The sequence below is a fragment of the Bidens hawaiensis genome, unplaced genomic scaffold, assembly GCF_021521415.1.
Source record: "Bidens hawaiensis isolate Kalapana, Puna unplaced genomic scaffold, B.hawaiensis_p1.1 tig00024638_1, whole genome shotgun sequence".
Lineage (NCBI taxonomy): Eukaryota > Viridiplantae > Streptophyta > Magnoliopsida > Asterales > Asteraceae > Bidens > Bidens hawaiensis.
In genome coordinates this window covers 2,478-74,566 of record NW_027493897.1, presented here as the reverse complement: position 1 = coordinate 74,566, position 72,089 = coordinate 2,478, and the positions used below count along the sequence as shown (strand labels likewise).

Here is a 72,089-nt window from a genome sequence, read left to right as displayed (position 1 = left end):
TCAATTTAACCAAATTTATGCAGGGCGATGTACCAGCTCAACCCGCTAACCAATAAATTTATTGTGTCAGCTCACCTTCCTACCCTCTTTATCTTCCGGGTTCATCTCCAAGATACAGAACTCGATTTCCAACCCCCTTTCCTCCCCACTTCACTTGAGGCGCCCACCCAGCTCTACTCGCCTAACCCGCAAATACTCACTACCTTGTGAGCTCCCAGCCACGTCCACCTTTATTACAGTTGTTTCAATTTGCCTTCGTTATTTGGTTTTCTTGTCAAGCATAAAGTACATTTTAACCCAAAGTATTAAATTAATATATATAGTTAAGTGGTGTCACATACCTTTATAACCAATTAGTTCGTTCAAAACGAAGTAAGTCAACAGTTTTAGCCGATTTGAAATCAGTAAAGTTAGTTTAACTTAATAGCCGACGATTTAAAACTTAAAATCAGTCATGTAAGTTGAGTCAACTCTTTTGTTTTTTTAAATTTATTTCTGGAATATGTAAATATATATATTATATATATATCAAAAACTAATTTATTGTCAGTCTCTATAAATTACTATTCATGAAATCATCTATTCTCAGCCACACTTAAATTGAATTCTATAATCTCAGCCACACACCACAAACGTATTGAATTCAATCATACTCTCCTCTCTCACTCATTCGTCCATCTTCACCCTCTCTCTCTCTCTCCCCTATTCTCATAAGACGGACGTATTTCCGCGTAGCCGGTATAATCATATGTCGGCGACCCCATCGTCGTTGCCAGGGCTCGTTTGCTTTATTCACCAAGGTAGACATTTAAATGAGAAACAAAGAACTATTGGAAACCTCTTATGCAAACGCACTCCCATAACCATCTACCCATTATCTTGTTAAATCATTAATACATCATATACAAGTGTTTTATGCAGTTTTCATTATATTATAGTTACTACACTGACATTTCGTCAAAACAAGCCAAAAAAATTAGTGAACAATTTTAAACCCTCTTTTAACTTTGCTTGTTTTACCAATTATCCAATTCTTCTGACTTGCGCCCTTAGCCAGCTATAATATACATCAAATGTGTGTATAGGTAACACAGATCTCATGATCCCCAATTTGAACTTTAAACTTTGGGTTAAATCCATGCCCAAAAAACTTTAAAAACATTCAGAAAGTTTTAACATTTAGTGAATTCGGTAGACAATCTCTTAACATGAACTAAAAATACATTATTATTAAAAAGATTCATATGGCCTCTCTTCTAGGATCTTGAAAAGATGACAAAACAATCGCAAAAGATAACCAACGCATACAAGCATTTCATTCTTCAGTTGGTCTTTGTCCAAGAACCGGAATGTCCTCATACCGTTTCTGCATAACAATGACAATGCGTTAACAAGCGCTCATTCAGTTTTGACTATCATGATCAGTCTTCAATAAGCAATCTCAAAAATGCTTATTGAAAACAGCTTGTTTCATCATCAATTAAGCAGATAAGCATTAGTTTCCGTTACCCAAAACTCAGAAACTGCTTATCTGCTTTTAAACAGAAGGCAATCAACTGATAAGCCTTTTCAACTACATTTTGTTATCTTTAATGTTTGCGTGAGTGGGTGTGGAAACTAGCTCATTATTGACTAAGAAAACTAATGAATTCACACAAGTGTAACAGTAAACATTACCCCAATATTGTTGTTCTCCCAGAGTTTATGAACTCCATAGTCCACCGCCTGTAACATGTAAATCCATACAGCTCCATGAGTCGATTAACAAACATTATAAAATAGTAAAATACTTCAAGAATCAAGATGCAATTACAATCAAAATTTAACTAGCAATACCACAGTGTTTGTTTCTGAACCTTTACTGTGATTATTAGAGGTGTTAAAGGTCTTGTTTATATGGCTTTTAAGTTTTAAGTTAACAACAACCCTTGGTAACAGTTTTTGATAACGGTAAACCAAAAACAAACAGTTACTAACATGTTGATTTCGGTTTGAGCTTATTGGACCGGAAAAAACCCAACAATTACAAGAGTGTCCTAACAATTATTTATTTCAAATTACAGAACCTTCTGGTTTTGCCCAAATTAAACAAGCGACATAATTTTCCTAAAAAACATCAAATACTCAAGATCCTGCATTTACAGTTTCTCAATATAGGGCTAATAAAAACTTGAATATAACTTTACAGTTTACGCCTGCCTGTATTTAATTAACAGAATGTCAGAATGTAATCCAGAAGTTTTTGCTCTGCAATTTCACAAATTGGTAGTTAAACATATTCCTAGAAAACGCATCTTAACACAGAAAATCAGAAATCTATCTTCTTTAACAAAATCATTTTAGATTATATATCAACGGTAGGAGTGGAGTGCAAACGAGCTCAGGTTGAGGCGAACAAGCCTGAGCCTCAAATAAAGCTCATTTAGTTATTGAGCTCGTTTGGGAAGATCGTTTAAGCATTAACGAGGCTTGTGTATTTTTAATTTGAGTACTTTCAAACTTCTATGTATTAAATTCACACTACACAACCGAGCTTGAGCCAAGCTTTGGCTCGTTTAAGGTAATGCACACGAGCTCAACTCGAGCATAGGCTCGTCTAAGTTTTCTCAAAACATATAAAAATAATTAAAAAAGTAATTAAACTAATTCCTAAATAATACACGAGCCGAGCTCGTGTTTGTAGAAACTGCTCGGGATCCGAGCACAAGCTTTAGAAAAAGAACTCAAATCGATCAACAGTTTTCACTAATAAGTTCCAGATCAAAACCATAGTTATTATTCTTTTAACTGGTGTTACATCCAAAAGAGTATAATTATGCAGATCTAATACAAACAACAAAGAAGTAGAAAAACAGATCCTAAATTCAATTACTAGCAGTAATCAGATACACAAATATTTAAACAATCAGACCTAATAATAAGCTAATTATATATGTAAGAAATAGAATGGATCAGAAACCCTAATTACCCGTTCACCGAGGAAAGCACCGGCGATGACGAAGGTGACGTAAACGGAGTTACGGCGCATGAGGATTTTGTACAGACCTTCGAATAGTCCGCCAGTTCTACGAGCTGCCGAACTCATCGCGACGGTTTCGGTTGACGGAAATGAATTGCTTCTTGTTGCTTTGTTTAGAGTATTTATATTATCAAAAATTCTGGAATAATGTTTGTATTATTATTATTATTATTATTTGTATATTTTATTATAAATATTATCTGATAATAGAGCTTTAAACCTTTTAACTAACTCATCATTTAACCAATGTGTTCGAGTTTAACTAAAGAAAAAAATAAATAGATAAATGTGGCACGCATGCGATTGTTGGAGGGTGAAAGACCACATTTACTCCTCAACTTCTATGTTAAAAAGACACTAGCTACTGTCCTGTTGCTTTTCATGGCATGGTGTTGTGAACGTTAAAAGAAATCATGTGGTAGTGTTAGTTACCGCCCACCTCCATCGAATAGGGAACGGCTTGGTGGCGGGATAAGTGCCACACTCTAAATAAGGTTACATAACATGGTCATAAGTTTAGTAGAGACCATCATGATACTAATTTTTAATATTAATGTTTAATTGAATGCTAGATTTTAATTTTAATTTAAACAAGATGGCTTGTCGAGCCAAAAACCGACCTCAACTCAAAATTCAGCTAATAAACAACTAAACAAGTAAACTGACTTGTCTAAAATTGAGTCTCATGCAAACTAAAGTTGGTTAATCTGACTCGTTAACCATCACACACATAAAACATGTATGAAATCAAATTTTTAAGTGTTTTTATGTTAAATTCTAGTTTTGGGGTTCGTGTATCAAATGTGTTGAAGTTGGGAAACGTAAAAGTGCATTATAGGACCTTTTTGTGCATCATTTGGTATAACTTGGTCAATTGACTTGAATCAATGTCAACTCCTACCAGGCGCTTTGCCCAAAATGCCCAAGCTATTTTATGTCCTCAAAGCGCCCCAATAGCGTGTCGGGGGCGGAGATCTTTGAGGCGTTTAGAAAGGGCAAAGCACCCAATACGTTTGGTCAAACATTGTTCGAAGCATTACTTGTATAAACGTGAAAGAATTAGGGTGAGAAGACAAATAATGTTATCAAATAGAATAGAGAAGATGATTAACAATTGTAGCCTTTATATCTCTAAACATTGAAACGAAGATTATAAGTGTAAGTAACCTATAAACGTGACCACCGAATACATGTTAGAAACATCATTATAAAAAAACTAGTTATTATTGTTATAAACATGTAGGAAAACACATCCATGTGATGGATGAAAATTTTCAAATCAATAAGTGAAGATTGTTTCCCCAAATAGTAAATTTTGTGTAATATAAATACCACATGAATGTACGAGTAATATCATTACAAAACAATATCTATTCTAATATATATATATTTGTTATCATCATCTTCAAGCTTCTTTTAATCTCATAACTAATTTGTTATAATATTAAAACTATAACAATATTTTTTTTCTATTGATCACTTGACCCGACGAAAAATGATAATGGGTCAAGACTTCCCGGACCCAGGCCCAATTAGGGTTTCTCATTCCTCCTATTAAGTTGAGGATACAATATTCAGGCCGCCGTTTTCCTCTCTGCTAGGGTTCATTCTACCGAAGGTACATACAGATCTTCATCTTCTCTATCTACACTGCACGCTTCACTTTAGTATTATCATTAACTTCTAACAATTAATGATATAATTAAGCTTGTTCTACGTAACTAGTTAGCTCGTTATCATTATTTACATTGAATTAGATATATGAATGTTCATGAAACTGATAATTTGTTATGTATTTCATTTTATAAACAGAAGTGAAGTTTTACCAAGGAAAACCTAGCAAACATGAGGTACGTGTTTCGATTGCAGCTTTTATTGTTTTCAGTATTTACAATATGCTTTATGACATACTTGGTCAGCAATTTGTTTGAGCTATATGCGTTTTTAATAATATAAATTTATGTTCTTTTTATAAATGGAATTAAACTTCTGTTGAATCTGGAATTTGTTTTGTGTTATGTATCAATCTGTATTATGAATTTAGGGGTGTACACGAGCTCAAATAAGCTCGATTTTACTTACGAGAGCTTGAGCTCGGCTCGTTTTGAGCTCTTATTCGAAGGCTCTAGATCAGCTATTGAGTTGTTTTTCTCAAGCTCGGGCTTGGGTTGGTTCGCTTATAAATTATTAATTCTCTGTAGTTTATTATTTAATGTGTATACGTATTTAATTACTTTTATATAGTTTGTAAAAAAACCTTAAACGAGTCTAATCTCGGCTTGAGCTCGTGTAGTATCTTAAACGAGCTAAACCTATAATACTTAGAAGTTCAAAAGAGATAAAACTTAAAAACACACAAGGCTTGAGCTAAGGCTTGCTAACTAAACAAGCTTTAATTTGAGTTTGGGCATGGCTTGAACTCGAAAAAGCTTGGCTCGTTTTGAGTAGCTTGTGAGCGGCTCACCTCGTTAGCACTGCTAATTTTGATAATCTTGTGGAATCTGTTTTTGTTTTGCAAAAAATTAGATTTTTAATTGTTGTTAATTTGGTTTAATTCTGGAAGACGTTTTGGATTTGCAGTTAAATGTTTTGTTTATTTCACTGTTTTGTGTTTTGAATAATTGATTCTTACAGTAAGCTTCAGAGTGAAGCCCTGCGTGAAGCAATTACTACAGTTACCACCGATGCTAAGGAAAAGAAACGTAACTTCACTGAGACTATCGAGCTCCAGATTGGGCTTAAGAACTACGACCCGCAAAAGGATAAACGGTTCAGTGGCACCGTGAAATTGCCTCACATTCCTCGTCCCAAATTGAAAGTTTGCATGCTTGGTGATGCACAACATGTTGAAGAGGTATTCTCACTTTATTATTATTATTTTTATTTAATGAATCTATGATAGAAGTTATGTTACACAAATGACTAAACAATCATGTTTTGTGATCTTTACAGGCTCAAAAGATCGGTCTTGAATACATGGATGTTGAAGGACTCAAGAAGCTCAACAAGAACAAAAAGCTTGTTAAAAAGCTCGCCAAGAAGCACCAAGCGTTTTTGGCCTCTGAATCTGTTATTAAGCAGATTCCCCGTTTGTTGGGCCCGGGTCTAAACAAGGCAGGTAAGTGTATCGGTTGAAACAAATGTGTTTTTTATTATGTTTAAATGTTTTTAAGTTTTAATTAGCTTTGTTTATATTAATGCAGGTAAATTCCCGACACTTGTTTCTCATCAGGAGTCTCTCGAGGCTAAGGTGAATGAAACGAAAGCAACTGTCAAGTTTCAACTGAAGAAGGTGTTGTGTATGGGAGTTGCTGTCGGGAACTGCAGCATGGAGGAAAAACAGATTTTCCAAAACGTGCAGATGAGCGTTAACTTTTTGGTTTCGTTGTTGAAGAAAAACTGGCAGAATGTGAGTTTATATTTTTTTAATAAGATCTTTAGCAATAATAAACTGATGAAATCTTATTATCTTTTAAAATTTATTTTATTGCAGGTTCGTTGTTTGTACTTGAAGACAACAATGGGAAAGCCGGTTCGCATCTTTTAGGTGTTTATCTTTTGTTTTTGTTTGAGGTCAGTTTTTGGAAGCATTTTATTTAATGGGTGCTATTGTTTTTGACTTGATGGATGTTTGTTTACTTATTGTATTAGATGCTGTTATGAACATTATGTTTAATGGTTATAGACCTTTTCTTATTCTTCTATTTGTTGGTTTCAACCATTTACATGCTGTGTTGGGAATTTGGATGTCTATAAACCGTAGAAACTTAATTATTAGCTAAAATAAAGCAACTTGGTCAGTTTGATTGGTTAGAAGTTTACAGCTACAGTTAGGAATATAAAAGCTATGTATATATATTATAGATTCATGATCATTTATGATTTATTATTGCTTAAAAAGTAAACATTTGCTGTCTACTGTCTACAACTGTTGAAACTGGCTGGTTCAACTGGCCCAGCCAACTTGTTCTATTATTTTTTAAACTGTACTTGGTCGTTTCGTCCTAAAGTTCTCAAAATCGTACCAATTATCAGAAGATAGTCATTTCTCGTCTGAGATGCCGTTAAAATAACAATGTATGAACTATAGATTTTGTTTATACATTTAAATTGTCCTTTATGATATAAATGACCCTATTGGGTTTTTTTGGGTGATGTAAATACAAAAGGCTAAAATAAAAGGTTGAGCTTGGTTAACTCAACTTGTGTTTTTGTGTCTTCTCAATAAGGCTGTCACTTTTACCCGAAATCCAACCCGAGAAAACACGTACTCGAACCCGAACTAACTCGACTCGAAAAACCCGAACCCGAACCGAAGTAATTCGGGTTGCTTCTCGGGTTTGATTTATAAGTTTCGTGTCAACCCGAATAAACTTTTAGTTTTGAAATTAAATATATATTTATGTATAATAGGCTTAGTTTATGCCCCTAAAGTTATCAAAATCTAGTCATAATCAATTGTTGTCATTACAACTATTATAGATCGATTGTTTATTGTTAATTTATGTTTTCCGTTTATTACTAATAGCAACCGTAATCGAACAACCAAATCACGCCCGATTGAAAGCGATTATGGTTCGTGTTAGTTTTACTCTTCTTTTATATTGTTTTATCAAGTTATGTTGATTTACTATTTGATGCTTACGAGCAAAGAATAATATGTTATTTTAACTTTAGAATTGTAGTTTTTAAATTCTTTTTGTTTTTGTTTTGTTTTCTAAGATACTCGAAACCCGATTAACCCGAACCCGAAAAAACCCGAACCCGAATTACCGAACCCGAAAACCCGTGAGAGATTCGGGTTGGATTTCGGGTCAAGATTTAAAACTTTGAAACCCGAAGAACCCGACCCGAAAAACCCGAAACCCGAAAAACGAACCCGAAGAACACCCCTACTTCTCAATTTACTTAATATTGAAACTGGTTTAGGTAACTTTGGTGGGCAAACCATTTGCAATATAAAATTGAAAACCATCGCAAATTGGTAACTTTATTGAATAGAGAAATAGCTATTAGTCATGATTAAGAGCCAATCAAATCATTTGTAGTCTCCCTTCTGTAGCTCTAAAAGCTCTCATATTTGTTCTCTTTGGTCTACTCAAAACTGCAATTACATTATTATTATTATTATTATTATTTATTTTGCTTTTTTCCTTTGTATAGATACTTTAATTAGAACAATGTAAAAGAAAAACAGTAAATAGTTAAATTAAATTACTTTGATTGGCTCATGCTCTTAGAGACCACATGTCTAGTGTAAACTATGTTGAAAGTTAAAACTGACCTTATTACTAGTCTTGGTGTGGGCCGAAAATGACTGAAAACCGAATAACGTATTGGTTGGAATTCAGTTTGTCATTAATAAAAAGTTCTTATTGTTTGACGATAGCCAGATAGTAATAGATATAATATTACATTTGAATTAGAAACACTATAAAACCATGTTGCATTTTTTTTTTAAATATAAGTGATTTTCCAAAAATGATAGCAATATTATTATTATTATTATTATTATTATTATTATTATTATATAAGCACAGTTGAAAAGTGCCAAACAACAAAAATTATTATTTGGTATTGTAAATAGCTATCTTTTTTTTAAAGCATTGTATTTTACTTAATGAAAAATATTCATAAGAAGGATACCGTTTTTATTATTTTCTAATCTAAATTCACATTTTCCATAAAATTGGGTTCCTTTTTTAAAGCTATTTGTACCTAAAGAAGACTAATATTATATTTTGTAGGAAAAAAAGCTATCTTATTTTATATACTTTCCCATGTTTTATTTTTGGCCAACAGTATTTTCATGTTTACATTAGTAATTTGTAGAAGCCATTTTTTGACTTAAATTAAGTGGGAATAGCAAGATCATTATTTTAATCAAAAAGCATGCTATTTTAATTTTAAAATATATATGTATAAAGTGATTATACTATTAAGTCGACTAAGCCAAACTAAGGATTGTACTATTGAAGTTGAAGCTGAAAATCAAAATACAATTTCTTAATAGATGTATCACCAATCTTTTAGCAAGGTGTTAGAACTCGAACATAATCATGAATTGTCTCACCTAATGAAATTCTCAAAATCAAACCTATACCAATTAAAAGTCCATTTCAAAATTTACATTTTAACCTATTTTTCACTTGTAGAAAATCCTTTGACTTGTATCTTCTATAATCTTCTTTTTATAACCTTCGTTGCATAAACTTCTTTTTCTTGCTAAAAAATTAGGCCATTTTTGTCTCGCCAAATGATCCACATCTTAGTGGGAAATATTTATTGGATTATTTTTCTTCTTTTCCTTCAGCAGCGCAAACTACAATGTCTTTTATTTAAATAAATCCATTTATCAAATAACGTATTACCCTACTCTTCTTCCCTTTCCTGCTATATCTTTCCTACACCATCAAACATGTCCACATAGTTTTTTTTGAATGACTTACAAAGCCCAGTCTACATATTAGCAAAACGTCAATGGCCATCACCAACTTCAGGTTAAATCCACCATCCGAATATCCACTATGATTCGTGCATAACATTTTATAACGAATAAGACTCGAATCCACGATTTTTATAAGAAAGTCATAGTGGGGGTACCACCCGACAAACTATTATTTGGTACTAGAATAAAGTAATATTAATATTATTTGGAGTTAGGGTATAGAGCGTTGCTTAACGTACCTCTTGAGCAGGTTCCAAGCGCCACCCCACCCACTATATATAATAAATAAACCCTCACACACTCACTCTCCATCTCCAACTTGCTTAATTAACCCTCGATTACTCCGCTTCGTTTCATTTGTAAGTTCATTTCACACAAATCCTTTCATCTTTTAATTTGATCTATCTGATGTTATCACGCTACTTGTTCTAAATCGATACTGTTATCAAATTGATAGATCTAATTCACCGATTTAGGTTTTTGGAATCATGATTCAAAAATAGGGGTATATTTTTGTTGCGGTTGAAGCTTACATTACATGCACGTGGTTGTGAAATCAATTGCAAAACAAATTAAATAGATGATGTGTTTGGGATGTCAACTTATAGTTAATTGGACTAACTCATTTTCAACTAGAGTACTTGTCATCTAGGGTTTGTGTGACTTCAAATCACAAAAATAAATAAATAAAATATGTTCATTTTTGCATATCTTTCATTCTTTACAAGCAGTGTTGTAGAGCTCTAGGCGGTGTGGTAGGGCTAGTAGCGCTTAATCAGATTGGAATATATATGTAATTTTTCAAATATACATATAAATACTAAATTTCACATATAAAATTTTCAATTTTGACCAAATAGCGATTAATCGGCAACTGTTGCCGGTGAGGTACCGACTAGCGATTAAGCAGGGATTAGTCGACACCTAGGATCCGATTTGTCGCTAGTCGGTACCCCCACCCGACTAGTTGCCGATTAATTGCTATTTGGTAAAAATTGAAAATTTTATATGTAAAATTTGGTATATTAGATGTATATTTGAAAAATTACATTTAAATTCCAAATTAATCCCTACTAATTTTGATTGATTGCTAGTCTATACCTCACCGCTCCCGCTCGACTGCGCCTAGCGAGTTCTACAACACTGTTTACAACTAAACTATTCATTCTTTTTCAATTGTGTAATTACACAATTAGAGACTGAACTTAGAACTTGTTTGAGCCTGTGGTCTCTGCACTCTGGATTTCTGGAAATGAATTTGTTCACAATTTTATCAACTATTTACATCAAAATATGTTGGCTAGTTTTTGGTCTTTTAAAAGGCTTAAGTGCTGCTGTTTGTGTGTGTTTCTTTTTGTTATGATTGCAACTTGCAGCTTGCGTCTAATAACGGGATTCTCAAATTTCGTTCAATGTTCTAGACATGTTACTTGCTTGACCTTTAGCATGAATGTTTAATTGTATGTGTGCCAATTTGAGAGGATAATACACTCGTCTATACTTTGGGATCAACTGTTTATTTATGTTGTACGAACCAAGTAACACAACGCTACTGCCCTTGATTGTCAATTGAGAAGTTTAAACTTGAGCAAGTTTTGTCTTTTTGGATTAATGAATAATTGTATTATCTTTGAGATTGGTTCATTCTTGATACCATAAAGAACCCTGTTTAGTTGGTATGAATTAATCATCTTTTAGCAAAAAAGATGCTTTCTTTTTTGCTTTTGTACTCCAAATTTTAATGTCTTTGGTGTTTTATGACTTGAAGTTGAGCAATAACCAGTTTTGTTAATGTTTGGATACACAGATTTAACTTCTGATTATGACCCTGATTACTAAGGTCTTATTAATTTTGGAAAATAGTTTCTTTTGGGCTTACATGATTATTTTAGCGTAATTACACAATTTCTCTCCCGTTCACAAAATTTGATCTTTTTAGTTGTTTTACCTTTATGTAATCACAATCTGCCGAACAATTGGACTTTTGATGATTGCATTATTACAACTTTAAACAATAAAATCACATCTGAACATTCAGCCTGATTTGCGACAATTAATTACTTGTTTTCGATAGTTCGGTATCACATCATTACATTCAACATACACATTTACATCTTGCCCAGTGATGTCTCGATATCATTTTAATCTTTTTTTAATTTGTATTCAGGTCAGCATGTCGTCTATCTCACTCCCTTCCCAGACCATGGTCAGAACCACACCCCAAGCCATGGTCAAAACAGCGCCCCAAACCATGGTCAACACTTTCGTAAAATACCCATCTTCGCTTTCATCAGTCAAAAGTATCTCAAAAGCCTTCGGCTTAAAATCCGGGTCATCATTCAGGACAACTGCCATGGCTACCTACAAAGTCAAACTCGTGGGACCTGACGGTGAAGAAAACGAGTTTGATGCACCTGATGATTGTTACATTCTTGACTCAGCCGAGAACGCTGGACTCGAGCTGCCTTACTCTTGCAGGGCCGGTGCGTGCTCGACATGTGCGGGAAAGATAGCTTCAGGTGCTGTTGACCAGTCAGACGGGTCGTTTCTTGATGACAATCAAATGAAAGAGGGTTACTTGTTGACTTGTGTTTCGTACCCGACTTCTGATTGTGTTATCCGCACTCATAAAGAAGGTGATCTTTACTGAGTTTGATGTGTTTTGAAGACTTGTTTTGTTATTTGAATTTTGTCAAATGGTTTGGAACTTTGTTGGTAGTTGGATTTGTTTTGGGTTGTGGGAATGGTGGAATGCTAGTTTCTGTTGGTAGTAATAAGTTCTACCTGTACTTTATTTATTTTTAGTTCTTTTTATTTGATTTAGAATGAAATTAAAAAATAAAAATAAAAAACCTAGTGTGTTTTGATATTTACCATACTTTGTAGGCTGGTCTTCTGGTTCATGACTTCATCAAAAAATCCTAAGAACCAGGGGTTTAAATGTAACGTGTTGACCCGAAGCTTGAATTGTTTTAACTTAAAAGAGCTCTATTTCTAAAACCCAAGCCCCGCTCGTGTAGAGTTTAAAGCTTGAGCTTGGTTTGGGCTATTAATTTATATATATTTTTGTTATTTTAATGTACATGTTAGCTGCAGTTTTGTATATATCAACTTAAATATTACTCCGTACTTATTTAGTTTTATCATTATTTATATACAATAATAGTTATTATATAATGTATATTTGGTATATTAAATAAACTTTGTAAGTAATAAGCTCGTGAGCAAGCTCGCGCTTGAAAATTATAACTCGGGCTTGGGCTCGTTCAATAAACAAACTTATGTTTATACTCGAGCTCAGGCTCGAGCTTGAAGCTTGTCTCAATTTGTGTTTTTGACAAGCCGGTTGTCTCTTTCACCCTCCTACTCAAAAGAATGAAAACACAAGCGTGATTCAATGCTAGTTATAAATTACTAATAACATGCTTGTCAAATCTAAACTTGTTGTTAAGGATCATGAATCATCTTGATAATAGGATACACTGCGGATCCAATTGAGTAGTTCTAACTGGTTATTATGGATGATGATTGAACCGGTGTACCGTGATAAGAGGTTGGATGGGGACAAGTATCAGGGACTCGTGTTTTTAAAATTTTTGATGTTTATACTAATTTTGATGGAACGGGTTTTTAAATATGGTTTGACAAGTCTTAGTAGTGAACTAGTAAAGCATATGTTTTTCTGCTTTTAAATAACAAACTAGAATACTCCTAAATTATACCCTTTTTCGAAACTAACACTATGGTCAGTGATTGAACCTATGACCCTCCACCAAGAAACTTAAGTTTGTACCACTTGACCAACTACCCAAGTGGTAAGACTTACGTACCTCGTTTCAAAACGTTGCTTATTAGGGTGAGGGAGAAAAGGACGGGATGGCTATTGACTATTATCGTATAAGGAAAATGCTTAAAACGACATGACATTGACATTGACATCAACATCAATATAATACAACCATGACTTTGTTGTTTATTTTGACAATTAGTCGGCACATAAATCTCGTTATTGTGACAAAATTTGAAGCAACACACATATTTTCAAACACACATTAAACGGGCAGACGTACTTGATTGATGACCCGTTTTAATAATACTTAATATTATGTTTTTACCTAATAATTACAACTTTTATAATGAACTAGTTGGGTATTTTACTATTTGATTAGATTGGCCGGTAAAAAAATATCATATCGCATTATCAAGTCACATGAACAGACCAGACCTATGATTGATTCGATTGAAATATGCTAATTCCATCATTATGTCACGTCATCTAACAAACAATAATTAGATGATAAATTTTCGTTTGGCCTTTTTAGAAATGCAATAATACAAGATTGAAATACTATTAAATATTACATTATCCCTAATTAAAAGTATAATGTTTACATAAAATTCAATTATTATCTTTTATATTTCTAACCGTTAAGCCGTGAAACTCGTCCGCTGGCAACCAAGACGACAACTTTGTTTAAAGAACTGATTTGGCCAAAGTGTAAGGGGGGATTGTTTGGCAACCTTGTGTTGAGCCATGAAAAGGTCTGACCGATTAAGAGGTAATATCTGAATTAATTAGTATGTTTTTAAAATTCATCAATTAAGAAACTCTAGGAACCATTAAGAGGAGTCTTTTAGGTTAACCAAATGCACTCTACCTATGAGCGATTAAGAGATACTAGCAAACGATCTTAAACGTATTAGCATGAATGAGCATTCTTTTAGAATATATATTCCAATGCTTAAATTATAGATAAAATAACAACTAACAAAATACATCTAAAATTAAATGATAATGGCCGTCATAGATTAAATAAAAAAGATAACCCTATTACACCATACTTTACCATCAATATGCAAAATAAACTTTAAATTCATTAATACCTGACGTAGGTTTCATTGCTCACATCAATATTAATATGTTTGAATATTAGAGGATAATGCGGGGCCGTGGAGGATGGTGGCGGATGTGAGAAATGGTTACTAGTCGTTGATACTTATTAATATTATAAATAATTTTAAATATGAGAGATGATATATACTTAAGAAAATTACTTCATACACATAAAGTATGACACTCTTACAAGTTACAATTATAATTGTCACATATCATGCAAACAAATCACACTTTGTATCCAAAATTTTGTAAAATGTCATGTAACTATATTTGTAGCGTCTTGTTGTTCTCATCTCATTCAATTTTACCTTACTATATTCGTTGCAATTGAACCTTAGAAATTAAGGAACTTGTTCTGCAAATAGAAAATATGATAAGACATCAAAAATCACGGATAAGTTGATCAAGTTACTTTAACAAAATAGATATTGACTTGTAAAATATTGGTTAAAAACTTAAAGTAGGTGAGTATTGTAACTTTGTTGTTTACAAAATGATTCAGCAAGAAGAATCCTGATCCGAACCACTACATTATAGATATGTTGCCTAAGGGATGTCGTGTTAGCTAATCTAAACAGCTTGTCATCTTATTGCAACATAAAAAATGCAAGAAGAATCTTACACACCAGTGAAGCGCTTATTAGATTATTAAAGGGTAAATACCTATATTGTGTTAGCAAATCACAAAATGACTTTTGCTTAACACATAACTTATTTTAATAAACTAAATCAAACACACATTTTTAAATCTTGTAAATTTACACGAATAGGTTTCTAAATATTTATACATCTTATCATCCCTTTTTCTTTCTTGCATCTTGAGTCGTCTATACAGTTTACATTATCCTTAATATTCAACATGCAGGCCGTAACTAAATATATTCTGAAACTACACTATAGTTTAAAAAACCAATAATATAATTGATTTGAGTAGGTTTAGTTAAATCCAATTTAGCATATCTCATTGCTTATGACTTTTATATAAAGATAACCTCATAAGCATATATAGATAAACATGGTATACAACATAACATGCTATACATGTAAACCAAATTTACTCAAATTCATATAATTAGCATGTTATTAATGCATGTAAACATTAATGACTTATGCATTTAAGTTAAGTATGTGATACCAAAACCTTCACCAAAAGCAGGCCCTCCTTAATTTCAAAAGAATGGTGGTACTACTTAGCCATCACAATGTCACTTAACGGACACTTATACATACAAGTTGCCCATGCCATATATAGTCCAATATTATCTCATATAGGCGGCCATTTGTGGCAACAACTCACATCACAGCTAGTGGCGTACATATAACTTATTAAACTTGTACACTAACAAATACCATAATTATAATTGCTTGTACACAAATCACTTTGAAAAGTGAGTTATGGAGTACAAAACATATTGACAACAAATCTCCGTAAAAATATTTTTGTTTTTCCACCATCTCGCCATGGTTAATTTCTAGCAAGGTTAAGAATAGCAACTACCTAACAACGACTACTAGATATTGATCAAAATATATTGATGTGCATGATAACATGAATGTGACTTAATTATAGGCATATAAAGTTTGATTCAAACGTATTCTGGTCCAATGGCACGTAGGTGATGGTTAAGGATGTATCTTAAGGTCTTAAGTTCGAAATCTGATTCAATGAGGTTTTCACATGATTTGATTTTCCTACTTGATGGCATTCTTCGGTGAGTCAGGATGATAGGATCTAAATTAATATGGACAGCTAGTATATCGTCTTGGGAAGGCTCATATGGGTATTAGGGTGGTTTCAAATGTTAAAAAAAATAAAAAAATCAAAAAACAATTGTACAAATACTGAACTTATTTTAAAAGTATGATAACAAGATAAGCTTTGCACACAATAATCCGAACATTTAACTATTTTGTTGCTTCAAACTTTTATCTTGGATGTATGTTTCTCAACACTAGACGTGAATTCGAACCTAATGATTTTACACCATTTCGTAACTTTATAAATTTAAGAAAAAAGATAACGTGGCTAGAGGTCACTAAGTTTTCATAGTTAAGAGTTAAGACGGCATATATCATTATGTGCGCATTTTGTTGATACCAAACCCGACAAAAGAAACATGTTAATGTTAGGATTATCCTAAAATACTTTCTATTTCATCTAATTCGTTGTCTTTTTTAACACCCAAAAACCCAAGGTGATAAACTGAGTATCCAATAATTTGAAGTCTTAACTTGTATGTATATATTATGTGAAGAAACACAGATCTAATCTCCGGGTATGGGTCCTGGATCTAATGAGTCCACAAGGTAGGATACGATAATTACAACCAAGATATGAGTACAACCTCCCAAAATCCAGTGACCGGAACCTGCAAAACAGACACCGTGAGTCTCGTTACGGGAAGGACAAGAGGGGGGGTCTTCCCGTAACCACCCTCCGGCGTGAGAATAAGTACTGTTTTGTATAAGATAAGCACTTAAGTAAATTGAGAGAGTATAGTGGGAGTGAATGAATACCTCATGGTAACAAAGAGAGTATTTATAGCCGAAGAGTGTGGGAAGAGTGATTGGGCCAGCTGCCCTTAAGAAGATGCTCTCGTAACCACCTGGACACGTGTCCTCTTTTGATAGGTTCGGTTTATACGTTGCATGTGCATGTATAACCACCTGGACACACGTCCTTTTGATATAGGTTGATTGGCAACACTGGCCATGTGCACGGTTATAACGGCCTTGCCAGGTGTCCTTTATTGATTGGTTGAGAGGTCACGTATTGCCCAAGAAAGCATCTTGGTCGATCTTCTGGAAGGTATTTGACTGTTGACAGCTGTTCCCAAGGTAATACCTCAAAGTCATTAACGCGGAAGAAAGTTCCTTCTTGCGGATGACTCCTGAGGGTGCCAAGGTGCTTCCGCATGTTCTCCGAGGGTGTTTCTTCCTCAAATGCTTATGCGGATGGTTTATATGTCCCGCGGGTGACTTGTGGTAGGTTCACGGTTGACCCGCGTGTGTTACTTAAGGGTATTTGGGTCTTTTCAGTACCCTACCTCTATAAGTCCCCCCAGTCCAGTGTGTCTTCCGCGTGAAGTACTTTATGCGGGCGAAATTTTGGACTTAATGTGTATTCGGGGGGTTTTATTCTTTATAAGTTGGTAGAAAATATCTTCTGTTTGTTGTGGATAACCATGAAAAAAGGACAAGTTGACAGCTTGCAGGCGCGTGTGCAGGTGACAGGACGTTTGTGACGGCTGCAACTGTACCCGACTGTACAACTTTTTCACTTTTTCGAATTTTCCCGCGTGACGTGGCGAGTATCTGTTGGTCGAATTTTTTTCTCTCTCTACTGTTCGTATCCCATCGCATTAATTGCGATGAGTATATATAGGGAGTTAACTTCTTGAAGCTTTATCGTCTTTGTATTTTGACTACTCTCTTATTTTCTTTCTCTGAAACTCTCTGCATATTCCTTTGATTTTATCATCATACCAGGCATTTGACGTTTATGACTAGCACGATAGCAGAAGTTGATGAGATAGAGGTGCAGTGGGACCAAGATGAGTATCAAAAACTTATTGCAACATATGGCATTCCATCGGAGTGGGGGTCGGAATTCCCTTCTGCCGGTTCTATTGCCAGTTTCCCCCCTCCCGGGAAGATGGCATTATATGCTGATTATTTTGTGTCGGGAAACTTCCGTCTTCCCGTCACAAAGTTTTTTATGAGGGTGGTGAAGGCGTTTGGGATTCACTTGTCCCAGCTTCACCCAGGTGCCGTCATGCGAATTCGTCACTTCGAGTTCGTATGCATTCGCCGTATTTTACAAGATGACCCGTCAAAATGGGTGGTTTTCTTGTCATTCGTCATCTGACAGGGCTTTCGGGCGCAAGGATGGGACGATATCCAAAGACTGGAAGAGGAAGTTCTTCTGGATATCGGAGGATGTGGTGCCGGAAGCCATGGTTCGTCGGTCAGGCAACGAGCCTTTAATTGACCTTACTCCGGCCGCTCATGAGAACCGCGACTGGGTCCGCAAACTGACTGCCCCGCTAACACCAATGCGGGTATTGCCTGAGGAGGCCCTTGTCTGGGCGGGAATGAGCCGCCTATGGCCTGCTCCCGGTATGGAGCCTGTTTTCGTTGAGCCGGACGGTCGTAAGTTTACAACTTTTATTTTATTTATTTAATCCTCCGAAGTTCTGTTTTTAAACTTCATGTTTGTTCTTCAGGTTTCGGATCCATGCTTAACGCCATGTATGATGATAAGGGATGCGTGGGGAAAACTATCCGCGACCTTAATCAGGTGCCTGACCTGGAGAGGAATGCCAAATACTTCCTCTTTCCTGTGAGTGTGCGGGCCGAGCCGGTTGTCTCGGATTCTATTTTTGAAACAGCTGCGTATATTTTGAACGCTCCTCCTCTCAATGTGCTAACTTCGGATGGAACAATCGTTATCTTATGTGACGATTCTAACACTTCCGAGGGGGAAAGCTCGGATGACGCTCCTGAAACTTCGTCTGTTTCGCATTTGTTGGCAGAATTATACCGGAAGAGGTCTCTCCGAACTTCTCAGGCAAGTGACGCGGGTACTAGCGCCGCTGATGCCGGGAAAGGACCTAAGACAAAGAAACAGCGAACCCGGCGCTCGAGGAAGCCGGAGCCTAGTCTTGCGGAACGTCTGGGAACGGTGACTGGTGAGTTTCTATTGCTAAAATTTTTTTTAACTTCTCTTAACATCCGGATCTGATTGCAAATTTCTTATGTAGATCCGCTGATTGTGGAGGATGACGTGGTTGAGAAGTTATCCACGCCTACTCCGATTGTTGAGAAGCAACCATCTCTTTCCCCAGAAAAGGTGGTTGAGGACAAACCTGGTACTCCTCCCACCGAGGCGCATGCGGAGGGGACCAGTGTGCACCCAGCATCCAATCAGTCGATAGATTATCTTTTCAATGCTGGGGTTGCTACCAGGAACGAGGAAGATAACCCAGTTGTTGACGATGCTTGGTTTCTGGTTCATGGGTCTCCGTTTCGTCCTTCTACTGAGCAATTTTCCCCATCACCTTTGACTACTAACGTGATGAGGAGTTCATTATTTGGACCATCCGTCCATGAAGTCGGGAGAGGGTCAACGCAAGGTGCGCCACCACAATCCTTCTCGATGCCTCTACGACGTGAAACCTCAAGCTCCCAATATTACGGGGATGCGAAATTAGGAGGGGATTTTGATTTGTTTGTCCCACCATGGGATATTATCAATGGGTCACGTTTTACCAACCCTGAAACGTGTATGAATTTTGTGAAGCACTGCGTGCCTCCTGCCGAAATGACAGATCTTCGGGACCGCTCTCGCGATGATCTTCACACTGGTTTATCCGTGCCTTTGGCTAATACTGGAGCCCAGACCCAAGAGATCTTGCGGGAGTGGCGTACAATGGGTGGAAAGCTGAGTGCGGCTTCCGAGGCCATTAAGGCCGCGGAGGTATATGCTGAGGAGCAGCGTAAGGCGGCGGCTGCGGCTAAGTGGAAGCTGATTGATGCTCAAGCCGCACTTAAAGTTGAGCAGGACCGGAGTGCTGCTGCTGCTCAATGTTGAAAGGAAGCTTGCGAGAGGTCTAACAACACTCTCGAGGCTTCCCGAGCTGAGACCCAAAGGAAGAAAGATGAATTGGCGAGGACTCAGGACGAAGTGTCTCGCCAAAATGCCCGAATCCAAGAGCTCGAGGAGGCGTTAGGATTGCAAGGGGATCAGTCTGAGCTTAAAGATAAAACTATTGTTGATATGCAGTCTGCATATGACTCCCTCTTGCAATCTCACGCTGAAGCAAGTACCCATGCCTCCGCCGAATTGCAAGGACTTCGTGATAGAGCGGAGCGTGCCGAGTGAGAGAGACAATACTTCCTCAACCGTGGTCTGAGCTCGGTAGGATTTCTTCATATTTATTCTATCCGTGTACTTCTATCTTTGTGCTGACATGTCTTTTATGTTTTGTTGTTAGGTCATTCATTATGTTAAAAAGAGTAGAGAACTCACTGACTGCTTTGTTAACTTGACGACCGCTTCTAAGGTAGTTGGGCGAGTGGGAGGCTTTTCAACGAAGGTTTGGTGTTTGCTCAGTCCGGACGACCTACTGAGAACCACCCGCTACATGGCTTTGACGTGAAACAAGAATTAGACATGCGGGTTCAAGAGTTTGATGATCTTGTTTTGCCGCTAGAAAATATGCTTCCGGAGTTTGCTTTGAATGAAGATGGCGTAAAACAGTTACGCGTCTATATCGAAGATGAATCTGAGGATGACGAGTCCGAGGACGAGGCTCCAAATGCTCCTGAAGGCACGTCTGCTCCTAATCCGTAGATAGGTTTTGGGATTTAGGCTTTTGCAATTTCTTTTCCATATTTTTGTAATCACTTGTGAATATTTAAATGAAAACAACTTTTGGTTTGATAATATCTTTGCAAGATATTTTCCTTTTTGAATTTTGAATTCGTGTATCTTGGGTAACACCAGTGACATGGCGGGGAGAGAAATTTTAAGCGACAGTTGACGAAACGTGTGACATGCCCTTCTTGACAACCTGTCACGCTTTTCGAATCTCCCGCCTGACGTGTCGATCATCCCATGGTCCGCGTTTTCTCTTTCCTCTGTCAGTCAGAAGGGAGCATTTATTGCAATGGGTATAAATTAACCCTTTGTGAATCCAATTCGGTCTTATCACTTTCAACATCTAGAGTAATCAGAAAAAACCTCCATTTTATCTGAGAGATTTCTGTAAACTTCTATCATATGGCTGGTGAGAAGAAAAATACTCCGTCGATCCATTAGGTTATAGTGCATTTGAAAGACAAAGAGTACGAGGACGTCATCAATATTTACGGATTGGCTCCAGAATGGGAGCCGGAATGCCCGACGGACGGATCTATTGCGACTAATCCTCCGACGGGGAAGATGGCCATATATACAGAGTTCTTTACAACGAGCAACTTCCGGTTACCTATAACGAAGTTTGTGAAGGACGTTATGACTTCCTACGGCCTCCATCTTTCCCAAATTCACCCACTAGGGATGCTCCGAGTACGTCACTTTGAGTTTTGTTGTCAGGCTCATACTATCGACCCGACGGTAGGTCGATTTGCAGTGTTCTACAAGCTGACGCACCGCGATGGGTGGTTTGGATGGTCCGCTACCAAAAGGGGCCGTAACGAGGGCCCTATTGGTACCGAGTGCTACCGGAGTCTTTACGAATGGAAACCTAAATTCTTTTGGGTTCGGGAGGGTGTAATTCCATTTACGATGAGTCATCGTAAGGCTACAGATACCCTTCCTTCCGTTGCTGCTACCACGGCGACTAATCTCCCGTGGTATACATCATTAATAAAGACGCCAACGCCCATGCGGGAGATCTCTGAGGCGGCGTTAGTGTACGCCAAGATGTGCCGTTTGTGGCCGTTCCCGACCTTAGAGCCTTTCTATGAAAATTCTGGTGGAGGTAAGTTTTTACTTGCAATATTCCAAGGTCTTGTTCTTTTTCTTACCTTTGTGTTAGATTTGCAGGGGAAAGATCCATTCTTTCCTCTTTATTGGATAAGGTAGGAGGCATGATGGCACACCGTCCTATTGTTGCAACCGACGTTCCATTTCTTAAACGCACCGAGCATAACTTCTTATTTTCTTCTCTCCGCGCGGAGCCTGTTGTTTCCGAATCAATGTTTGCGAAAGGTGAGAAGAGGATTGCTGAAGGTGAGGAGGTTCTAAAACCTCAACCTCTTACTGCTGTGACTTCTAGCGGGGTGGTTATACTCCTTTCTTCTAGCAAGGAGTCATCACCTCACGTAGAAAGACCATGTACTGATACTACTGATTCTACCAATGTCTTGCCTATAACCACAGGTTTGACCCGCAAACTTGGTAAGGTTTCCACCGAGAAAACCTCAGGAGGTGGTGACGATGATGCTGCTCCTGAGGACGAGGTCCCAATTGTTGGCGAGGGACCATCTAAAGTTGTTAAAAAACGCAGATCTCAACTTGCCGAGACCGCCCTTCCTAAGAAGAAGAAGAAAAAGATGAGCCAACCTGCGGACTTAGGGTCCCGTTTGCAGGAAATCGATGCCCAAGACGTTTCTATGGGTAAGTTTGTTTGTTTTTGGCATAAATAACCATGCTCCGCATGTCTTTTAATTGACTTTGATTAAATCTTTCAGTTGCCCTGAAAGATTTTTCTGAAGGTATTTCAGGTTTGAAGGATTCGGGGGCTCCGAAACTTCCAACTCCGCCTTCCTCACCCAAGAACACTTTCCAAAACCCGATCAATCTGACGGGTATCTCTCCTTTGAAGGATATGGAGAAAGGAGGTCATGAGTCTGATACTCTCCGCATGTCTCCGAACTATAACGTTCATTATTTTCGAGACCAGGGGTATTAGTATGTTTCCTTAAAAGGGTCAGAGTTCTCGTGCTGCTCATGAGGAAGAAGCTGCTCTGCATTGTCCACGTTGGACATTGCGTGAAGATTCCACATTCAATGACGCAGATCTCTGTTATGAGTTTCTTCAAGAGAGTCTTCCTCCTGCGGAAAAGAAGCGGCAGAGGGAGCGTATTCGCCAAGAGTTGTTGAATTCCGACTCTTATCTCATGGCGAATCTTGTCTCCACCAATCAGAAGATAACCCGGGATTGGTTGGCTATGAACAAAGAACTTGATGACAAGGATCTTGAGCTGCTTGATGCCAAGAAAGAAACATTTGCGGCTTTGACTGAAGCTAAGGGAAGTTACCAAGCTTTCAAGTCCTCTGAGGAAGCTAAAGCTGCTCTTCAAAAACAATTGGATGAGCAAGCTAAACTGGTAAGGTCTCTTCAGGCCGAATCCGCGGCTAAAGAGAAGCGTTTAGTCGACCTTTATGCCAAGAACCGAGATCAGGCTTTAGAGTGTGCTGGTCATAAGATGGAGCTTGTCCGGGCCAATGCGGACAAGAAATGGTTGTTATCAGCAGCAATTTCCAAGGTATTCAATCTTAAACTTTGATTATAACGACCATTCTACTCGTGCTTATGCATGTCTTAATTATTTTATCAGGTTATTACTGATGTCCGGAATAGTGATGACCTCGGAAATTGTGTCGCGGTGCTTCTGAAGGCATCCAAACAAGCTGGACGACAGATGGGCTTTGCGGAAGGCTATAAGTTTGGTTCCGATGGTCGGCGTCTGGAGGAGTATGCTTTGTTTGGTAAGGATACTGCTTCCGTCCTCATCGAGAAGACCAAGAATTTTGATACTCTTAAGTTCGCTCTGTCCGAGCATATATCAGAGCTTGCGAATAAGGAGGATGCTATAGATCAACTAAAAGAGTTATTGGGTCTTGATGAGGAGGAAGAGGAAGCCGAGAAAACGAATGATAAAAAGGAAGACGAGGATGTCGCCCCGTGAATGTATAATTAACTTTGTTGTAAACGTTCCTTTTGCTTGTAATCTCTTTTGACTGGTATGATAAGAAGTCTTGTTTTCCTCCGGTGCACTTTGTCTTATGTACCATAATATAAGTGTCTATCCGGATCTTCGTTCTTATCAATAAAAGATTGCAACATATGTTACAAGTACGAGATTTTCATAGATTGGGCATAAGCCTTCTTACAATAAAGGAAATTTGTTAGTCTATTGAGGCACGCAGGCCAATAAGAAAACACTTGTGCTAAATATAACATCTTTTCAACTGAGTCTCATTCCAAGTTCTGGGGATCTCAGTCCCATCTATTTTCTCTAACTTGTAGGTACCTTTAGGTAACACTTGCTTGATTCTATAAGGTCCCTCCCAAGTTGGGGCTAACTTGCCCAGAGGTTCTGGACCGGAAGCCTCGTTGTTGCGGAAGACAAAGTCTCCCACATCAAATTCGCATTTTTGGATCCGCGAGTTATAATATTTCTGAAGCTGTCGCTTGTAATTATGCTTGCGGATCGATGCTAATTCTCTCCTTTCTTCGAGTAAATCAAGATTCAACCTGAGTTCGTGATCATTATCATCGATTAATAGAACTCGTGCGGATGGAATCCCGATTTCAGCGGGAATCATGGCTTCGGTGCCGTAGGTTAGACTAAACGGGGATTCTACGTTGCTAGAATTCTTCTGGGTGCGAAAAGCCCAAAGTACATGGGGCAATTCGTCGACCCACCCTGTCCGTTTAGTTCCTAATCTCGCCTTGATTCCCTCCTTGATAGTTCGGTTGGTCCTTTTGACCTGACCATTTGCTTGCGGATGAGTTATAGAGGTGAAAACTTAAGTGACTTGAAGTTCTTTCAGCCACTCCTGCAGTCTGCTGTCAGCAAATTGGGTCCCATTATCACTTACCAATTCCTGCGGGAGGCCAAACCGGCATATGATGAATTCCCGAAGGAATTTTTTTACGCTTGATGCCGTTATTGATGTAACACCCCGACCAAAGGCGGATTATACATCGGGGCGCCACATATTGTTTCATTACTCGTGACACTATTGGGTGTCAATATTTAATAAATACATTCATTCGCGCACGCGCAAAGTAAACAAGATAACATAAAAACATCATAAATCAATATATTATAAATCATAATATTCGAACAGCAAAAACTTGTCTTGATACATTTTAATCTCGGTCCAAAATAAAGAAACTTCCTATGTGTCCACAAGCTCCAAAACAGCTACTGCAAACCTGAACATGTGTTAAAATAAACGTCAAACACTTGCGTGTTGGTGAGAAATCAAGTTTAATACAATACATAGATAACAATAAATCTGCGCGCAACACGTGTATGTCTGGTGTTTAACAAGGGTGCAATCAGATTGTGATCAAGCCTAGATAGATCATAGCTCATAGTTCATAGTTCAATCCGTGCTCCCAATTGAGCACAAAAACGAGAAAACATCTGTGCAAGTGTAAACAAAGAAAACCGTAAACGATAGGTCTCCCGTGTTCATCTAATGGATCCATGAAAACTGCGGAATAGGCCGAACAAAGCGGTTAATGATACACACATACAAATAAACAGCCAAGTAAACGTCCTCAACACATGGGATACTGCGCGACTAAAGTTCATAAACAAGTTTAAGACTCTAAGTTTGTACGAACACATGAACATCCCAAAACATTAAAAATAAAAAGGGATTAGGTACGAGATTACTCACTTGATAAAGATGCGATGATAGATAAAGCAAGAACCAACTTTAAACAAGCACAAGTTAACCTATAAACAAGATTATTGTTTTAATGATTGGGTTAAGTCTTGATTATAAGTTAGCATAAGTAAATTATTATATATATATATATATATTACCGGAAAAGCAGGGCAGAACAGGGAGGAAGACGGAGGCAGAGAGGAGGACGGCAGAGAGAGCAAGGAGCAAGAGAGAATAAGAGAGATTAAGTGCTTTGTGTGTGTAGTGTTAGGAAATTAACATTATTATTTATAGGGAAACCCTAGGGAACACAATCCCTAGAAAAAGGGGAAAAGATCTCAAAAAGCAAAAGATTCCAAAAGCAAAAGATATCAAAAGATATGGCAGCAAGGAAAAAGAGAAAAAGGCTGACAGGGAACAGTAAAAAGGCATGGGAGAGGACAGATAAAGTTACTGGTTAAAGCATGGAAAAGCAGATCTCAAAAGATAATGTCAGTCACTTTTTCTACCAACCAATGGGGTTGGTACGCATGCTGCGCCGAAAGTAACTATTCAGACATTAGATAGGTTAGGTCAACAGCTCAGAAGAAAAGACATGACAAAAGCAAACGGCTAGAATAAACAGAAGATACAAGGGTTAAGCGCGGGAAGGCTGAGTGCGCGAGCGCGAAGGCTGGCACAACAATCCTTAGCGCACTGCGGGAAGAATCACAAATCCTTAGCGTGCTGCGTGAAGAACTAGAATTCTAAGCGCATTGCGGGAAGAACATACATTCTTAGCGCATTGCGGGAAGAACATGCATTCTTAGCGCGCTGCGAGAAGAGTCACAAATCCTTAGCGTGCTGCGTGAAGAACTAGAATTCTAAGCGCATTGCGGGAAGAACATACATTCTTAGCGCATTGCGGGAAGAACATGCATTCTTAGCGCGCTGCGAGAAGAGTTCTCTTCACGCATCGCAGGAACAAGATGTCTTCACGCAGGCTTCCATGTAAGGAGTCTGGCGCGTGGAGCTGCAGACATCCTTATGCGGGAAGAACCAAAGGACAAGCAAAGAGTTAAGGAAAGGGTTCAAGGCTTAAGGGCGGGACGGCGACAAGAGGGAAAAGAAGGCGGAAAGAGAGGAGAGGGACGGAACGGCGGAAAGAAAGAGAGAGAAAGAGGCGGGAGGGAAAAGTATATTATTATTATTGAAAGTAAAATATAAGTATAAATATTAAATAATAAAAGAAAGAGATCGGGTCAGAGAAACGGGTACCTGGGTCGGGTCGGATCGGGGCAGATGTCACAGTCTCCCCTACTTTAAGAAATTTCGTCCCGAAATTTATCTCGAAGTAGGTTGCGCAGAGAACAGGTGCGGGTACTTGATCTTCATTTGATCTTCCCTTTCCCATGTAAACTCGGCTCCGCGCTTGGACTCCCAGCGAACTTTAACGATAGGGATACGACTGCGCTTGGTTTGCTTAACCTCGCGATCCATAATCTCAACAGGCTTCTCAACGAAATGCATAGATTCATCAACTTGAACTTCATCAAGTGGAATGTGAAGGTTCTTGTCAGCTAAACACTTCTTGAGATTGGATACATGGAACGTTGGATGCACATTACTGAGCGCGGGCGGCAGGTCAAGTCTGTAGGCAACTTTTCCCACACGCGCGAGAATCTTGAATGGTCCAACATATCGAGGAGCAAGCTTACCTTTCTTCCCAAAGCGGACAACACCTTTCCAGGGCGACACCTTGAGGAGAACAAGATCACCAACTTGAAATTCGAGAGGCTTCCGCCTACGATCTGCGTAACTCTTCTGTCGGCTTCTGGCAGTCAGCTGATGATCACGGATCTTGGCGATTTTATCGGTTGTCTCTTGAACAAGTTCGGGTCCTGTGATTTGAGTTTCACCCACTTCGCTCCAACAAATCGGGGAGCGGCACTTACGACCGTAAAGTGCTTCAAATGGGGCCATACCAATACTGGAATGATAGCTGTTATTATAAGAGAACTCGATCAAAGGCAGGTGTGAATCCCAATTACCTCCAAAATCAAGAACACAAGATCGGAGCATATCCTCAAGAGTTTGAATAGTTCGCTCAGACTGACCGTCAGTCTGAGGATGATATGCCGTACTCATGTCCAAGCGAGTTCCTAGTGCAGATTGGAGAGATTTTCAAAAGCGAGATATAAAACGGCCATCGCGATCGGATATGATGCTCAAAGGAGTACCATGGCGGCAGACAATTTCCTTGACATAAAGCTGCGCGAGTTGCTCAACACGGTAGTTTTCACGAATGGGCAGAAAGTGAGCAGACTTAGTCAAACGATCCACTATTACCCAAATGCTATCATGTTTGCTTGCTGTCAAAGGTAACTTGGTAATAAAGTCCATCGCTATACCTTCCCATTTCCACGTAGGAATTTCTGGTTGTTCGAGCAAACCAGATGGGCGTTGGTGTTCAGCTTTCACTTTAGAACAAGTCAGACATCTAGCTACGAACACAGCAATATCCTTCTTCATACCGGGCCACCAATAAGTTATGCGCAAATCCTTGTACATCTTATCAGCGCCAGGATGAATAGAATACCGAGATTTGTGCGCTTCACTCAGGATATCAGCGCGAAGATTCTCATCAAAGGGAATCCAGATGCGATTGAGATAGCAGAGAATTTCACTCAGATTAGGCACAAAATGCGCTTCCGCGCCACACGCTAACTCGGCGCGAAGGTTACCATTACTGATGGATGCGCGCTGCGCGTCACGAATACGCGATTCAAGGTTGCTTTGAATCGGCGCGAAGTGAAGCTGCGTGCGCGGCAAAATACAGTTAAGCTGGCAGGGTTTTCGGCTGAGCGCATCGGCTACCACATTAGCCTTACCAGGATGATACCGGATCTCACAATCGTAATCGCTGATGAGTTCGTTCCATCGGCGTTGCCTCATGTTAAGTTCCTTTTGATCAAAGATATGCTGAAGGCTTTTATGGTCAGTGTAGAGGATACACTTAGTACCATAAAGGTAGTGTCTCCAGATCTTCAAGGCAAATACAACTGCACCAAGTTCGAGATCGTGAGTTGTATAATTCTTTTCATGAACCTTGAGTTGCCTTGATGCGTAAGCGATAACCTTGCCTCGTTGCATAAGAACACAACCGAGACCTTGGTTGGATGCATCGCAATACACGACAAAATCATCATTACCCTCAGGTAGCGCAAGAACAGGAGCTTCACACAACAAACGCTTGAGCGTTAGAAAGGCTTCTTCTTGCTTCGAGCCCCAAATATATGGTTTACCTTTGTGCGTTAGAGCTGTTAAAGGCAAAGCGATCTTCGAGAAGTTCGAAATGAATCGCCGGTAGTAACCAGCTAAGCCCAGAAAGGAACGGATCTCAGAAGGAGAAGATGGCGTAATCCAGTTCTTGATTGCTTCAATTTTGGATGGGTCGACATGAATACCCATCTTGTTTACAACATGACCAAGAAACTGTACTTCATCAGACCAGAATTCACACTTGGAAAGCTTGGCAAAGAGCTGCTCGGCTCTAAGCTTTTGCAACACCAATCGGAGATGTTGCTCATGCTCGGCCTTGGTCTTAGAATACACCAGAACATCATCGATAAACACAATCACGAATTTATCCAAGAAAGGCCTACACACCCGGTTCATTAGATCCGTGAAAACGGCGGGTGCGTTGGTTAAACCGAAGGACATGACCAAGAATTCAAAATGGCCATAACGAGTTCGAAAAGCAGTCTTCGGAACATCTTCATCGCGGATGCGCAACTGGTGATAGCCAGAGCGGAGATCAATCTTCGAGAAACAAGAGGCACCTTGGAGTTGATCAAAGAGGTCGTCAATACGCGGTAAGGGATACCGGTTTTTAATGGTGAGTTTGTTCAACTCGCGGTAATCAATACACATGCGAAACGATCCATCTTTCTTTTTAACGAACAACACCGGAGCACCCCAGGGCGAAGAGCTAGGGCGAATAAATCCTTTAGCGGTCAACTCTTGAAGTTGACTTGCCAATTCTTGCATCTCAGCGGGTGCAAGACGGTAAGGAGATTTAGCTACGGGGGAAGCACCAGGGACAAGATCAATACGAAACTCGACTTCACGAGCGGGAGGGATACCAGGAAGATCATCAGGAAAAACTTCAGGGAAATCACGCGCAACAGGGATATCGCGAAGCTTCTTCTCTTCAGCAGGTTTAACCACATGGGCTAGAAATGCAACACACTTCTTCCGCATGAGTCTTTGGGCTTCGGCGCAAGACATAAGTTTAAGACCGCGGGAGGGTTTTTCGCCGTAGATATGAAGATCACCATTTTCTCGAGGGATGCGAATCATCTTCTTGGCGCAAATAACTTCGGCGCGATTATGCGTAAGCCAGTCCATACCAATAATAACATCAAAGCTTCCAAGAGGCATGGGGATGAGGTCGATCAGAAAATCGTTTTCGTTAAGGTTAAGCGTGCAATCTTTAATCACCGAGTTAATTAAAACAGTTTCGCCATTAGCCAATTCAACTGAAAAATCTTCTTTTAAATCGCTGCGCGGTCGCGCAAGCTTCTGCTCGAAGGCGCGAGAGATAAAACTTCGATCGGCGCCAGTATCAAAAAGTATAGAAGCATAAAATCCGTTAAGCAAAAATGTACCATTAACTACGTCATTATTCGCTTGCGCTTGGTGCGCGGTTATGTTAAAAGCTCGTCCACGCGTCACTTGGTTTGAAATCTGGTTCACCGGATTCGCTTGTGTGATTTGCACTTGTAGTCTCGGGCACGCGTTCCGGAAATGACTGGGATCACCGCAGTTAAAGCACGATCTGGGTCGTGGGTTTTGGTAGATTGATTGTGGGTTCTGCGGGTAGACTGGTGGTGTTGGCGCAATTGGGTTGGCGGGAAGGATTTTACAGAACTCAGCAGAGTGACCAACGCGGCCACATCGGTTACATTGACGACACGGGGTTTGGGTTGGGTGGTGAAGTCTACAGGTTGGGCAAAAGGGTTGATTTCCTGTGTAAGGTTTCTTAGGTGGCGGGGCAGGGAGTGCGGGATTGGTTAAGGCATAGTTATGGACTACAGGAGGTGTTGGGTAAGCTGTCAGAGGGTTAGGCGCATAAACTGGGGGTTGATAAATGGGTTGCTGGGCAATGGGCGGGTTGGTAAGCGCATAGGCCTTGCGCCTGCGCTTGAGGTTGTTACGGTTTGAGGGTTCAGGTTTGGTTTCTGTTGGTTCAGGGACAGTCTTGGTGGGTTTGGTCTTCTCAGTTCCCCGCAGGAACAGGGTTCCTGCTCTGACATGGTTGTCGCTGAGCACAGCGGCCAACTCGATGGCGTCAGAGAGGGTTACTGGGTTTCTGGCCCATACAGAATCTTGAATTTCCATGGGGAGACCCCCAAGGAATTTCTCTATGGCTCGGCGGGAAGGGGTAACAAGGTGAGGGACCAGTAAGCTTAGCTCGTGGAAGCGCGTCGCGTACTCGCGCGCTTCACCGCTGTATTGCTTAAGATTCCAAAATTCCTCCTCTAGGCGCTTAATTTCGTTGGGAGGGCAGAATTCTCGCGTCAGAATTTCCTTGAATTCCTCCCAGAGCATGCTAGAAGCAGCTTCTGCGCCACGCGCATGAGCTACTCCATTCCACCATGTAAGCGCTCTAGATTCCAGGACACTGGAAGCATATAGGGTTCGTCTGTCTGAGGGGCATTGGGTATGGAGGAAAGTGTTTTCAATCTTTTCGAGCCATTGGAGCATCACGGTGGCTCCTTCAATACCTGTGAACTTTGGAGGGTTACCCGCGTTAAAGGACTTAATGTTATAACTCGAGGTATTGTTTTGGCTCAAGGCTTGGGCTATCGCGGCGGCCATTTCCTGGGAACGTTGCTGTCTACGCATGCGCGAGGCTTCTCTTCTCTGAAATCGGCGAGATAGCGGAGGCATTCTATAAAAATTTTAATTTTAGTTAATATCTTGGTTTTAGCGCAAAGTTTTAATCTTATAAAGCTTGGTTTCACGGAGTCAGTTACAGTCAAAAGTTAAAGTAAAATAAATGACTTTAAATGCAGACTTAATTAAGGTAACAAATTCGAATCAAGAATCGACAATTCATGTATCACCATGACTTTCCGAATTCCCAATTTAAAATATACGAGCAAACGAGTATTGGAGATTGACGATTCATGTATCATCATGACTTTTCAATCTTCAATATAAAATATACAAGAAAATGAGTATTGGAGGTCGACAATTCATGTATCACCATGACTTTTCAAGTCTCCAACCTCAGAACATAATCGTAAATGGAAATTGAAAATCAACTACTCATGTATCACCATGACTTTTCGGATTTTCAATCCCAACAAACGAATATGTAAGTAAAATCAATAAAAATCGAAATTCACAAAAATTGAAATATCGCGGAATAAAACATAAAATCATATACTGCGCAAGTGCGAGCATATTCATAAATAACGAGTAATTAACAATAAGCGCGCGAACATGAGATTTCTCTCATGCGCGAGAAGGGACTCTTAGGTATTCTAGGCCGTTACGTCTAACCACCTATCCTAAAGTCAACGAGCTCTGATACCAATCTGTAACACCCCGACCAAAGGCGGATTATACATCGGGGCGCCACATATTGTTTCATTACTCGTGACACTATTGGGTGTCAATATTTAATAAATACATTCATTCGCGCACGCGCAAAGTAAACAAGATAACATAAAAACATCATAAATCAATATATTATAAATCATAATATTCGAACAGCAAAAACTTGTCTTGATACATTTTAATCTAGGTCCAAAATAAAGAAACTTCCTATGTGTCCACAAGCTCCAAAACAGCTACTGCAAACCTGAACATGTGTTAAAATAAACGTCAAACACTTGCGTGTTGGTGAGAAATCAAGTTTAATACAATACATAGATAACAATAAATCTGCGCGCAACACGTGTATGTCTGGTGTTTAACAAGGGTGCAATCAGATTGTGATCAAGCCTAGATAGATCATAGCTCATAGTTCATAGTTCAATCCGTGCTCCCAATTGAGCACAAAAACGAGAAAACATCTGTGCAAGTGTAAACAAAGAAAACCGTAAACGATAGGTCTCCCGTGTTCATCTAATGGATCCATGAAAACTGCGGAATAGGCCGAACAAAGCGGTTAATGATACACACATACAAATAAACAGCCAAGTAAACGTCCTCAACACATGGGATACTGCGCGACTAAAGTTCATAAACAAGTTTAAGACTCTAAGTTTGTACGAACACATGAACATCCCAAAACATTAAAAATAAAAAGGGATTAGGTACGAGATTACTCACTTGATAAAGATGCGATGATAGATAAAGCAAGAACCAACTTTAAACAAGCACAAGTTAACCTATAAACAAGATTATTGTTTTAATGATTGGGTTAAGTCTTGATTATAAGTTAGCATAAGTAAATTATTATATATATATATATTACCGGAAAAGCAGGGCAGAACAGGGAGGAAGACGGAGGCAGAGAGGAGGACGGCAGAGAGAGCAAGGAGCAAGAGAGAATAAGAGAGATTAAGTGCTTTGTGTGTGTAGTGTTAGGAAATTAACATTATTATTTATAGGGAAACCCTAGGGAACACAATCCCTAGAAAAAGGGGAAAAGATCTCAAAAAGCAAAAGATTCCAAAAGCAAAAGATATCAAAAGATATGGCAGCAAGGAAAAAGAGAAAAAGGCTGACAGGGAACAGTAAAAAGGCATGGGAGAGGACAGATAAAGTTACTGGTTAAAGCATGGAAAAGCAGATCTCAAAAGATAATGTCAGTCACTTTTTCTACCAACCAATGGGGTTGGTACGCATGCTGCGCCGAAAGTAACTATTCAGACATTAGATAGGTTAGGTCAACAGCTCAGAAGAAAAGACATGACAAAAGCAAACGGCTAGAATAAACAGAAGATACAAGGGTTAAGCGCGGGAAGGCTGAGTGCGCGAGCGCGAAGGCTGGCACAACAATCCTTAGCGCACTGCGGGAAGAATCACAAATCCTTAGCGTGCTGCGTGAAGAACTAGAATTCTAAGCGCATTGCGGGAAGAACATACATTCTTAGCGCATTGCGGGAAGAACATGCATTCTTAGCGCGCTGCGAGAAGAGTCACAAATCCTTAGCGTGCTGCGTGAAGAACTAGAATTCTAAGCGCATTGCGGGAAGAACATACATTCTTAGCGCATTGCGGGAAGAACATGCATTCTTAGCGCGCTGCGAGAAGAGTTCTCTTCACGCATCGCAGGAACAAGATGTCTTCACGCAGGCTTCCATGTAAGGAGTCTGGCGCGTGGAGCTGCAGACATCCTTATGCGGGAAGAACCAAAGGACAAGCAAAGAGTTAAGGAAAGGGTTCAAGGCTTAAGGGCGGGACGGCGACAAGAGGGAAAAGAAGGCGGAAAGAGAGGAGAGGGACGGAACGGCGGAAAGAAAGAGAGAGAAAGAGGCGGGAGGGAAAAGTATATTATTATTATTGAAAGTAAAATATAAGTATAAATATTAAATAATAAAAGAAAGAGATCGGGTCAGAGAAACGGGTACCTGGGTCGGGTCGGATCGGGGCAGATGTCACAATTGAGGCAACTGGTTTGGCTTCCACCCACTTGGTGAAGTAATCGATGGCCACTATCAAGAATCTGACTCGTCTCGGGGCTTCTATGAAGGGTCCCATGATGTCAATAGCCCATTTTTGGAACGGCCAGGCAGATGTTACTGGAACCAGTTCGTTTTTAGGTCGCAGGGTGTTGGGGGCATGGCGCTGGCAAGAATCACACTTTCTGATTTCTTGCACAGCATCCAGGTGCATGCCAGGCCAATAGTACCCCGCGTTCATGATTTTTGCAACTGTCATTCTCGGTCCCGCGTGCAGTCTACAGATACCCTCGTGGATTTCACGGATTAGGTAATTTGCATCTTCTGCGTCTACACATCGTAACAGTGAGCCGAGAAATGATCTCCGGTACAAAATGCCATCATTCATCTGGTAATTTAATGCTTTGTGTTTGATTTTTCGAGCCTCGGCTTTTCCTGCTGGAAGTGATCCGGAAGATAAATAAGCTTTGATGGGTGTCATCCAAGATTCAACACCAGTTTGTATTACCAGGACTTGGTTTTGTGGAACGGATGGATGGTCTAAGACTTCGACATGAATATCTTTTGCAAAATGCTCGAAATTCGTTGAAGCCAGTTTACTAAGAGCGTCCGCTGATTTATTTTCACTCCTCTTAATGTGAATAACATTGAAAGAGGCGAACTGGCGAATCAGGGCTTTTGCTTGGGACAAATAAGAAGCCATGACATCGTTCTTAGCTTCATACGTTCCATTTATTTGTCCCACAATTAGCATGGAATCCACCCGAGCTTCTAAATGTTTCACCCCAAGCTTTTTGGTTATCCGTAAGCCTGCCAAGAAAGCTTCGTATTCTGCCTCGTTGTTAGTACTTTTAAAATCCAACTTTATGGCATATGTAAACTCATGGCCTTCGGGATTGACTAGCATGAGGCCTGCGCCACATCCCTCACTGCTTGAAGCTCCGTCCGTGAATAAAAACCAAATCTGTCCTGATTCCGGAGGTGCTTGGGGTTGTTGCTCGGTCAAACATTCTCTTTCTTTGTGATGCGGGACTTCTGTGACGAAGTCCGCCAACACTTGCCCTTTGATTGCTGGCCTAGGTTTGTATTCTATTGCGTGCTCACCTAGTTCGATGGCCCATTTTGCCAAGCGCCCAGACAATTCTGTTTACTGAGAACATTTTTGAGCTTGTATCCAGTTAAGACATTGATGGGATGTCCTTAAAGGTATCTGCGGAGGCGTCGGGCAGCATAGACCAGTGCCAACACAAGTTTTTCAAGCATGGAGTATCTTGTTTCCGGGTCTGATAATGTTCTGCTGACATAGTAAATCGGTGTTTGAACGTTCTTTCGATCTGTCAGAAGGACAGCCCCGATGGCAATGTCTGAAGCCGATAGATACAACGTTAAAGGTTATCCCGCGTGAGGTGCTATTAACGTAGGAAGTTCTATCAAACATTTTTTAACCTCCAAGAAAGCTTGTTCCGCCTCCGCTGTCCATTTAAACGGTGCTTTCTTGAGGCAATTCCTCATAGTTGAGATGAAAGGATGAGACTTGGCTGCATGATTTGCCAAGAAATGATTCAAAGCAACCAGTCGGCCATTCAGTGTCTGAACTTCCTTGAGGGTAGACGGGGAAGGCATGCGGGCTATAGCTTGAACTTTATCTGGATTAGCTTTGAAGCCTGCATCCGTGACAATCATTCCCAGAAACTTTCCCTCTTCCATTCCGAATGAACACTTGGCTGGGTTCAACTTCATGTTAATACCTTTCAATGTTTCGAAGGTCTATTCAATATCTCTCAACATCTGGTCCTCCTCAACACTTTTGATTACGAGATCGTCCATATACACCTCTAAGTTTCGACCAATTTGGTCTTTGAACGCTATATCCATTAATCGTTGATATGTGGCTCCCGCATTCTTTAGTCCGAAAGGCATCATTTTATAACAAAAAGTGCCATATTCTGTGCGAAATGCTGTCTTATATTCATCACCTGCTACCATGCGGATCTGGTGATAACCCTTGTAGGCGTCCAGGAAACACTTGAATTTGAATTGTGCCACAGCATAAACCTTGAGGTCAATCTCTGGTAAAGGATGACAATCCTTAGGACATGCTTTGTTTAGATATTTGAAATCAATGCACATCCGCCACGCCCTGTTGCTCTTGGGGACTATGACTGGGTTAGCAACCCATGTCTGATAGCGGATTGGATGGATGATCCCGGCCTGTAAGAGGTCCTGGACTTGCTCATTCATTGCTTTTGTCTGTTCTGGACCCATCTTACGTTGTTTCTGAACAATCGGCGTAAACAACGGGTTTACCTTTGTGTTCCGCAATGTTCAGCGGGACACCAGTCATATCCGCGGGTTGCCACGCGAAAACATCAATATTTTTTGATAATAACTGTTTCAAGAAAGTTCGTACTATCTCGGAAATAGCAGGTCCAATTGTTACAGTTTGATCGGGGAAATCTTTGTTCAAGACCCACTTTTCTGGTTCAGTTCTCAAAGTTTGTTTTGGGATCTTGCTGGGTTTTGAGCTCTCGGTTGCAAAGCAATGTCGATTGACATGAATTATTGTTATACCAGTGCAAGTCGGAACTCCTACTGCACCGTGTGCTGTGGACGGATGGACGTTGAAGTCACCAATTGCTTCTCGTCCGAGAATAATGTCATGCTTCGATGTTGCTGGCAAAACCAGGAATTCGACTTCCTCGGTTCTCGAATGAATTCCGTCGCTCAAGGTAACTGGGAATGAAATTACCCCTCGCGGATGCATTATTTCCCCTCCGAACCCTGATACTGGAGCATGAATGGGTTTCAATTTTTCTTTGTCTTCTTCGTCAAGCTGTTCAAAGCATTGTTCATACATGATGTCCGATGTGCTGCCGGTGTCGAAGAAGACGTAATGAGAACGATAATGCCCGAAAAGAGCAGTGATGATTAGGGGATTCTTATTGTTCGGGCCCCCTTTAATTCGAGGGAAGATCACTGGCTCATTCTTCCACTCTTGATCATCATATTCTTTCCTCTTATTCCCTGTATGGGACTCGCCTTGTATCATATGAACGTTCAAATCTTTAATTTGCTTCTTACTCGGGCCTTGGATGTCCCGAACGGGCGCTTTATCATTATCAGGTTTCCCATTTTTCACCAGGTGCCCGAGTTTTCCAGATTTAACAGCCGCCTCAATTTCATTTCTCAGTGATCTACATTCATTCGTATTATGACCGATGCCATCGTGATACGAACAATGCTTCTTAGCATCTAAGAATGACCTTCTTGTCAATGGTTGTGGTTTTCTAAAATTTATATTCTATGTTGTGAAAATTTCGGCGCGAGTCTTTGAAAGAGGAGTCCAACTGTTGGAACCTCGGTTCGAGGGCCCCGCTTTGTTCTTGTTGCCTATGAGGGACCTTGCATCAAATGGTTTTGATACGTCCGAGCTTGGTTGAAGTCTCGACCAAATAGGGCCTTTCGCCTGTCTATTAGGTCTCGGAGTTTGAAATCCGACTTTAAATTTTTGCCTCAGATTGCCATTCCTCAAAGTTTTTTCTGTGTTGGCATATACTTTCGCCGCAGTCATAAGATCGTCCCATTCTTTTGGCATTCCATCTCTGCCAGTGAGTGTGCGGACTAGATCATCACATTTAACATTTTTGCTGAAGGCGCCACGAAGCATGTCCGTACTTATCCCGCCGATGTTCAGACTTTCATCGTTGAATCTGGTGATAAAATCTTCTATGGACTCGTTATCACGGCGGACAACATCCAAAATTTCTGACTGGTCTCGCGTATGTTTCTTTTGCTGGCTGAACTGTTGAGAAAACTTTTTTACAAGGTCATCCCAGCTGGAAACTTGACCATCAGGTAACTTTTCAAACCATTCTCTCGCTGACCCTGTTAATGTCAATGCGAACATATGACACCAATAAGGGAGCGTCCAACCATTAACACCCCCCACTGCCACGAAGTTCTGGAGATGATCACTTGGATCAGTCATACCATTGTATTTTCCTACAGATGTAGGTATTTTGGCATTAACAGGGAAAGGTGCAGTAGCAATACTTGCTATGAATTTCAATTTTTCGGCAAAGGCTGCCGGACGATATGGTTTGGTGAAGTCCCGTTCAGCATTGCTGTGATACTCAGTGTGGCGGACTATGTCCTGCGGACGACTACTTCTTGCCCGTGAACTCATCCTACTATCACCAGTGTACATACTGTATTCTCCCGGTTGGTAGGTTGAGTCGTAACTATCAAATTCTTCCAAGTAAGATGGCATCCGCATACTTATGCGAGGACGAGGACGTAACTCGGTAATTCGCCAAACTCTGGTTCCGTCGATTGGCCGTAACGGAGCTGACTTCCTCTTACTGTTGGTGGAGGAGAAGGAGATCTCCTGGGAGATTCCTCATAATTCAAAGTGCGGGCATGAAATCGTTCATCACGTTTTCTGCGCTCATATTCAGCCACCAAACTTTGTTGTTGCACATGAAGCCACTCCTCGGGAGTTAGCTTTTCTCTTGATTGATGGGATCTCGCCATGTCAGATTTGCCTGAATCATTTTCCAGATCAAATTCTGACTAGTTTAGTGAGTCTCATCCGTAATCTGTCTGAGATTACCCAAATTTGAACCTTCCGGTGCCGAGCCATGTCCCCCTTCTGTGGGAGTGGGACCGGTTGGTATTGTAACATTTTCTAGGGTAAAACCCCTAGGTGTTACATTGGTGATTCGTGACCCCGGAGTTGTGACACGTTCAAGAGTACGACCACCTAGAGTCGTAATACGTGCAAAAACACTAAGACCCGGAGGTGCTTCCGTGTTGGTCACACGTGAATCGGATGCAAGGGTTCCCGTCGGCCCTTCAGGAAGTTTACTCATATCAAACGAACTAAAAAACCAACGAAAACTATTGCCGTTCTAACACAAAACATGGATGACGCCAATGAAGAAACACAGATCCAATCCCCGGGTATGGGTCCTGGATCTAATGAGTCCACAAGGTAGGATACGATAATTACAACCAAGATATGAGTACAACCTCCCAAAGTCCAGTGACCGGAACCTGCAAAACAGACACCGTGAGTCTCGTTACGGGAAGGACAAGAGGGGGGGTCTTCCCGTAACCACCCTCCGGCGTGAGAATAAGTACTGTTCTGTAGAAGATAAGCACTTAAGTAAATTGAGAGAGTATAGTGGGAGTGAATGAATACCTCATGGTAACGAAGAGAGTATTTATAGCCGAAGAGTGTGGGAAGAGTGATTGGGCCAGCTGCCCTTAAGAATATGCTCTCGTAACCACCTGGACACGTGTCCTCTTTTGATAGGTTCGGTTTATACGTTGCATGTGCATGTATAACCACCTGGACACGCGTCCTTTTGATATAGGTTGATGGGCAACACTAGCTATGTGCACGGTTATAACGGCCTTGCCAGGTGTCCTTTATTGATTGGTTGAGAGGTCACGTATTGCCCAAGAAAGTATCTTGGTAGATCTTCTGGAAGGTATTTGACTGTTGACAGCTGTTCCCAAGGTAATACCTCACAGTCATTAACGCGGAAGAAAGTTCCTTCTTGCGGATGACTCCTGAGGGTGCCAAGGTGCTTCCACATGTTCTCCGAGGGTGTTTCTTCCTCAAATGCTTATGCAGACGGTTTTTATGTCCCGCGGGTGACTTGTGGTAGGTTTACGGTTGACTCACGGGTGTTATTTAAGGGTATTTGGGTTTTTTCAGTACCCTACCTCTATATTATGTATGGCTCATTGTTTCAAACTCTCCCACTTAAACTGTTGTCATCTTTGTCACACAAGGTATTAACGTGACGGTACACTTAACATGTTTTGTCATATGACTACGTGTGAGTTGTGACTGCATGACATGGCACACGTGTATTACCTTCAAAAGACTTTTAATGACTTAAAAGAATTCAATTTTTATATAGTTAGATACCTTAAAACAAAATTGGTTAACTTTTAATGTTTTTAGAGGCTTTGCTTGTTTGTTTGTTGAGAACAAATTGACGAAAACAAACATATATACTTATTATTGGATTATTTTTTTTTATTGACAAATCAGTTTCTACAATAAAAAGCATATCTTAAGGACTAAAACTCTAAAAGTGATCATGCTAACTTCCAATTGAAGCATTTCTTTAAATGCTGTGTTAAAACTTTAAATAGTTAATAATAAAAGAAAACGTAAAGGAGTGTCAATAAGAAATATCATTTTGATTAACCCCCCCCCCCCCTAAAACGACCCAGTCCAAGACGAATTAAACTTGTTTTAACCCAAACCAAATTGACATATTTTAAAATTTTGTGTTTGGCCTTTAAACTCATGCCCTTTTTCAGTCGGAACCCTTTTAGTTCTAAACCAGACTCGTTTTTGTACTTGTTGACCCGTTATGCAATCTACCCGTCCAGTTAGACTTCATAGTTCATACAATCGTATTAGTCATTAAACTTAATTCATTACTTTAATATCCTTTTAATATCGTTGTTTACTTATTGATATTCATTTAAAAAAAACTACTCCGTAATTAGGGAGAATGATTGGTGGTAGAATGGCAATTTTTTATATAAACGTCGGCAGGCTTATGTGTTCTTTTAATGAGTAATTTGACAAATACAATAATATGAAATTATAGTCAAGTATTTACCACTCATATAATTGTTATTGTTTAAAGGAAAATTCCCAAAATAGCTAAATTTTGACCAAGTTTTTTAAAATATAACCATGGTTTTTAAGAAATTTTCAAAATGGTCAAAACAAAACTGTCGGATCCAATGTAAATCATTTCTGATTCGACGGAATAATTCATCCATTCATAAGTTGCCACATACTCGCCCACATGTCCTAATTTTCCGGCGGATCGGACGTTTCCAAAAATCAACCAATGGATCCGCACGTTAGCCGACGTAAAATAACACTCAGCTTCGACGTTGCATATCTTGTTTTCATTAGATCTGACTGTTTAATTTGTCCGTCGAATCATATATTTTCAATTCATATGTTTTTGATTTCAAGTGAACACTATGGTTGTGTTCTCGAAAAACTAATGTGGATTTGCTTGATTTTGTGGAGAAATAAGAAAGATAGAGATGGAGGTTGACTATGAAGGTTTAGGGTTTGAGAAGTAGAAAATGAAGAATTCCGTCGGATCCAACGGTTCTTTAACGAATTTAATTGGATCCATTGATACATTGACAAACTGCGCGTTTTACAGGTCAACAACCAAAATAGTATTTGACCACTTAAATTATATTGCGCCCTAAGTCGGAACTTTTCACAGCCCAAGTTAGTTGAAGCGAGCCATGGAACCCAAAGACTTCACTTAGAAAACGAGGAAAATTTGGGTTCAAGTACTTAGATGAGATAAAAATAGAAGATTTCATATTGGGTCATGTGATTTTTCACCTATGATTTTAAAGGTGATACGAAGTTCGGGTGAATCAGTGGTACGCCTAGATGGCCGCTAGAAAGCAAATAACATAAAAGAAATAATAAAAACGTTGTTTAAATTCATGTGATTTGATCAAACTGTCTATATGCATGTATTAAATAAAAAACAATCATGCAAGAAATTAAAAAAATATATAAATGCCCACTTGAGTTTGGACTGCCGACCTCTTTCTCGTCTATGTTGTCGGCTACCAAGAACACAACCACCGGAAAAAAAGTGGGGTTTTCATACCAGTATTGGTGGATGTGGTCGTGCTGCTTGCTAATGACTGCGGTTTTGGTGGTTTGGTCGGAAAAGAATATGATGTCATATATTTCACCCATCTATATATATATATATATATATATGCTCTACACTGTATAATAAAAAATCGGGTAAAGTTAAAATACAAAGTAACACAAAAATGAGAAGTGTGAGAAGAATTTGTGACCACATAAAAAACCTCTTTAGAAATAAATTCAAAAGAAATAATAACTCAAATATAAATAAAAAAGGAAAAAAATTAAAATAACTAAAATGTTTCCACCATCATTCTCGTTAAAAAAAATTAAAAAAATACCAAAAAATTGACGAAAAGAGACAATGCTGAGATCAAGACACAATGACGAAAATGAACAAAAGACACAATTATAATTAAAAAAAGACACAATAGATCGCAAAATATAACACAAAGGTGAACAAAATATAGCACAATATAACACAATATAAAGAAAAAAGAAAGACACAATATCAAGAAAAAAAAAGACACAATCAATGATGGAAATAAATACAAAACACAATGATAAACAAAAAGACACAACGACTTTTTTCATTTACCATTATATTTTTTTTAAATGAGAACGAGAAAAACGGTGGAAACATATTTGTGTTTTTTACTTTTTTTCGTATTTTTATTAAATTTTAAGTTACGATTTTTTTTATTTTTTATTTTTTTAAGAGTTTTTTTGTATGGCTACAAATTCTTCTCATTATTTTCATTTTTGTTTCCTTTATAGAATAAGTTGACCCTACTCATGTCATGTGTGTCTTCATATTCCTTCTTATGGTATTCCTGTCTATTTTTCTTATTAAATATATTTTTAACTATTTAACTATAGTTTATTTTAATTAAATATTAATTATATTAATAAAACATACTCAATTTAATTTATCTTTTATTTTTAAAATCTAATAATGTAACTTTTGTTTTTAATCAAATAGTACTTAGTGTATTTTTCGAAACCCAATTATACATTACCATTTATATATTTTTGAACTTTTTTAAAATCGGTAATACACATATAATACATTTTTCCACCTATAAGGGTTGGGGGGAGTCTCCATCCACAACCATTTTTCACGCTCTCACTCTACGTCAGGACAACAGTGCTATATTATTTTATCCCTAACTTAATTATTTAACTTGCTGAGTTGCGGTAAGTCGATATTTTATATATGCTCAATAAGATTAAATCGCAAAGCCTAATGCTGGTAGGAGGACACACATGTATTACGACACCCAACCCTCGTCCTTTATGATAATTTTGTGTAAAATGACGCATACGTACATGAATTTTGTATTCATCTAGGATGTACTTGTCGTGTCAGTAATTTAATTATTCCCCATTTTGCTTTCAGAACACAAAGACCCTTTCAACGTCATTTGTTGCCGCTTTTTGTGTATCTGCAAACTTATGTTTTTTTTGTTTTCATAGAAAAACCTGGTGTTTTTATGAAGACAGTAAAGTAAATCAAAATGGTTCGAGGGATATCGTTGGGTATTGATGATCTCCTAAATCAAATGGTAACCTAAATCTAAATGGTTCCCGTTCACATCAAACGGTCACCCAGGTCATCCCATGTATTTGCTCGTTGAATAACGACAACTGGTATGGGACGTTTAAGACATCGTTGTTTGACCTGATGACACCAAAAAATGCATGCCAAATTCATAAATCTTGCGAGGCAAACGCTTCGAGGGATATTGTTGGGTGCTGATGATCTCCTCACATGAATTGGCCTTACCAACCTGCTTGACAATTCCGCCAAGACCAGTGTGTACAATCGATGCTTCCTGTCATCCCAGAAAATCCATGGACTCCGTTATGAGCATCGTATAAAAGTTCTATGTCGTGCATAATTGGTTTATGCAAATATTATTTGTCGTATAATTGAATAATATCGTCATAAAAGTTTTGTAAACTACCACTTGACGTTCTTTCAAACACTATGACCTCGTCGTAAGCGTTGGCAAAAGTCCAATATACTAGCTGGCGAACTACGGATGTGCACTTTTGAATTGGCGAAAACCCCCTTTTGGATCTACCATCATAACGTTGTTAAAAATACTCAAAGTTTGCCTCAATATCAACAACAATTCTTAAAAATAGTCCTTGCGACATCTGAAATCCACACCTTAAAACTTATTAGTTGAATTTAGGAACTTCAACAAAATAATCTCTCATTAGCCATTCATGTGTGGCTTCGCGATCCCTTTTTACCGCAACATGTGTTTCTTTCCGAGGACGACTTGCTGTTTGTATGACCAAACCAAGGGATTTCATGGCATCTTGATCATCATTGATTTTGGATTCCGAGATACATGACAAAATTTTAAAAAGATCCATTTTTTAGGAGATGAGTAGAAATTGTTTTGTTTTAAAAATGGGTAAAGTGATTGGTATATTTATAGGTTTAAGTTATTGTTACTTTAAGAAAAAAATGTCTGTTTCCCACAGTCATATGACCGTTGAGTGTTTCTGGAGCTTCGACACCACTACCCAGGTTGGGTGTTTATTCTCAGAACCGAGGGAGACATGATGGTGTTCCTATCCCGTCGGCCCATTGCGGCACGACCCCATCTTTGTGGCACTTCATGTACCCTAAGATATACTTAACATCTAAGAATTTTATGCGTTGATATTTTGCACCCCGCATGATAAACCTATAAGAAATCACATAACACTTTAACACACAAAAACAATTAAAATGTGTGCGTGAAAACCTTGATCCTGTGAACCAGACTCTACAAAGTCATGGTGAAGAAACACGTTTCTGTTTGAGTAATCGAGGAATTCTCATTTCGGCAACAAAAGCCAAATTTTGAGTCCCTTTGACAACCCAGACAATACACATTAACTAAAAATATAACGTCTGTTTATGAAAATAATGAAACAATCGAAAAATAATATTACATTTAATTGTAAAACATGCGTAGTGTAAGGACAAAATGTGTAGTAAATTATATATATTTAAGAACGAGAAAAGTATAATTTATATGATTATCTAAAATCTATTATTCAAAACGATTGAATATACAAATAAATTAGCGTACTAAACATACAAACAACTAGAGTAATCATCACACTTTAGAAGTCGAGTAATTATGTTGTAAAAAATAAAGTAGTGTAATAATAATTACGTACTCTAGTTTAGTAGTTATAGACAATTAATAATTATTATTTTATTCATAAACTCTAGTTATTTATACACTCTTTATGATAACATTATTTGTATTTGATCCAAACTCTGCATATTTAAATGCATTGAAAACGAAAGTAAAGAGATTTTAATTTTATATAAATCGAAAGCAAATCTCATTCTCACTGGTTTGGAAGTTGTTTATTTTTATCGAGTAAATTAAACCACTTATGCTATACCTTAATCATGTAACACTTTACAATTATCAAACCACTTATGCTATACCTTAATCGTATTGCCACCTCATCAAAGAGAGAATGGCAAGTTGTTTAAAATCTAACATACTTTTAAAATCTTATAGAATAATTTCTGTATATAAACAATATTTATAAATTAATAAGTTTATTTATTGTTAAATAATAATCCTTAAAGGCAAACCTATTGCTCGCCTAACGAAATAAATAGCATCCCAACCTATTAAAATCAGATTTTTCTATGCATATATACTAATAAATTATGATATATTCTTTTATTATATTAGAAGTCATCGTTTTATAAAATCTGATATAAATTTAAATGCAAAGATTGGGGAACGATTTTAGAATTATATTTAGTCATTTTTCTTTAACTATAATTAAACATATACGCATGCAAAATATTTTATTTTGGGGAACGTTTATGAAAACTTGTACAATTCTTTTTTTTTTAGTAAAAACTGAATCCAATATAACAATGGTTATTAAATATAAAATTATGACCTATTTTATATTAAAAAAATACGAAAAAATTATAACTATTCAAGCTATTAAATGCAATATCGAATTGGTTCAGAAATATTATATATATTTTTTTAATGCCCAACGAATTCTTTAATTTTGCTTAATTTATCAGGTAACTTTTTAAATTTCTAATTTTGTTTTTTTTTTCGGATCGATTTTTTTTAGTTTCATGCACCCATAAATAATGAGAACGTTGAGCAAATTTTGAGTTTGATCTTCTCAAATTATGAGTTTTAATACTTTAATTAAATCAAATTTAATCAAACAATATGTTTCCAGAATTATTTATTGGTATCCTGAGCATTGGAGTTGGGGTGAACTATGGAAGAATTGCTAACAATCTCTTACCTCCATCACAAGTATCAAACATCCTTAAATCTTTAAACATAAATAAAGTATACGATGCCGACCAACGGTGTTACAAGCATTCGCAAGAACAGACATCGAGTTACTAATCGGTTTAAGTAACGAAAACCTTCAACGAATGCAGGACCCGCAACAAGCTCAAACATGGATTCAACAAAATGTACAACCTTATATTAACACAAACTAAAATCACATGTATCAATGTAGGAAATGAGATATTAGGAGGAACTGCAGATACTCAACTAGCATCTTACCAGCTTCTTCCTGCTATGAAAACTATGTATGACGCTTTGGTTAACCTCGGATTAAACAAACAAGTTTACATAACCACGGCCCATTCGCTTCAAAATTTAGCAAATTCTTTCCCACCTTCACAAGGGGCTTTTCGGGAAGATATGGTTCAGTTTATAAAACCGATTCTTGACTTTCATTCTCAAGTTAACTCGCCCTTTTTCGTCAACGTGTACCCTTATTTTGCATATAAAAGTGATCCAAACAATGTGAAGTTGGAGTATGTGCTATTTGAACCGAACGAAGGGTCAGTTGACCCAAATACGAATTTGAAATATGATAACATGTTGTATGCACAAATAGACGCGGTTTATTCAGCTATAAAGGCATTGGGACACACCGATATAGCAGTTAAAATATCTGAGACCGGGTGGCCTTCTAAGGGAGAATGGGAGATGAAAATGAAGCGGGTGCAACGGTTCAAAATGCAGGAATATATAATAGGAATTTGATGCAAAGGATGCAACAAGGCGAAGGTACTCCGGCTCGACCTTCACAACCGATTGGTATCTACATTTTTGCCCTTTTTAATGAGAGCGAGAAGAATGGTCCGACTTCAGAGAGGTTTTTGGGATTGTATTATCCGGATGGCACTTTGGTGTATGACCTTGGTGTAAAAGGCCATGTTCCTTCAAAACTTGGTTTTTCATCTTCGTATAGAAATGTAAGACATGCTTAATTTATATTTAAGTTGCAATGCATATATACATGTTAACAAAATATATATATATTTTGTGTTTGTAGGTGTTTTCAATATTTAAGTTTCTCATCTTGCTTTTTGGATGCTACTCTTTCCTTAAGAAACGAACACCTAATATATAATTTAATGATCAATATTACTAATAAACCGAATTTGTTTTATAGGAAATTTAGAAATATATACTTAATACTTATGGCATTTATATATTTAGGTTTCTATTTTATATCATTATATTCTTGTTACTGTAAATTTGTGCTTAGAATATATATACTTATTCCATTTGTGACCAAATAACTATTTTTATTGTTATTATTATTTATTAATGATTTGATATCATCCAGAGTATATGATCAGTTGCTTTGTATAATTTCGTATAATCACAATCCTAAAACATGTTGGATCTTCAGTTACTTTTTATTGCTTCTGGTGCAATCTACCAGTCTTTAATTTCTTATTAGATCGAGTTTATAAGTTGTTTGGACAAGTTATGCTAACTAGTTGAAACTTGGAGGGGTGTTATTGTAACTATTCTTTAGTTATATAATAGTTTGGGTTGTTATTAGTAAGTGAGTGATAGCTGAGGGGCTGTTTTTTGTCAAAGGATGGAACTTAGTTTGTTGATAACAGTTGGTGTTAATAGAAGGGGGAAAACTCTTAATTAGGGTTTAGATTCAATTTAGTTTAATTCCTTGTAATCACTTCTTGTTATCTTTTGTAAACCTAATTCAATATTATACGATTTATGACTACTTGTTTATCTTGATTTTGATTCATCGTGTTCAATTTCATAACATTTCTAGTTGTAGGGAATACACCCGTGGAAAAAGTTTTTACGCTCTACTTGAATGAATCAGTGTAGTTTGGGGAAGTACTTGTGACTAATCACAAGCTCAAAGTTTGAGCCAATCGTACGGTTTGTTGGAGACTGACATCAAGTTAACATAAAATTCAAGGGGTTGGGTTTAACATGAACAGTTTCAGGTCAAACCCGTGAAGTGAAAATGTTTAGCTAAACGGGCTAGCCTTGGGTCAATCTGACACATTTTTGGGTTATAATCTGATAGTGCCAATGAAAGTTATGTTTGTTGTTAGTTAAGGCAAGTATTTATGAAACAAACTATTAACAAAGTTCACTGAACATTCGATCCATTTACAACCTTCGTTTACTCCATTACATGTTTATTTTAATAATTCTAAAAATTGTACAAACTACAGGGAGCAAACATGTACTATTGAGTAAATCAAAGGGGCATAAGTGTAACTATCCAAACCTTAAAATTTTAATTGAATTAACTAAAAATGATATATTTTGCAGCTTGATATCATTTCATTTTAGAAACGTTCCCATAATACATTTCCAAACTTTGGTAAGAAAATAATAAAATAAAATAAAAGATATTTAAGTCGGTAATGAGATGTACACGCGGTCCGTCCGATTCTTATATAAATAAAGCCTTGCATTTATTTTCAAGTCTCAACTCTCTGAATTAACGACACCGGAAGTTATCCCGTCGCTAAAGCACGGAGGATAATAATAATAATAATTAGCGGCGGCAAGTATTCAATTATAATGGCCGCTGTATTACATAAACTTCTATTGCTCCTCACTTTATCAGGTAACTTTTTTTTAATTACTGAGTCATAGTTACCTAATTATCCAAACTTCGTTGCTAATTGGTCGTAATTTTGATTTAATTAGGATTATATGCTTTTGATTTTCAGTTATTTCAGTCTTTAAGATATGATAATGTTGCATGTTGTCCTAATTTTGACCTTTTTTTGTCAAATAACGGGTTTCACTAGTTAGGTTAGTTTAAAGTTAATTTAGGATTATGTGCTTTTGCTTTTGAGTTTATTCAGGTACTGCAATTCGGTTTTCTCGGCTTGCATTTTAAGCTTGAAAATTTTTGGCCGAAAGATGAAGTTGGCGAAAAATAATGAATTTGGTGCTAAATTGTTTTGTTATTTAGTAAATTATTGATTATTACACAGTTAAGCTAAGATATTTAGTTTAACTATATATTAAATAATTATATGTTACTTAAATTTTAAAATAAAAAATGAAATCATATAAGTTAGGTTTGGATTCGTCCGTTTTTTTGGTTTTAATTACATGAAAAACCCGAACCGAAATTCGGTCTTCTTGAAAAAAACAACCAAACTGTCGGTTTTTGTTCTAGTTCGGTTATTTAGTTTCTTTTCTTTGTTTATTCAGTTTCGGATTGGTTTATTCGGTTTCATGCACACCCATATTGAGAATGTTGAATGTTGAACAGATTTTGACTTTTATCTTCTCAATTTATTAGTTTGAATACTCAAATTTGATCAAATAATATGTTTACAGATTTATTTATTGGCATCTTGAGCATTGGAGTTGGGGTGAACTATGGAAGAATAGCCAATAATCTCCTACCTCCATCACAAGTATCAAAACTACTCAAATCTTTAAACATAAATAGAGTTAAAGTATACGATGCAGATCCGACAGTGTTACAAGCGTTTGCAGGAACCGACATCGAGTTAATCATCGGTTTAGGCAACGAATACCTTCAACGAATGCGGGACCTGCAGCAAGCTCAAACATGGATTCAACAAAATGTGCAGCCTTACATTTCACAAACTAAAATCACATGTATCAATGTCGGAAACGAGGTTTTAGGAGGGACCGATAGTCAGCTAGCCTCTTACCTTCTTCCCGCTATGAAAACTATGCAAGAGGCTTTAGTTAGCCTTGGATTAAACAAACAAGTTTACATAACCACGGCACATTCGCTTCAAATATTAGCAACTTCCTTCCCGCCTTCACAAGGGGCGTTTCGGGAAGATATGGTTCAGTTTATAAAACCGATTCTTGACTTTCATGCTCAAGTTGACTCGCCTTTTTTCATCAACGCGTACCCTTACTTTGCATATAAAGGCGATCCAAACAATGTGAAGTTGGAGTATGTGCTTTTTGAACCTAACGAAGGGTCGGTTGACCCAAATACAAATTTAAAATATGATAATATGTTGTATGCACAAATAGATGCGGTTTACTCGGCTATAAAGGCATTGGGACATACCGATGTAGAAGTTAAAATATCGGAGACTGGGTGGCCGTCTAAAGGCGATGAAAATGAAGCGGGAGCAACGGTTCAAAATGCAGGAATATATAATAGGAATTTAATGCAAAGGATGCAACAAGGCGAGGGTACTCCTGCCCGACCTTCACAACCGATTGATATTTACATTTTTGCCCTTTTTAATGAAAACGAGAAGAATGGTCCGACTTCAGAGAGGAATTTCGGATTGTATTATCCGGATGGCACCTTGGTCTATAACCTTGGTGTAAAAAGCTATGTTCTTCCAAGAATTGACTATTCGTCATCGTATAAAAACGTAAGAACGCGTCTGCTTAATTCATATTTAAGTTACATTTCGTACACGTTAATTTAATATATTTTTTTTGTGTGTTTGCAGGTATTTTCTATATTCAACCTTCTGATATTGCTTCTTGGATCCTATGCTTTGCTTAAGAGATGAACATTTAATATTTAACTTAATGATCAAATTGCATAGGGCCCCAGAGTCCCTAAAGAGGATGATTTTAAAGGTAATTTCTTAACTCCAATCATGTCATACATTCAAGGGCATATTTGTAAATGTCAAAGGCTATTAATTTATTCAGTTATTCGTCACCAACCGGTGCTAACCTACCGATTATTATTTGAAATTTGTATGCATCCATTGAAAAAAAATCCAACAGCACCATCTTTCTAAGTTGATATTGTTGGACCCCATTGCCACCAAATTTGTGGACTCATAATATTCAAACTGTCTGTCAAAAGTTAACCTTTTTACGTTCGATATACGACATGTTTATCGAAAATTATTCAACACTTGCTATACAACTTCATATTTTATATATTTAGAAACTTCTACATTGGTCCAGTCTTATATACTTTATGTTAGCAAACTAAAGCATGCTTAAAAGAAAATTGAAATGTGTGAATACAACACAATTTGTGTGCTGTTGTTACATTTTGGAAAATGAAAGATTTGAAGGTATGGACACTATTGTACATCCTATCTTATCTCATCTTACAATCATGGAATAAAGAATCTTACTGCAAACAAAATTCTTGATTTCTTATAGTATACAAAAGTCCAAATTCTGTTTAATCAAATAATAATAAAAAGGAAATGAAAAATAATAATTGAAAAATGAAAGCTCATTGATGTTGCTTTTTAGTGTATATCTTTCATTTCCACACTGTATCCTCACTGTACCTATTTCTTTTTATTATAAAAGATTATTTCTTAATGTCACTTTCTCTTTTTGTTAGCTTAAGGCTATTTATTATATTATGACAGTAATTGCATATTTGTATGCCAACTTTGGTCCAAGTTGGGTATCCTTCACATTTAATATATAAAAGAATCTAACTCGCTTACGTATTCGCTTGTTTTTTCTTACATGTTGAATAATATTTTATTTTTAGCCGCAATGCATTATTATTCTTGAAAGTGGATTATAGCATCAACAAATACATTTGTTATTGTCAGCTTGTCAATAAGAGGATAAGATTATTAATCTAGTTGACAATTCTTGCACAACTAACTGTCAATTTTGGTTTGCAATGTTGAAAATGTGGTTTAATTTGGTATGCACTTTTTAGGCAGCCCATTTTTGGGTCATGATTCCACTAATCTTTGTATTAAATTATAAATTAGAGCATTTCAAACATGACTCATCACAAAACTCTTACTTTTCTTGGTCAATTAATCTAATGAATTTGGATTTTGCTACCTAAATGTTTCAGGTTACAGCTTAAGGATTCACATTCATGTCCACACCAATGTTTTCACAGCAGCAGTTATCACATCTTCATAGTTCACATACAGAGATTTCATGTTTTTCTTTTTTCTTTTTTTTTTTCAACAGTTTAGAAGAAATTCTTATTATTACTATATTTAGTAATAATAAACCGAATCGTTTCATAGGAATTACAGAAATATTTTTGTAACATTTTATTATTTTAGGTTTCTTTTTCATATGATTATATATTCTTGTTACTCTTTTGTTTTCATGATTAGATTTGATACTGTAATTTTGTGACTTAGAATAAATATACTTATTCCATTTGTGAGCAAACAACTATTAGTTTATGTTATCTGTTTTGTTTATTTTATTGGTAATTGATTGGTTGGTTTCATTTAATATGAATGATAATAATTATTGTGGTGTACTATTGTTTTAGGTAGCAATCATTCTTGCTTAGAACCTTATTGAAGATTTATAATCAATGATTTGATGCCATCTAGATTATGATCAGTTGCTTTATATAATTTCATATCATCAAAATCCTCAAACATGTGGGATCCTCAGTTACTTTTTGTTGCTTCTGGTTCAATCTACTAGTCTTTTCTAGTTGTAGGAAATACACTTGCATAAAAGCTTTTTATGTTCTACTTTAATGAAACGGTGTAGTTTAGGCAAGTACTTATGATTAATCATAATCACAACGTTTAAGCCAACTGTCCAGTTTGTAAGGGCGTGTTTGTCAAGATTATGGTAATCAGATGAACGGGAACAAAGAACACCATATTTGGCTAACACTCAAACTTTAGATTAAGAAATCTAACTCAAAAACTTGATACAATGTCCCTACCCTTTAAACACAGTATATATAAACTAACCTAAACGCGTTAGAATATATTTAGGACAGAATAAAATCAACACGATAATTATCTCCATCTAAACTTAAAATAGATTTTCCATAAAATAATTATCTATAAATAATAACCCGGTTACTTGCACACCAAGTTAGCCGGTTTCTTCTTTCCCAAGTCGCTCCACGCAATAGCCATAAGTCGACTCGGTAATTCCCAACAAAGACGTGGACGTCTGACACGGCATGAATCTAACATGAACTTTGACACGTTTTAGGTTGAACCTGTGTTAGCTGAACGAGTTAGTCTTAGGTCAATCTAATGCATTTGTAGTTTGGTTCGTTTATTTTTCGAATTTTAAAAGGGTATGTTATGTTAAAACTTAAGTTGGCCGAGTATTTTATGTTAAAACTTTTAAAGTTACACTTGGTGTTCTTGTGGTGAATTTATACATTTAGAGTAGCAATATGGAAAATAAAAAAATAGAGGGTAAACCGACCATGCCCGTGTCAACTCAGTGTGTGCGTGAACACGTTTTTCAGGTTGATGCATTGCCAACCAACGCATGAGCAGGCCTGGCTCTCACGCCATACAACGCGCGGCGGCCATGTCATGCCTAAAATTTATATACGTAAACAAAAATTATGTTTATTTAAGTGTGTGGGTTTATATAAAGGGTTAAAAATTATCCACCAAATATATATAAAACAATGGATTTAGGTTCTTCTAAGTTCTAATAAATTAGTGATAAATTGGGCCCTTATAGTTGATCTTTCGAAAAAAAAAGGTTATATAAGACGCATTTTCCATACGCGTTTTGAACAACCAAAATCTCGAAGACAGGCTTGCACACAAGCACAACTAATTTAACATCTTTACTAGTTTTGTAGCGGATAGGTGCTATAAAGTCCTACCAATATGCTAAGTTTTTCAAATCCTTGTTGTGATTCATAGTTGTCTAGCAGCATTAAAAGGGAAAGAACCATGATTTAACATGTAAGACAACACATAAATGATGAATGTGTGAAAAACACTTTATGTTACTTAGAAGTATAAACTTTCTTGCTTTTCATGCTGAGATCACCTAAGAAATGCAATTTTTGACATTGACTTTCTATATGATATTTGTAAAGGTGGCTTTGTGACAAGAAAGTCATTGGAAAGGGGCTTGAATTCAAATAGTATTATTCTCACTTAAAAAGTTGATTCAAAAGCTACGACTTTTCAATTTAATTAATAAAATTTGAGGGTAAAATTGTTACGACGTCTCAGAATGTCCAAAAGCCCGCCATTTTGTACCCTTTATGGTCATTGGTGTAGGTTCCGTCTTGACAATGGCTCCTTAGATAAGTGGTCCAACTCTCGACCAATAACATGCCGAAAAGTATAAGCATCTAAGGACGCATATTTTCTTAATAGTTGAGGCATCACACAAGATATTAGGAATGACCAACAAGTCAACAACTCAAAACTTTAAGCACGTTTTCGAGTTAGCTTTATCTTCAAGTGATGCTACGACTAGAGGTGTAAACGAGCCGAGCATGAGTTCGGCTCATTTTGAATTGTGAAAACTCAAACTTGTGCACGGCTTGTCTTAAGCTCGGCTTATTAGGCGCATTTTCAAGCTCAGACTTGATTCGGCTCGTTTATTATTTATTAACTAATTTATATATGTTTTTATATTCCATTTAATTTATAACTTTTCATATCATAAGTATTTAAACAACTCACAAGTCAGCTTGCCTTGTTTACACCCTTACTTACGAGTTAAAACGAATCGACAAGGCTTTGTAATGAAGACGCTAAAGCTTTAATGTTAGAATGAACGTGTATTCATTATTCCAATGGTTATAGTTTAGACCGATGAAACCTTATGCAAACATTGTATTTCGGTTTTCAAAAATACTATTTTAACATATTTATTTAATATATCTTGTTATAAAATCTTTTTGATTTATGTGAAGTGATTCGTTTTTTATTATGTTTCTTAAAATGTTGTACGATCACTAAATAATTGCAAATATTAAATTTATTTTACTTCTGTATATAAACTTAATAGAAACATAACTTTGATCAAAATTTATATCCGACAATAACTAGGTAGCAACACTCAAAAGGTTATAGTCATGAACTACTTATTTGGTTCAATGGATTTTATTTGTAACATAGATAGAGACACCTTACCGACTAGGACGATTAGGTTTGGTGTGTTAGGAAACGTATGTATGGTGCAGGGCCGGCTCCGAAAATCAAAAAAAGTTTGGGCTGAAAGTGAAAATTATTTTGGCCCTTAACAAAAAGAAGTATTTTGTTGGGTTTAAATAATTTAATTTTTATATGGGTTTACTTGCTTATAATTCGGGTTGTGTAAAAAACTTTTGTATAAAAATAAGATTAAACATATCTCAAATGGGAGTACAACCCATAACCTTCTGACTGAGAGTATACCCCTTATCCAATAGATTAACTTAGTGGTTATGTAATTGAGTTGAACATTAAACATACATATTATATTTAATCAAATTACATATAACTTTAAAACAATAAAATAAAATTCGGGCCTAGCGGGGTGTCGGGCCTATCGCCGTATGTTTTGGAGATTTCCTTTTTTTTTTGGTGGGTGGGGGGTAATGCTTCTATTAACTAAAAAGGTAAACAAATAAAAAACCAAAAAAGTAAACAGTGTTGAATGACGGCGTTTCGGTCGGTATCGCTTAGGGTTGTAACAATTTCAACATTAAACTTAAAAAAGTAAACGCTTAAAATCATACCGCTTATGATAAAAAAAACATTCTTAAAACGAAGTGTAGTCTGTTAGTAAAAATCACGCAGTGCGGTTGCAAGTTGACGCTAATTCAATCAGTATCAGGTCACGGCACCAAAAGTAGACAAAAAAAATTCAACGCTCAAATACAATAAATTTACATATTAAAAAACACAAAAAACAGGGGAGTTGCCACAACAAACTAACGTGATTTTGGTATCAACGATAAGTTGGTAACAAACAAGATACTCGTGCAAGGTGAAGAACAAAAGAATAAAATAAAAAATACACACGTTACAACGATAAACTGATACGAATTTGGTCGGTATTAACGATAAAACTAGTAAACCAAAATTAGTAAAATTTTAAATTAGTAAAATTTTTTAAAACAAAGAAGGAAAAAAACCAAAATTTCAAGACACAGTGCGTAAAATCTCCACAAACACACCACTTTGAGTTTCAGTCTCCATCATCTTCAGCAGACACAGAAAGGTAAAAATGGGTGGGCGGAAAGTGGTGGTTTCAGCTTTGCAGTTCGCTTGCTCCGACGATATCGCCACTAACGTCACCACCGCCGAAAGGTATACTACTACCTCTCTTAACTTCTTTCACTCTGCTCAATTCACTATTTTAAAACTAGGGTTTTGTTATTTTGTTTAATGATTAAACCTAATTACGTGCTTTTGTTTGTGTGCGAACTGTTGATAAGTCTTTTGTTGAACTGAATTAAACTCTACAGGTTTGAATAATTTGATTAGTTTAGTTAAATTAGGGTTTGATTTGTGATTGAAGTCCAACTGGTCTGAAATTAAGATGAATAATATTGCCATGATTCATGCTTACTCAATGTGAGTAATGTTTTCTAGGGCTGTGGATGGTTCGGTTTTACATTTTTTGAAAAGGTTTTTTCTGTTTTAGTTTTGTTCACTTTCGGTTTTGCCGTTTGAAGAAACACTAAGTGACCCCGGCAGATTACGGATAATCTTAGGGTTAAGTATATGTTTCCCACGAGGGTTAGGTCCGGCAAAGATGGTTATTCTTCTAATGACCTGCAAAACAGACACCGTGAGCTCGTCACTAAGAAGGGGGGTACCTCCTTGTGACCACCCTCCGGCGTGAGAATCAGACTAGATTGCTCTGAATATAAGTGTATATTAAGAGAGATAGCTAGATAAGATAATATCAGATGATATGTGATAATACCAGATAATGATACCGTTCCAAGGTGTTGGAGTATTTATAGCCGAAGGTAGGTTTCCAAGCAGGTACAGCCAGCTTTATAATATTCCTTTTCCACCAACTGTGGGCTACGTACGTGCCATGCTGGTGGTTGGTGGGTAGGCAGCGGCTGATAGTGACATGACCGGCTGTGTACTATTCCTTTTCCACCAACTACAGGCTATGTGCGTGCCACGATGAGGGTTGGTGGGTAGGCAGCGGCTGATAGTGACATTTTGTACCGGAGCATGCTCCTCGTACTGTTGTCGGTGAGCTGTCACCCTGTGATTGGTTCATGGGCTGCTTTGGTCAGATCTTGTCTATTTTGTCCATACCTTGGCAGGTATAGTACAAAAGATCTTCCAGAAGCGGACTGGCTCATTTGGGCGGGAGTATTCCCGCCTTGCTCATTCATTCTTCAGGTGACATTACTGAATTATTAAGAGTTAGTGCCTTGTGCGTGTAGCCTTACTATTAGTGCGGGTAGCCTTCCCTCAAGGCTTGTATCCGCAGCTGCGGGAACAGGCGGGGTACTTCACCACTGGGAGGCTTTTCCTGCGGGAACAGCTGGCGTACTGCGCGTAAGGTCTTCATCTCTCTGAGCATGGTGGGTCCTGCGGAACCAGTTGGTCTCTGCGCAGACGTCCCTCTTCAAGGTGAGTCTTGCGGGTCCAACTGGGCTCTGCTGGAACCTACCTCTTCACCGTTTGAGCCTGAAAATTTTGGGTTGCAAAAAAAAAAGCCCAAATTTATGAATTTGGTTCGGTTTTGGGCTAAAACCAAATCAAACAAAAACTTTGGTTTTTATTTTTAAGTTTTTGAAAACTATTTGGTTTTGGTTTTCAGATCGGTTTATTCGGTTTTGCCATTTGAGCTTGAAGATTTTGTGTCGAAACTTTTTTTTGGCTCAATATAATGAACTTAGTTTGGTTATGGGCTATAAAACGGACCAAAAACCAAAACTTCAGTTTTTTATTTTTTTGAAAATCATTTGGTTACGGTTTTTCAGTTTTGGTTGGGTTCGGTTCTTTTGATTTAGCTATTTGAGCTTGAAAATTTTGGGTTGAAAAAAAAATTTTAGGTACATAATTTTAAAATTCTCTCAAATTACTTAAAAGAATAATAAAGATTGAAGGTCTATAAATTTGGTTCGGGTTTTTCGGTTTCTATTACATTCAAAAGCAAAACCGAACCGTAAGTTCGGTTTTTTTACAAAAGCTTATACTAAACTATTGACTTTTGTTTTGTTTTGTTTTTTCGGTTTCGGATTGGTTTTCTCAGTTTAATGCACACCCCTAAATTGTTCTTCAAAACATGTTTTACATTGCAGGCTAGTTAGATCTGCTCATGAGAAGGGTGCTAATATCATTCTAATACAGGTTTGAAATTTGAATCTTGAAAAATGAATTCACTATTGCTAAACAAAACATTTATATGACCTGTAGCGCGTATGGTTTCATTTCACAGGAACTGTTTGAGGGCTATTACTTTTGTCAAGCACAACGCGAGGACTTCATTCAGCGGCAAAACCGTATAAAGATCATCCCACAATTTTGAGGTTAATATATGAACACGTGTGAATATGTGATGAATTATTAAAGTTGTACACAACTTGTTCAATTAACTTAATAATTTAACTTAAGTACATACTTTGCAGGATGCAGAAACTTGCAAAGGAATTGGGAGTTGTTATACCTGTGAGTTTCTTTGAGGAAGCAAATAATGCACATTACAACTCAATAGCCATAATTGATGCTGATGGGACCGATCTTGGAATATATAGAAAATCTCATATCCCAGATGGACCAGGTATGTTTAATTTTATTTTTTTTAATGTAAATTACTTAAAATCATATATATTGTTTCTTTAGTTTAATTAAAATTAACAACGTATTTTTGGTTTTAACAGGATATGAAGAAAAGTTCTACTTTAATCCAGGTGACACTGGCTTCAAGGTGAGTTCTATACACTCGTGTGATATTAAATGTTCACTTTGACCTTTGATGGTTAAGCTCAGTCTTTTTCGAGGTTGAAAACTAATATTAAATTGCATGTTATTAATGCTACATCTATTATATGTAAATGTTTTCATTTTTTATATCAAATATTATAATAGTTCATTCAATATTGAAGGAAATTAATCTATATGACAATAATTGAAAGTTGGCATATAATATGAAGTGATGGAGCGCATATTATAATATTAAAAAATAAGCCCTAGTTTTTTTAATATGATGTACTAACCAAATATGTCTTGGTGTTTATGTACAGGTGTTCCAAACCAAGTTTGCCAAGATCGGAGTCGGTACGATTTTTTCAATTTTCAGATACCAACTTTTGACTAATTTTTGGTTGGATCCATTCTGGAAGAACCTTTCAAATTTACAGTTTTGCCCCCTTTTGTCTTTCCTTGTGATGTAAGGGCAAAGTTGTAAAATTGAAAGGTATTTGCTGTATACACTTGTTTTCTGTTGCTTCAATTGATTATTTATAAAAAGTTACAGTTTGTAAAAATATGATGTTATCTTTTGACAGCAATATGCTGGGATCACTGGTTTCCGGAAGCAGCCCGAGCTATGGTTCTTCAAGGTGCAGAGATACTGTTTTATCCTACTGCCATAGGTTCTGAACCTCAAGATGTAGGTCTTGATTCACGGGACCATTGGAAGCGTGTGATGCAAGGCCATGCTGGAGCTAATTTGGTTAGTCAAATTTGAATGTTGACCATTTCTATGTCTAAATGTTGAATTGATTTATAACTTCTTGTATTTAAATTACTATTTATGTTTTTCAAGGTGCCTCTTGTAGCATCAAATCGCATTGGTAAAGAGGTCATTGAGACTGAACATGGCAAAAGTGCAATTACATTTTATGGCAACTCGTTTATAGCAGGTATTCATTTCTGAAGTTGCTTAAAACCTTTAACTGTAATTAGTTATTATTTGATTTGGCAACCTGGGCTGGTTGTAGGCCTGTAAACGAATTGAATGTTCAGTTGATCATCCGTAACCCGTTCGGCGGGAAGTTCGGTTATGTTTGTTCATTTAATAAATGAACGAACACGAGCACTCTTTTTGTTTGTTTAATTAAACGAACGAACATGAACAAATGTCTTTTTTGTTCATTCATGTTCGTGAACGTTCGTTTATGTTGGTTCCTTTATGTTCGTTTATAGTTCATTTGTTTATGTTCATTTAATCATTCATTCATATATTATTTATTACTCATATTAATTTGAAGTCAATTTAGTTTTCATATTTAAAACTATTTGGTTATATTTGTTTAATTTTGAAATGCTTGATGGCATTTTAGACTTTATTTGGATATTTACGTTTACTTTTAACCCGTGTTGGTTTCTATTCTTGCATTTAGACTCACTTGTTTGCTCCTATGTTCGTGAACCGTTCTTTTAAATATTAACGAACAGACATAAACGAACATGAACACATTCATTTTCTTAACGCACGGACGCAAACAAGAAAATCTGTTTGTTTAAGTGTTTGTGTTGACTGTTTGTTTGGTTAAAGCTAAATAAACGAACATGAATAAGCCCTATTCGTGTTTGTTTAGTTCGTTTACCAGGCTAGCTGGTTGGTTAACGGTTCGGGTCCGGTTCGGTCGGATTGACCAGGATCACTCTTTGCTTGTTTTTTTAAGTATATGATTAGTGTCCAATCTGATTACAGAAGTTGTATTCTTTTAATATTCATCTAATTTTTTATAGTTTAAGCTGTAGTAAATGTTAGTTGTTAATTAAACTTTAATTAGTTGTTAGTTAAATATTAGTTGTTTAAACATACATTTAGAGTAACTTTGATGTTCTTCACATTAGAACACACCTTTAATGATTAAAACAATGTATATTTGAAGTTTGATTAAGTTGGCCGATATACTCTGAAAGATAATTCGTTTTCTGTTGAGCAGCCAATTGAGAAGTCTTGAAGAAGTGTTTTAGTGATGGACTGAGAAGGTCAGGTTTGGTCGGCGGTCACAACTCATTGATGGTGGAAGGAAATTAGCTCAACAAGAACTATTGTTGCGGTAGATTGATGCTGTCAGCATGATAACTTCTACTTAGCTACTGTTCTTTTGATTAAAGTTATCATGTTAACATCAGTCAACCGCTACCGCTACAATAGTTCTAGGTGACCTAGTTTTCTTTTCCATCCTCTGCGAGTTGCGACTGGCGAACGTACCTTAGTTTCTTGGTCTATCGCCGCAACCATTTGTTGATTGCTCACTATTGATATCTAACTTCTCGGTTTACTGCTTGTCAGAGTTACTAACTGACTTTCTGAGTTCGAAATTACCGACTGCGTTGATTAATTTCCATTATATGCCATCTTAATCAATGTGGTGTGTTTTAATGTAAAGCAGGCCAAATATACTCTAAAGGTATGTGTGTGACTTATATTAATATTAAATAAAAAGCTTAATTAACAAGTGATATTTTGTACAACGTAAACTTGAAGAACCAGAGTAAGTTATGCAGTCATGCTGATCACCATAATAAACCTAACTACCTAACACCTTTTGATATCTCCTTTTTTAATACTAATGAATCTAGACTTTATCGTTTGGGTTCACATGTGAAAAGCTGTGAAGTGTGCAAATTTGATTAATCCTGGTGTGCAAGGGCTCAAGTCCGATTTGGGTTACTTTAAAGTATTCCAAAGGCTGCTTAGTCTTTTTAATTATGGCTCAGTTTTGGTTATTAGTTTATTTTGGGTTTGTTTATTTCTGGAGTTTTACTTTAGGATTTCGACAATGGTCTCTATTTAGTTTCCTATTTGAATCGCTTTAGCGTTTCTTGTCTAGTTTGAGTCTTATTTAAAGGGTCGACGCTTAGGTTTTATTTAACTTTGAATTTCCGGTTTATTATATTAAAAACAGGACCTACTGGAGAAATTGTTGAAGTTGCTAATGATAAAGACGAAGCGGTTCTTGTAGCACAATTTGATCTGGATCAGATTAAATCCAAGAGACATAGCTGGGGAATATTCCGAGATCGACGCCCAGATCTATACAAGGTGCTTTTGACCTTAGATGGAAGCGTCCGCTCTTGATTACAAGTTGAGTTCATCTATTTTAAACATTTCAATAACATGACATCATGTTCGGTTTAACCTTGGAAATCATGAACATGAACTCATTTCATAATAACATTTAAAATATTTAAGCTTTTCAAATGATGATTAGTTTATCATCTATAAAATCCCTTATGATTAAATAACTTGTGTCTTGATATGGGTATCTGTTGTGTGGGTCTCGGCATCACGGGTGAATACTTTAAATTGATACACATGTTCATCTACTTCTGCCTACCAACAACTACTTTCTGGTGATACATCTATGCATCATCATTTCTTGTGATCTAATAAAGATAAGTGGATCCCTTTTTAGTTTTTTTTTTATGATTTTTTAGGTAATTGCATATTTGACTTTCATTTGACTGCATTGACTTGTTAACATGTTCTTGATATCCACCTTAAAATATGCATATCAAAGATATTTAGAGAAAAATATAAAGATCCTAAGTTGGTCCCTAACTTTTTGTTGTTTGCATATGATAAACATGTGACATAAAGCCTGAACCATGTTGATATGGTTCATTATCACCATAGAAAACCTAGGGTACTGCTGCTTTCATTACTCTTTGTTTGGATAGACTAGTTTATTGTTGTAGCTTGTGTACGTTTATGTGTGCATATTATGTGGCTAAAATGTTCTATGATCCCATGAGGCGGAGCCTAGGCGGTTTATGCCCTCATCTCTTAGCTTTAAGCAGCTATCGTTTGGTTTGGATTAATCATTGAGATTTGAACACCTGGGAGTGTCTTACGCCATCTAACAATGAATACTGAAAATTCTCCAAGTTATCATACATTATTAATACTATATACAATTAACTATATACAATTAACTATATACAAGAATACAATTAAGGGTAATCAACTATGTACAAGAATACAGTAAGGCAAATTACACAGAAATTCTAATCAAATCTATCTCTTAATCCTGATAAAGATGATTACAATAATTTCTAACTAATGTATTCTATAAAACTGATAAGCTTCTATTATATCTAAAAATCATGGAAAAAAATTCCTCAGAAATTTTGATTGAAAATGAACATAACATGTATGTTTGTATATGTAAGTCATTACACATACAAACTTTATTATTCGCAAGAGAAATATCTTGAACTTTCAAAAGTTGGCATGTGAAATGGTGATTCTTTCCTAATCACATTTTCCTCCATGTTATCATCTTCTTCCTAATCATCACCTAACGAATATCATCATCGATATCATTACCGGTATCAGATTTTGCTTCGTTTTCCTGCTTAGGCTCCATGTCATCATCAAAGTGAATAAACTGCAGCTTCAACCGCCCGTCTTCTCTATACGCGTGCAATATATCTTGTGTTGGGATCTTTTCCTCCTTCAGAACGAGCCTCCCATCATACCGATAAGATTTAAAACAAACCCGCCTCCCAATAGAAGAAATTGGTGGCGGGATTTCCTTCCCGCTAACCCTAGACCTTCTAGGCTCACCCGTGATCCTGGTTTTCGCATGTTTTATCACATTTCCGTGTCTTTCTTCCCATTGATCATTCACGTCGTCAAAGCTCTCAAACCCGAGAGCTTCTGATAAGGTCTCAGGACTATGATTCGGGGATAAAATGAAATTGGATTTCTCGTTAAGATTGAATCGGGAAAACACAGCGGTGGGTGAATCATCGAGCGGATTCATGTGTTTGCATGAAGGGATGGGTGGTGGGGGGTCTAAACAGGCAGCCATGTTTTCTCTTGTATTTGTATCTTCTTATATGAGAAAACCTAATGCAAAGCAATAAAAGGCTAGATAAAATGTTTTGGAGAGATAGAAAGAGTGTGTATTGTTGAGAGACCAATTCATAAAGTCCAAAGTTCATAAGGGAAGGGTGATGCTATTAAATAGGGAGTTTGTGGAAAAACTTGGTTACAATTTAGTGGTCATAGATTTATGGGGGTAGATATTTTTTTTCCAATTTTGTGTTTATTAAAACGTATATTTGTGTCATTTCCTTTACTAAAAAAGTTGTTAATTTTTTGTTTCGACAAATAAAATGAATTTGTTATTAACTACGAATCAAATGCAAAAAGAAGTGAAATTATTTGTAACAAACCATGTAAAAGATGCTACTAAACATCCGGATGTCTAATTGACTTTATTTATTTATTTATTTTAATTTTAAATGTAATTTTGTTTTTCTTAATGTTTTGTAATTTTAAATACATAATTACATTCTTTTTTACCTGCTACACTTACCGATTAATTGTATTTCTAAACACGTGTCTTTTGTTCACGAAGAAACTTAAACTCTTAAATCTCAATAGAAGAAACACTGAGATTAAAATGATTTATTCTTTCTCAATATAAAATTACGGCATGCCAATATGCCATCATTATTTTTGATATTTTTTAAATAAAAAACACATTACTAGTATAATAGCATTTTCAACATAGTGATGTGGAAGAGATTAATGGGACGTGGTAGAGAAAGGAAAGGTGAAGGGTGTGGCATGGAGAAAGGGATGGTGAAATTTATGAGAATGGGTGTTCTTGGGCAGGGAATAGTGTTTTGAAATCCGGACCAAATCGGACGGTCCGACCTGGACCAGTTAAGAAATCAGGTCCGGTTCACATCATATAACCCAGCCTTTGGCAGTCTATAGTCCAACCAGAACCGATGAACTGGTGGTTTAACCGGTAAAAAAGCTTTTTTTGATTAAATAAAAAATGTTTGTAGCAGCCGAAAATTAAACCCTGGTAAAAGGCCAGGATGATAGCCTACTCAATTCCCACTAGCCAACCAACCAAGTTGTATTTATGCTCTTTTAGAGCATTCTTAGCAAGTCCTTCATATTATTGCGAGTGGGTCATGTATATTATATAGAGTAGTTGTTAGTGGAGGATATAGATAAACTTTTGTTGATGGTTGAATTTGGAGATACATTGTTCACCCTTAATAAGTTTTTATTGTTTTTTTAAAAGTGGTGTGAGTATAGTAGAGAGAAAATGTGATAATAAATGTATAAAGAAAATATTATTTAATTGAAAAGATGAGAGAAAATTTAGTTTATTTTCGTGTAATTAAATAGATGAAGATAGAAAAACTGCTTTGAATTCTCTTAGATGTAACATACACCCTATATATGAAAAAAGACATTGTAAATGGACATGAAAGTTAGTTATTATGATAATATATATATATATAACGTCATCTACTTATTTATATATTTATAACGTTATTCAGGGAAATGTCTTGTTCGACCCGTGATTCAGTAAAGCACTAAGGCGTCCAGGTTGATTGGCGAGGAATGCCACGGAGTACAAGTGTCAGTCATATGATGCGATATATTTCTAGTTTATTTCCTTAATTGATTGTCTTTCCAACATATTGATTTATCATCTTGTACAAACAAATATTCGTCTTCTTCGATCTATGGCAACAAATTTGAGCTCCACATATGTTGTGAATACTTGACACTATCAATTTAGGATATACGGAAATAAACTTGAGAATGTACAACTAAAGCAAATGTATCGCATTAGATGACAAACGACGACAAAACTTTTCTAACCGGACCAATCCAGAAGCTTCTTGACTAGCACCTCTCCCCTCCATGACATTCCCTCTTATACTAGTAACACGTTTCTTATGTAACAAAAATCGAAAATAACCATGGCTAAATTAATATTGGCATTTCATACTTCTATTTTGAAAAAATAAATCAAAATCATTTTAATCGTAACTTCTATTTCTAACAAAACCTAAAATTACCAATATGACCTCACCGAGCAACAATATTACACTATTATCTACACCATAACTAACAATATCCCACCTCATTCTCAGTCATCAAAACAGAGAAACCAACAAGACCACCGCCACGAGGGTCAAAATGGTCAACTGGAGCTGGACCTCAGCCCTCATCGGAGCCGCCACAGCCGCCGCCACGTCGGCTCTAATCTCAGCCAAGCCGAAAGACCCAACCTTCCACCTGGTCTCAATCAACATCACCTCCTTCAAGCTCAGCCTTCCATTCATCGACGCCGAGGTCATCCTCACCGTCCACGTCACCAACCCCAACTCCGTACCCATCCACTACTCCTCCACCGAGATGTCCATCTTCTACGCCGGCTCCTTGCTCGGCTCGGCTCGTGTGTCGGCTGGCTCCCAGCCGCCGAAGTCCTGCCAGCTGCTCCACCTGCCAGCTCGGCTCAACAGCGTGGAGCTGGGCGCACCATGCGGTGAAGTTTTTCGCTGACGTCAGCAAGAGGGAGATGGTGTTGGATGCCACGGTGGATATTGAAGGGGTGGCGAGGGTGGTGTGGTGGGGCCATAGGTTTAAGGTGCACGTGGAGAGTCACGTGACGGTGGATCCTGTGTTTCTTGATGTTATTGACCAGGAGAATAAGTCTGACTTGAAAGTCTTTGTTACTTAATTATGTTAAATGATAATGATAATGCTGTTTCTTCTGTTTTTGTTTCAGGTTTTTAAAATTTGACTATGAATAAACTTTTTAACCATTCTTAATGCACCATCGGGTTTGGGTCAGAGTGGGTTTTAAGTCGCACATACCGACATTGGTCACATCTCCAATGTGCGTTATATGAGTTCAACACTGGTTACGCGTGCAACGACACTGATTTATGAGTGTGACGGGGCCAGTTACGTGTGTATCTGATCTGGCTAGGCTACACGTCCGATGTTGCCTTACTAGCGTATCGGCGGAGTGTTTCACCCCGATACTAGTTTGTGGTATTGACTTTTGACATGTCATGGCGTTAAGGGAATAAAGGGTGAAGTGCAATGTGACTATGAGACTAGAAATTGTGGTGTTGACTTTTGACATGTCATGGCATTACTGTGAGACTAGAAATGTTGTACAACCTATTTAATTTTGGATGCCTACTTTTAAGAAACCATCCATTTCAAACATTTCTTAAACTATTCCCATCAACAATCTCACAATCTCAATCTCACATTATAAAATTAATTTCTTTCTCTTCAATCTACACACCCAACCCTACTCAATTTTTAACACACATTCACAACCCATCCCAACTTAAAAAAAGTTTTTTTTAACGAAGTCCGTTTTTAATAAAATTTATGTCGGAATGTTCATAATTTTTTTAAGAAATATCGTGTATTTAATTATTTTTTTAGTTCGAATATTAAAAGTTAATTGAATAATTAAGTTATTGGGGGTTAGTTTGGATTGCAATCTGGGTTTGCTCCACCAACCCAGATTGCCAATCTAGATTGCTTTATTTTCTTTTTTAATTTTGGGCCCACCAATCTCATTATGAGATTGCCAATGAGAGTAGCCTTAGTTTTGAAACAATCCATTATAACCCGCTCTTCAATTTTTCCATGCCCAGAATGACCCGAGAGGTTATAATTATAAGGACCCAAAATGTGGCATCTGGGATAGATTTGGTGGGTATAATCATCACGTATTTTAGACATAAGGTGGTTTATTTGAAGGTCGTGAAAAAACAAAAAAATATCGGTTGGTATAATAATAAGATTTTACTTTAATCACTTGATTTAACTTGATCAACGCTCTTGCTCATTTGGATCGCTAAGGAGAATCTCTTTACTCATACACACTACAATGGCGCACAATGTATACATGGTAACTCAAATAGTCGCATCTTGTAACATCACAAAACGATAAACCCCTTTAATTAACACTATGGCTCGCTATGACATGGCTAACTAGCTAGCCCACAATACATGATCTTAGTACTTCCAATCATGTAAAGTTGAATCAACTTTCAAGGATTAATTTTCAACTATAAATCAATATGTACGACTATGCACCACCTATTTACCATTGGCACGACTGAGCATTTATTCTTACATGTCCAGACCGATCAATAGGCTACCCAATGCGGTCATGTATCTAATGTGACATAGTGTTCGCACACCCTGATCATCATTACTGCCCCCCCCCCCCTTCCCTAAAACCTGATTACCATGCTAAACATAACCTACAAGGCTTAGGTAATGGGGCTATTTCTTCTTGACACCTATCGTCACAACTATATGTTTATATTTAGAATTATATGTGTGATTGTGTTGAACTTGTGCATTTATGGGGTTGTTGCCTTGTTGGCGAAGGAAAAAAAAACATAACCCAAACCAACAACATTGACACCGGATTGTAATAAATCAATGCAGTGAAAAATACAAAACCTATAGAAAAAAGTTATGCCTCTGTTATTAAATACATGTATGCATCGCCGGCCTAAGAGGTGTGCGAGCCGCACCCTCGAGCAGGGCACCATTTTTCTGGGGAACAAAATTTATATATATATATTTATATAATTGATTTTGATCATTTAAAAATTATTGGACCCAAATTTATTATTTTTCTTAATTCATATACTATTTGGTAAATTTTAGGTTGTTGGGCCGAAACGATTAAAGCAAACTCAATTGTAAAAAAAAAACAAAGTGATGAGAGTTCAAGTAGCCAAGAAGCTTCATTTACTCCTGAAGCGAATTTTAGAGTAAATTGTTTTTTTTTTATATTATTAATCAAGCTATTTGCTTCTCTTGAGACAAGATTTGATCAGTTTAAAAATTATGAGAATTTTTTTGGTTTTTTGTTTCCACATAACTTGAGGGGAATTGATTATGAAGATCTTTAAGATTATAACTTTAAGTTATATAATTTTCTTGAAAATGCACTCAAGTTTGAAGAAAGATTGGATATTAATGGTGAGGAATCTTATATGAAGTTGAGCTCATTAGACACATTGTATACCATAGAATTTAGAAGCCCTATTGAAGTTTTGAAGCATTTGAACAAGACCCGAGAAAATTTCCCAGATACAAGGATTGCGTATTGAATATTGTTATCTATTCCATTCACGGTGGCAGTTACAAAAAGAAGTTTTTCAAAGTTGAAGTTATTAAAATTTTACTTACGATCCGTCCAAAGAAAGACTTAATGAATTGGCGATGATAGCTATCGAAAGCGAAATCTTAGATAATATAAACCGCGAAGAGTGATCAAACAATTTGTTGTCAAGAATGCTAGGTGCGCTTTACGAATCATCAGTTAGCCATTAGATATTATTGTATTTGGTTTTATTACTATATATTTGATACTTTTATTGTTATAACTTTAACGCCGTTTAAAAAATTATTTTACATGCTATATATATTGTTACTTATTAGGGCCCATCATCCTTTTTTATTTCGGTTGATGTGTATAAATTCTCAAAAACGACCCTGCATGTACGTAAATATTAGGGAATGTAATATGAATTCTCCTATCCCCTCCAATTTATTTCTCTGATACTGTAAGGGTCGTTATTTTACAATAATAAATGAACTACTAGGATTTTAGAATCATTAATAAGATTAAAAAAAAAAAACTAAAGAAACAAACAAATGATAACTATATATAGTAAGGAAACAAAATATTTAAAATAAGTGGATATTTGAATTGGCAAATTTGTTTGGAAAATTGGAATGAAAAAATCTACTATTAAAATATATATAGTATCAAGTTTCAACCGACCGTTCTTTATAAACTCGAATACCCAGTATTCTTATTTATCATTGTGACTTGTGAAACCTAAATCGAAGATCAAAATAATTTCCATTTCATCCATTTTAAAGGACGTTTTTCTTTTTTGTGTTTTTAGGCCACCGCATTCTCTGATTTTGAGTGTTCCATTGTCCCATTCTAAACAGATTATATTGTCTTAATTTGTTTATTTATTTATTACTAGTTTTAAAGCCCGTGTAGCACACGGAATAATCCAAATAATTAAGTTACAAATAAAGAAATACATAATGTGTATAGAAAAATATATTACATCTATGCTTGTATCATTATACATAAATTGATTTTATTTATATCGCAAATTAATTTTCAAAAAAAAAAAGAAAAATGAACTTAATTGAAAAATAATGCACGTGCAAAAACATACTAAAGAACACTCCAACTATTGAAAATTTATTCTCAGTATCATATATGTATAATTGAAATAAATATAGTTATGAACCAATTTTGGAGAATACTTCTCATATAATAATAGTTTTGATCGACATCATAAAAAATATTTTGATAATTTTAAGGGGTTTCTCGACTTTGCCAATTGACAAAAAAATTAACATGTTAACCCGTTCAATTTTGTAAATGTTTTGTTTCACTTGAACATAATTTTGTACGTCATTCTTCACTAAAACATTATGATCACTATTCAAGGAAAAATCAATATTGACACATTTTTTTTTCTAATTTGATAAAAGTTAGAAGCATTGATATGCCTTAAGGTGGCATGTCGGAAGTGCTTGTCATTTTTTCTTAAATTTTAATAGTCAAGAGAAAAGTACCCAACATGCCAAATCCCAAATCTTGACTATTTTCAAAATGTCCTTAAAAATAAATTCGAAACACAATCAAATTTAAAATTTTAACTTTCATTTGTTTTACATTTTCACGTCAAAACTTTGAACACGTAACAAATTTAACAATAAATCTATTTGCATTCTTAAAATTTTAAAATATTCAGATTACCTCTTTTTACCCGTAACAAATTTGAGCCAAATGTGGTTAATTTGTATCAAACGATCTATTAACCAACTTTTAACCCGTAACAATTAAACTTAAGTTCTACAAAAAACCCGCAACAATCCTTGATAAAAAAACACAAGAAACTAAATATGATAAACTTTAATATATTTGAAAGTGTTGATATATACTCTCCTTACAATTTAACACATATATGTATAGTTTACTAATTAAACAGAAAAATAAATAGATAGATTAAAATAATATATTTATAATTTATAAAATTATATGACAATGTACAAAAAAAACAACAGATAAATGGATTTATTTATTAAAAAGGATCAACTTTTAAGCATATATTTATAATTTAATGATTAAAAAAATTATTTCGTAAATTTAAAGCATATTAGTGTTTTTTTATTTATAATCTTCAACGACATACATAGTGTAATATGTTAATGATAACATTTAAAATTATATTCTTTTCAATATTTAACGATTTTTTTGTTGATTTTTAGATTTCACCAAGTATGTTGTAAAATATATTTTAACAATGAGTAGTGGTATAATATGTAAATATTTATTATTATAAAAGTGTATAGATATAATATAAATAAAGTTTAAAGAAAAATAAATAATTTAATCATATTATAGATATAATATAAATATAGTGTAAAAGGAAATTGAATAATTATTAGTCTATAACATATATTAGTTTTGGAGGGAAACAATTGTAAGGATTAATCACAAACTGACATGTGTCTACATTATTTTACTTTATTAGAATAGGTAGATTGCTTTTATTATTATTTTTATTATTGATGTAAATAATAAACAAATTGGAACAAGAACACCAAATCTCCAATTTTCTTTAAATTCAATTATATATTTATTTTTTAATGACAAAGTTTTCATATTAATATTAATATGAATCCATAACTACAAGAACACGTACACCAAATAAACATTTACCCTAAAACACCATTGGAGCCAAATAAACCAATTAATAACCTATGAAACATAATAAGCATGCATGCATGGAGATCCTAATTAAAGAACATAAGAAGAATTAAGCCCAAGGCATTCCAAGGAAGAGAATCCGTGTTGAGGCTACCATCGTTGCTGAAGGGGTATGCACCCGCCGTAACATCGAGCGGGGCGGGTCAACCCACAAGATATAGACAAGAGGCTTGAAATCAGGATGTCATGAAGACACAAAGCCAAAACCTATGCGCAAGCGCATGACACATCTGCGCGTGGCGCATATCACATATGCACACAACACACACATTTAGTGTGAGAATAAAGAAAAGACCTTGCGTATCCCCGGGATAGGCGCATAAAGGCCGCGCGTAAGCGACACACAACAAATGAGACAATAGTCTAATCCAAATCAGGATAAGGACAACCATGATTGTACTCATCAGACAACCTTCCAGAAGGTATCTTTTAAGGAATAAAGAATGTGCTGATGTTGACAGCTGCCAATGAAGGGTGGACAACTCAGCAAAGCCCATGTGCCACCACGTGATGGCACATGGGTCAGGTGAAATACCTTGGTCAGAGAATAATCAATGAAAAAGCACCAGGTGTCCTAAGTACACGTGGCGCGAAGCAATAGGAGGAGGCCAAAAAGGCCCTAATTGGGTCTGAGCCCAATCATTGGAAACCCTAATACTATAAATACCACACCACCTCAACAGTTGGAAGAAAAAAAAAAGGAAAGTATATATTCTAAGTCCTTTACTCA

The 72,089-nt window shown here is 36.9% G+C and overlaps 3 protein-coding genes and 4 pseudogenes across 6 annotated transcripts; 6 read left to right on the top strand and 1 right to left on the bottom strand.

Moving 5' to 3' along the window:
• Positions 1-1,110: 1,110 nt before the first annotated feature.
• On the bottom strand, positions 1,111-3,119 carry LOC143569700 (cytochrome b-c1 complex subunit 9, mitochondrial-like). Its single transcript, XM_077055549.1, has 3 exons — positions 2,969-3,119; positions 1,678-1,725; positions 1,111-1,366 (listed from the first exon to the last, which is right to left on the bottom strand). The coding sequence occupies exons 1-3, from the start codon at positions 3,083-3,085 to the stop codon at positions 1,316-1,318; spliced, it is 216 nt and encodes a 71-aa protein (XP_076911664.1). The 5' UTR covers positions 3,086-3,119; the 3' UTR covers positions 1,111-1,315.
• A 1,418-nt stretch (positions 3,120-4,537) lies between these two features.
• Positions 4,538-6,723, top strand: LOC143569699 (large ribosomal subunit protein uL1z-like). Its single transcript, XM_077055548.1, has 6 exons — positions 4,538-4,637; positions 4,832-4,869; positions 5,654-5,873; positions 5,972-6,137; positions 6,223-6,428; positions 6,513-6,723. Exons 2-6 carry the CDS (start codon positions 4,865-4,867, stop codon positions 6,564-6,566), a joined length of 651 nt encoding a protein of 216 aa, XP_076911663.1. The 5' UTR covers positions 4,538-4,637; positions 4,832-4,864; the 3' UTR covers positions 6,567-6,723.
• Positions 6,724-9,733: 3,010 nt separating this feature from the next.
• LOC143569714 (ferredoxin, root R-B1 pseudogene) lies at positions 9,734-12,269 on the top strand (annotated as a pseudogene). The gene is made up of 2 exons (XR_013141782.1): positions 9,734-9,826; positions 11,635-12,269. The product of XR_013141782.1 is annotated as a ferredoxin, root R-B1 pseudogene (transcript).
• A 33,584-nt stretch (positions 12,270-45,853) lies between these two features.
• Positions 45,854-47,236, top strand: LOC143569722 (glucan endo-1,3-beta-glucosidase 14 pseudogene; annotated as a pseudogene).
• Positions 47,237-48,589: 1,353 nt separating this feature from the next.
• Positions 48,590-52,019, top strand: LOC143569712 (glucan endo-1,3-beta-glucosidase 14-like). Of its 2 annotated transcripts, XR_013141781.1 has the most exons (4): positions 48,590-48,730; positions 49,459-50,492; positions 50,574-50,706; positions 51,917-52,019. XR_013141781.1 is itself a non-coding variant. In XM_077055559.1 (3 exons), exons 1-3 carry the CDS (start codon positions 48,685-48,687, stop codon positions 50,634-50,636), a joined length of 1,143 nt encoding a protein of 380 aa, XP_076911674.1. In that variant the 5' UTR covers positions 48,590-48,684; the 3' UTR covers positions 50,637-50,810. The 2 variants fall into 2 exon arrangements, 1 of the variants encoding a protein (XP_076911674.1); XM_077055559.1 differs by lacking the exon at positions 51,917-52,019 and having other exon boundaries at positions 50,574-50,810.
• Positions 52,020-55,928: 3,909 nt separating this feature from the next.
• Positions 55,929-62,293, top strand: LOC143569698 (N-carbamoylputrescine amidase-like; annotated as a pseudogene). Its single transcript, XR_013141778.1, has 9 exons — positions 55,929-56,111; positions 58,079-58,127; positions 58,216-58,306; positions 58,406-58,557; positions 58,658-58,704; positions 59,021-59,054; positions 59,285-59,451; positions 59,545-59,641; positions 61,643-62,293. The product of XR_013141778.1 is annotated as an N-carbamoylputrescine amidase-like (transcript).
• A 3,277-nt stretch (positions 62,294-65,570) lies between these two features.
• LOC143569697 (uncharacterized) lies at positions 65,571-66,244 on the top strand (annotated as a pseudogene).
• Positions 66,245-72,089: the final 5,845 nt, after the last annotated feature.

Bases quoted from the DNA above. Each gene is read 5' to 3' on its own strand.
- LOC143569700 (XM_077055549.1), bottom strand. From the start codon at position 3,085: ATGAGTTCGGCAGCTCGTAGAACTGGCGGACTATTCGAAGGTCTGTAC. The intron at 1,726-2,968 runs GTAATTAGGGTT...TACATGTTACAG, and splicing joins GTGCTTTCCTCGGTGAACGG to GCGGTGGACTATGGAGTTCA. The intron at 1,367-1,677 runs GTAATGTTTACT...ATTGTTATGCAG, and splicing joins GGGAGAACAACAATATTGGG to AAACGGTATGAGGACATTCC.
- LOC143569699 (XM_077055548.1), top strand. The intron at 6,138-6,222 runs GTAAGTGTATCG...ATATTAATGCAG, and splicing joins CCCGGGTCTAAACAAGGCAG to GTAAATTCCCGACACTTGTT. The intron at 6,429-6,512 runs GTGAGTTTATAT...ATTTTATTGCAG, and splicing joins TGAAGAAAAACTGGCAGAAT to GTTCGTTGTTTGTACTTGAA.
- LOC143569712 (XM_077055559.1), top strand. From the start codon at position 48,685: ATGGCCGCTGTATTACATAAACTTCTATTGCTCCTCACTTTATCAG. The intron at 48,731-49,458 runs GTAACTTTTTTT...ATATGTTTACAG, and splicing joins ATTGCTCCTCACTTTATCAG to ATTTATTTATTGGCATCTTG. The intron at 50,493-50,573 runs GTAAGAACGCGT...GTGTGTTTGCAG, and splicing joins ATTCGTCATCGTATAAAAAC to GTATTTTCTATATTCAACCT.